This window comes from Hibiscus syriacus, unplaced genomic scaffold, assembly GCF_006381635.1.
Source record: "Hibiscus syriacus cultivar Baekdansim isolate YM2019G1 unplaced genomic scaffold, ASM638163v2 tig00000340_pilon, whole genome shotgun sequence".
Lineage (NCBI taxonomy): Eukaryota > Viridiplantae > Streptophyta > Magnoliopsida > Malvales > Malvaceae > Hibiscus > Hibiscus syriacus.
The window spans coordinates 6,158,433-6,230,521 of NW_024061783.1; the positions used below are offsets into that span (position 1 = coordinate 6,158,433).

Consider the following 72,089-nt stretch of genomic DNA (forward strand, 5'->3'; position numbering starts at 1 on the left):
TATAAGATGATGTATAATCAATTACGGCCCGACTCTCTAAAGTCCCTAGTAAAGTCGTCAAGCTCTCGGAAAGGGTCCTTAAGCTTTTTAGGGCAGGAACAAATTCAACTTAATTTTAAAAGATCGGTTTTGGAAAACAAATACATTCGGAGTCACCATCAACCTTTGGATTATGTAGGTCGAATACTTAAAAATAATATTTAAGAAAAAAATCATAGCTTGCATTCAACTAGAAACTCATTTTGAAAAGGATTTGTGAGTCAATTACGTGCGGGGAAGGATGAACACCCCCACAACGTCCAAAACTGATACGTAAGCGATTATACTCATCTAAACAATGAAATTTGCAAATTTGAATATGCATTTAAATTATGATCCTTTTTTGAAATATTTTAAAAGGATATTATTTCATACAAACAATCATTGAAAACACACTCTTTGTCAGTCAAGGCACGTTTCCATAAATTCCATATAAGAAATAATATTACCTTATTTTTAAAAATAAAATACATATATTTAATATATTCATAACTCACTCGAATACAAAAAGGATATTATTTTCTACTGAAAATCCTTGAAGACACACTCCATGTCAGTCAAGGCGCGTTTCTATAAATTCCCCACACAAAATAATATTACCTTAATTTTTAAATAAAATACATATATTTAATATATTTAGAATTCGCTTGAATATAAAAATGATGTTATTTTGTATAAACAATCATCGGAAACACACTCCTTGTCAGTTAAGGTAAGTTTCCATAAATTCATCGGATAAAGTAATATTGCTTTACATTATAAAAAATATCATTTAAATATAAAAATGATATTATTTTTATACGAACAATCTTCGAAAACACAGTTATTGTAAGTTAAGAGACGTCTCCATAAATTCCCCTTTAAAAATAATATTGCTACACTCAATATTTACAATCAAGCCCAACGAAATGTATTTAATGGCATATACATATAAACATTCTAAGCGAATATTCAAATAAAAAGCCCCAAAACATATGATTGTAATCGAAGATGTACGTACTTTGAGTATGGGTGTTAAAAAAACTTGTAAGCGTTAATCGTAATCGTTAACCAGTATAAATATTATATTTAACTTGTTAATTAGTCGAACCGTTAATGCTAAACGATTTCGATTGACCGAACCACTAAAAATGATTGTTAAGGTTATGATTACGATTACATTACGAATTTTGAGAAACGGTTAACCAACAATTAATCATTAATAAATTAAAATTTATAATTATAATCGAAGATGTACGTACTTACACCAGTGTAAATATGTGTTAAGTACTACACTTTTTGGAAGATGTACATACCTACACCAAAGTAAGTATGTGTTAAGTGCCACATTTTTTGTTGTATGAATTTTGAAACTTTACTTTTTTTAAAGAGAATTTTTGAAACTTTAAAATGTTTATGTTGTATTACTTTTGAAAAATAATTGTAATAGATTAACCTATAATCGAAACGTTAATAACGATTAACCGTTAACGATTAACCATTTCTTAAAGGTTAGGTTATGATTAGAAAAATCTCATAAAGGTTATAACGATTAACCGAATGTTTAGGCTAAACGATACAGTTAATCGTCCATGAAAAACCCTATCGAGAAGTGTTAAAAAAGTTTAATGTATAAAGTTCAATTATTAAATTGAAAATTTTTAAACTTGAGTGACCAAAATAGGAGTGAGAAGAAAGTTGACTGATGATTTACGTAGTTTACCCTTTTAAATTTTACTTCTTATCCTTAACAATTTTTTTTTCTTTTATCTCAAAATCTAAAACACTAACCATTGGTTTCTCCCTAACATCGTTATCGCTTCAGAGTCTCTTCAGTCAAAAACCACCATCAAACAAACTTTTTCTTGTAGTGTTCTACCGACTTAGATTTCTCTTAGTCCTACTCAAGTTCCATAAAAACAATTCTCAAACCCGAATCCTTTACATATTGGACCTGAATTGTCCACTGTTAGATTAACTTGAAATCGAGATATGTGATCCTATTAAAGTCCACAAAGACCTGCACCATTAAGATCTGGTAGACACCACTCCAAAAGCCGACTTTTACTCTCCACCGAAAAAAGAGATTTGTATTTTTTTCATTTTCATTTTTTCTTTGCTTTTGTTATCCCTTCTATTTTTGCTGACTTGATTTATTTGGTTTGATTTGTTGAGCTTTCTATGCTTGCTATTGTTTGGGATTTTCAGATTTAGTCTTTGATGGGTTTCAAATTTTTTTGAGATTTTGGTTTGGATGTGAATAGGTAAACGGATTAGTGATGATCTCGACTACTGGTGAGCATGTATGGTGAGTGAAGACTTGGCGGTAGGATGAAGTAAGGGAGGTCGAGGCTTGAAAATTTTAATTTCTCATATAATTTAAGTTTTTTTCTTTGTATTGATAATCTATTTTAACCCTAAAATATTATAAGTTCATATTCCTAACTGTAATACTTGATTTGCGTTCGGTCTATTTTTTTTTCCAAAGTCGAAACATTTTTATTAAAGCTGATTTTGAAGCCCAATACATCATTCAAATTACAACGAATATTTGGACAAGATCCAAACATTTTTAAGGCATTATGTCTTGTTGAAACTGAACCGTCTTTTAATTAGTTTTCCAACGCATTTTGAAACACATCAATCGAACATCGGAAACTCAAGATATGCTTATTTTAGCGAATATATCGCGTACAAAATATTGGATACGAGCCCAATATGAGATTTTAATTTTTTTACGAATTTTTAATTATTTTAGTTAATAAAATTCAGCTTTATACTTTTCATAATTTATTCAGAGTAATTTATGATCTTTTTATTATTTTATAATATCTAACATGGAAAAGATGTTAGGTCTTTTGCTTTTAGAATTTTCGGGAGCCTATAAATAAACACTCTTATTTTGTAATTAGGCAGAGAATAAAAGGAAAGGGAAAAAAAGGAAGAAAAGAATCACCTATTGTAGTTCGAAAAACAAGAGCAATAAAAGTGTATTGTTGTTTAAAGTTAATTCTAGGGATGGCAACGGGCCGGGTTCGGGCCGGGTATTGGTCCCCCCCGTCCCCGTCCCCGTTTAAAAAACCGGTACCCGTCCCCGTTTAAAAAACCGCGGGGATTTAAACGGGGATCCCCGTCGGGTAATCGGGGAAAACCGCGGGGAAACGGGTATTCCCGTTTAGCATAAACGGTTATTTAAACGGGTATTGGGCCGGGTATTGGGTCGGGTATTGGGCCGAGAATCGGGCCGGGTATATATATATTTAAATTAAATATATAAATATATATTTTTTATTTAAATTAAATTTATTAATATTATATATATATATATATATATATAAATAATTATTTTTAATATTTATCGGGTCGGGTATCGGGGCGGGTAATCGGGGCGGGTAATCGGGTAATCGGGGCGGGGATTACCAAACCCATCCCCGTCCCCGTCCCCGTTTAAAATAAATGGGTTTTTCCCGTCCCCATCCCCATCCCTGTTTATCATCCCCGAACCCGACCCGTTTAATTCGGTTTTCGGTTTTCCCCGTCGGGTTCGGGTTTTTTTGCCATCCCTAGTTAATTCCTTGTCTTTTATTTTTATTATTGTCTTTGTTGTTTCGGTCGATCTCGACCTCGTTCTCTTTCTTTTTCCCCCCCTAAAAAACTCTATCGGATGAGAAAAAACCGATGAATAAGAAAAATACTCTTGAATCGATTTTCCTAAATCTAACATTTCTTGAGGTTTCTTAGTGAAAACCAACGATTTTCTTTTTTATATTTTTTTATTACTTTTGTGTTTATTGCTTCGATCTTGATTTTGTTTGAAAATCTCATTAGATGAGAGAAAATCGATGAACAAGGAAAATGATTTTCTAATGAATCTTCACAGATTTAGTCTTCCTTGAGGTTTCTTGATGAAAACCAATGGTGGATTTTGAATCACTACTAGAAAAAAACCCTTTAATGACGCGCATTGCACGTCATCCATGGGTGCGGATGATACACAAATGCCTGTCGTTGAAGCCACCGACATGAATTTTAGATGACGCGCAATTGTGTGTCATAAATCTATGACGCTCAATTGTGTGTCATAAATTTATGACGCGCATTTATGATGCACATTTATGACGAGCATTGAGTGTCATTGAAGCCCCCGTCATAAATGAAGATGACACACATTTGTGTGTCATAAATTTATGACACGCATGTATGACTCACATTGCGTGTCATTGAAGCACACATCATTAAAAAAGATGACACACATTCGTGTGTCGTGATTGTATTTCGTAAATTTTATATATATATATTGTAGATTGACAAATAATCAAACTAAATCAAATTTAATGCCTCATAATACTTATATATATATATATATATATATATATATATATATATATATATATATATATATATATATATCATATTATATATATGCAATCCATTTGTATACAATATATTCACATTAAGTTATAAAAAATATTGTAATCATATGCACTATCTATGCTACACAAAGAAGAATTGAAACCAAAGCCTATGAATTCAACAATATAGTCCTAGTTCACATAGAGTGATTTCATTGGATGTAATCAAATAATGCACTTTGTTTTCACATACTTAGAGCTTTGAGCATCTGGATAAAAACCACAAATATGTGCAAATAGGTAGTGTTGCCAAACCTGTATTGACAAAAAAAATGTGGATGCTTAGAATATGCAAAAACAATATCAACAAAAGGTAAGCAAAATAAAACAAAGATGTCAAAATTTTGCACAGCCAGTACATAATAAGCTCCATATCGTATAAGTAATTTGCAGCCTATAGCATAAACCTTTTGGCAACTCAACAACTTAAATGCATTTAAAATTTAATTTTCATTAAAAGTATAAGAAAAATAAATTAGTGCTGTCAGAACCAGTTTCAGGGAAAGACATTAAGATATGAAAACATGAAGCAAGACAAATGGCAATAATTCAACAAATTAGGATCCTGCTTAATTAAGAAACTTCATTATGCAGAGAAGGCAACTTGGCCACTCCGCCCCCCCAAAAAAAATTGGAATAATTTATTTCCCTTGATTTCAGTTGAACTTGGTTCAACTTTTGAAATCTAGTTTTTGATTTTTCAAAGGGAAGTTTTCTTTCAGCCTGAGATGAATTATTCAGGAGAAAATATCTCCTATTTTCTTCTCCTAATCATCTAATGTTAAAAGGGAATCTATTGTTTTAAAATATGAACTGCTCTTCATAGGATGATGTCTTATCTTCTATTATACTTTGTTGGATTCAAGATAAGAAGTTTATCTTAACTAATATCAGGACAAGTTTTGCATTTTCCTCCCATTTTGTTCTAATACACTACAAGAAAATATACCTTTAATGACACACGAACGATGACACACGCTAATTTATGACTTGCAAAAAATGTGTGTCATAAAAAAATATCATATTTTTTAAAATTTGAACGATTATGACTTACAATAATGTGTCATATTTAATAGTCATAATCCAAAAATTTTACGAAAACACGAAGTACACTTTTAATTGTGTCATCTGTAAAAGTCGTCTTTTAATTTCCCCCATTATTTTTTCCTGTCCGCTTCTTCCCCCTCCAAAATTAGTTCTCGCCGCATGCTTCCCCCTTTTCCTCTTTTTATCAGTCCACCGATAAAATGTCGAGAACCACCCCGACAACAGCCCCGACGCTCGGCCAAGGTAAGCTCTCTCTCTCGTTGATCTTTACTATTTTGATTCAAAAATGATTTTATTTACTAACTTCACTCCTATCCTTTACAAAGGAAACCGAACGACGGTAAAATAGAGTTAACGAGACTCCATTAATGTGTGCACAGCCCAGGTATTCCTCTCTCGATTCCTATTTGTTTCAAAACAATGTAAACACAAACATAAGTAAAAAAAAATGGAAAGAACAACATGAAATGAGAAATAGAAAATACCCTTCAAAAGCTAAAAAAAAACGGGTGTTCTTCGGTTGCAATTGCAAATCCACTTTACAGATATTTATTGTTGAGTTTTCTAATATTCCCCCATTACAAAAAATTTCCCTTCCATATTTTCCTTGTGTTCTCCTCTTCATTTTTTTCTCTTTCTGTTTCCTTCATTCTGTTCGAATTCCCCTGTTGTTGATGAAATTTTTTTCTCTTCGAATGGTAGCCTGCTTTCAGTAGTACTCAAGCTTTCAGGTAGTTTATTTTTATTTATTTCATGGATCTTGCTGTGCTAGTAGTTGCGCCTTCATTGCTTCCTTTTATATGATCTGAACCTAGGGGTATTTTCTCTCTCATGAAGATTTGTCAATTCTTTGTTTAAAACTGTTTCAGTTCCTTTCACGTGTGAAATATGACTGTTTCTTTCTGCAAACATGTGATAGTGTAGTATGAATTTATTGTATAGAAGCATTATAAAGCAGAATATCATAATTAGGACATGGGATTACCTTCTGACTGAAGAAAACCGAACATACCATTACACACCAAACTAGAACTCATTTAGAACTTTTCGTACATGCTAGAAGCATATAATAGTACATCAATACTTGCTTTCGCATATAAATTTTTACAAGTAAAATCCTTGTCCTACACAGAGACGTCTCACCTCCATATACAATTTGTGTCGCCTTACCCTATCTTCCACGTTGGCTGTTGCATCCATTGTTTTAATGCCTAGATGGTGGCCGTTGATTTTCTAATGGGTTCGGTCCGGATGGGGATTTATGAATCTTTTTCATTTCAACCTGTTTTTCATCGCAGCGAGAATTTTTTTTTAGCTAATGGATTTAGTTATACTAGCTAGATAAATACAACAGTTTTAAGCTGAAAGAGATTACACAGTTCTTACCCAGGTAGGTAATGCATTTCTAGCACGTGGTCTCGATATTAGGCTTCGAGTTTGAACTTGAAGTGAACTGTTGGCACTATAGGAAAAAAACATTAATGCATTACAATTTAGAAGCTACAAAAGTTTGTAAATGTGCTTGATGTAGGTGTATGATATACGTTGAATGCTTTAAGCAATTGAGAATGAGAAAGAAGGTTGCCTGATTCAATGGCTTGAACATCGATTTGGGAGCCCTTGGGTTGAGAATCTATAAGCAGGAACCATGCTAGTAGAAGAATGTAAATTAGAACTTGGCCTCTCATCTTTATGTAGGCGGTGCAATATTTTTGCGTGTTTTAGTGTATTTATAGGGTGGTGTTTTGTGTATGTTAAAGGTGCATGGTGATCCTATGGAATTACGTACAAGATTGTTAAGATTTAAAAACTGTGTTTCTAGTGATTGTGGGTTGACTTCCTCTAAGCTATCATTTCTCATCTATCATTGCATCCATGATATTAGCACTTGTTGAGTGCTTTGTATCTTGCTGTCGGGACCCGCCACCGAATATTTAGCTCCTGAATTGTTTTTATTTTTTCAAAACCAAGTTACCGTGTGTTGATACTTTGCAAATTTTTACTCCCGCCATTGCACGCTGAATTTTTTTTTTGAAGACTTCGTTTAGTAGGTAAGCTAAAGCAACATTTTGTTATTTGATTCATGTCAGCAGTTCTGTAACGAGGAAATTAGGCCTGGTGAAGTCACTGTCTTCAATCGTTCTTGTATTTATTTATTTTATAAATTACAAATGTTCGTGGATTATGTTTCTACCAAAGTTGTCAGGATCACATATCGTTGTTAATAAGTTAAAAAAAAGATGATCCCTGAGTCCACTATTACATGCATGTTTCGTATCTTAATTCTCCGCTTCTAAGATTTGTGAATTAAAATTCATATTTCAGGAAGTTCAAAACTATGCTTTTTTTCTTCTTCATTAAGGCTGGTCCAATAATGGAGTCCGAAATGTAAATTGGTGTGAACAGCAACAACCAACGCAGAGGATACAAATATACCCACCCACTACCATTTGAGTTTCCCCCTTTTGGATAGGTGCTCAAATTAGATCTCTTTTACTCACAGTTATGGGCCTGCATTGAGTCGATACATGGTGCTTTAAGTTTGATCTTTTGTTTTGCAGTTAAGTATGAAAGAGATGCTAAGAAGTATTGGGATCAATTCTACAGGCGGCATCAAGATAAAGTTAGTCCTCTTGCAGTTTTGTTTAAGTTGTTTTCACCCCTTTTTTATATCTACTAAGGTCATTGTTGAGATGCTGTGTTATTACTTAAATGCACTACATCTACTCCCCAAACCTGGATTTTGGACTGGCTGTTAAATAATGTTAAATGCTATAATAGATACCTAAGGTTGAGGATCGAATGTTACTAAATTTCGGTTTAATCTTTGTACTAGCAATGGTTGTGACATACAACAAGGTTCTTTTTGGGATCACTTCGAAAAGCTGCAACTTATATAGAACCACTGCTACATAAATTTTATTATGTTCCTTGGAATAGTGATTTTGAAATTGTTTAATTCCTATCGTTTCAGTTTTTTAAAGATCGGCACTACCTGGACAAGGAATGAGACTAATACTTCTCTGTGAGTCGAAGCTAACTATTTTCTTCTCTTTGTTTTTGATATTTTAATTCTTCAAGGTTATTTGTTTCTTTTTTAACTAATTTTTTTATTAAATCAGAGAAGCGGAAGAAAAGTTATTTTGGAGGTAAATCACTTAACATTTTGAAATTGATGCACTCACAAGACCTTCAAAAGTTGGAAGGGGTTCTTTCTTAGTCTCATTTGGAGGTGGAACATATTGTTCTTTCTTCTTCTTCTTTACTTACTAATCACTTCCATTTTTTGTACTTGCCATCAGTTGTTTCTTTAATTAGGAGATGAAATTTGCTCGTTCTCTTAGGCAGAGTAAAGTTAACATCAAGATATGTCAGGTAAAATCCGTAAATTGTTTCTTTGGTAACTGTTAATAGATAATAAAAGAATATATTCATTTCCTCATTTACTGCTGAATTTTTTGTCAATCACTTCGACAATATTCCTATGATCTTCTGTTGCAATATTTGCATAAAACGCAATCCACTGCAATGCTTGGGGTCATCAATGAACACATTAACTTTCAAGGTGATGCCATTTTCATTGTTCATATTCTGCATGTTACGTATGAAAAAGAGGTGTTGTTTGACTATTGTTTTCTTTGTTTCCTTGCAGTTTCTTCTGGATGTAGATGTGACTAAGATACTTTTTGCTGTAAAAGGTCCTGTAACAATTCATTATATTCCTTCAGCTTTTGAATGAATATATTTTACTTTTGTTAGTTTTTAGATGTTCAAGTTTACTGTAGTAGGATTATGAAGTTACTGTGTGATTAATGGCTGAATCAGGTTTTTGTTCTTTAATTTGTTTTATTTGTTCCTTGTATCGACATATGATTACAATATTTTTGATAACTTAAAGTGAATATATTGTATGCAAATGGATTGCTTATATATAATATGATATATATATTTAGTATTATGAGGCATTAAATGTGATTTAGTTTGATTATTTGTCAATCTACAATATATATATATATATAATTTACGAAATACAATCACGACACACGAATGTGTGTCATATTTTTTAATGACGTGTGCTTCAATGACACGCAATGTAAGTCATACATGCGTGTCATAAATTTATGACACACAAAATGTGTGTCATCTTCATTTATGACGGGGGCTTCAATGACATGCATTACGCTTCATAAATGAGCGTCGTAAATACGTGTCATCAATGCGCGTCATAGATTTATGACACACAATTGCGCATCATCTAAGATTCATGTCGGTGGCTTCAACGACAGACATTTGTGTCTCATCTGCACCCATAGATGACGCGCAATGCGCGTCATTAAAGGGTTTTTTTTTTCTAGTAGTGATATATGTACTTTCCTCTTCTTGTAATGGTAAAACAGGCTGATGAACTTGAAAATATCCTAGCTAAAAAGTTTCTTAGGTTTTTGTCAATGAGGGCAGAAGTATTTCAAGTTTTGAGAAGAAAATCAGTACAAGTACATAATAGTCGGCTCTTGATTTGTCTTCTAAATTATGTTGCTTGGCAACTTGATGTGATTAAACAACTAACTTGCCTTGAGGAATGATTATGTGTACACCATTTTTGCAAAAGTAATCATGACAATCACTATATTTTTCCACTTGTGGGTGAAGACTTTTAATTCTTTCCTTTTAATACACACTAACCTTTTAAACCTGTTTAGCATAGGTGTCTCTTTACGTCCTAATTATTTTACTATATATCCGTTTCAGCTCTGAAATTTTACTACATATGGCTCTTAAATTTTGATTTCATTCATGAACTGAGGCTGCCTAATGTATAACTTGATTTCCCTTTTTATCTCCACCTACCAGCAAAGGAAGACATCATGATACTCATTTTATTGTTTCTAAAATTTAACATAACAAAATGGATTCTCTAAATTCACCTTACTCATTTTCTGCTAGGGTAAAAAGAACTACAACTAATATAATTAAGGTCTGAAAGTAAAATATCGTCAAAGCAAAATGGTACGCGTTCATGGAAATGCCATAATTTGGTAACATCTAAAAGTGAAAAAAGATGATAGCCCATAAAGACGATAAGATATTTCATGAAACATCAATTCAACGGGCAATCTTCATACCTGAGCTCTAGCAAAGTTAATATTGTTTCCCTTCTCCAAGAGATCATCAACCACTTGTTTTGTTTCAAAAGTAATGAACCCAAAAACCACGGGAACGATTGGTGGCATGATCCCGCATGATTTCGTGTTCTATTACTTCTCCATATTGTGTAAAGTAGTCCTTGAACTCATTTGTCAATTTGCACCAAATATATTAACATTTATGAGAAATATCTATGAGAATCAAGGCATTCCGGATAAATGGCGTGAAGCTTCAATATTATATGCATTAAAGAAAGGAAGATACTGGTATCACCTTTAGATACAATTGAAGGAATTCCACCTACAAAAATCTTCCTAGTCTTGAAATCTTTACGTCCAGAAGATTCTTTTGGTATTGTTCTCTTAATGTCTACCTAAAAGGACAAAAACCGAGCCAAAGAGCAGTAATTCAAGTCAAAAGCAAAGCAACATACACCAGACTATGGTAAGGAAACATAACAATAAACAAAACATTGAGACCAAAGCGGAGTCTTACTTGATTCCCATTAATAACATGAGTGTCCTCAATGACTTTATCAACCACAGAAGGTTCTACATAAGTCAAAAACTCGAATCCACAAGGCTGTCCTGTTTTCCGGTCCTTTATTATCACAGAGTCCGTAATTTCACCATATTTACCAAAATGTTCAAGAAATTGTATTGCAGAAGATACGTAAAATAACCAAATCGGAACAGACTACAGGGAAAGTAATTCGTGCTATAATCATATTCAAGGAGATTAATAAAAATCTCCAACAAACAAGCTAAAGAACTAACCCGAACTTGTCTCTCTCGCTAAACCTCCTACAAATATTTTGCTGAAAATTTCCAAATATTGAATATATTCACAAATCACTTCCAAAGTATTCATGATAAAAATGGCCTTTCAAAGAAACATATACCTCTAAACATATCAATATAATCCTACATAAGTCTAAAGAAAAAGAGAAAAGAAGAACCCTAATTCTTCCTCTTTCCCTTTTATTTTAAAATGATATAAATTCCAAACTTATAACAAAAAATGAAAATAAAAAAATGGGTATTACCATTTCACTTAAATTTGAGAATAATTTCAAAGTCATTAACTAAAAGGTAAAGGAAAAAGGCTCAATTTTTCTCATTACTTTTTCTATAATTCTATCAGGAAACAGAGTAAATCTAAAGGAACATATACATATGTGTATACAAATAACGATTCAATTTACGTTTTTCATGTGTAATTAAGCAATGGTAATCGATAATTTCAGGATTTTCCTCGACACCCCCAATTTTTCTCAAGAAACAAACAGAAGAAAGGGGAATATATTTACCCAGGACTGGCGCCATCGCCGGTGTGAGGAGTAGACTTGTCGTCTTCAGGATTGTTGGAGGATCTAAAATGGTTGGTTTCGGCATCGAGAAGGAGTTCACCGCCTCGAGGGTCCATCGACTTAGTGGGAAAAGAAGGAAAGAAAGCGTAACCCAAAAATCTGTTTCCAAAGTTTTTGAAAGCATTTAAAGCGGGAAAGCATGTGTACATGATGAAAATAATGGCGAAATTAAAAGACGACTTTTACAGATGACACACAATTAAAAGTGTACTTCATGTTTTTGAAATTTTTTTGATTATGACTATTAAATATGACACACATTATTGTAAGTCATAAATCGTTCAGATTTTAAGAAACATGACATTTTTTTATGACACACATTTTTTGCAAGTCATAAATTAGCGTGTGTTATCGTTCGTGTGTCATTAAAGATATATTTTCTTGTAGTGAATGGGAAAATAATTTTTATTTTTTTATGAATTAGTATTTTAAAATTTGGGTATTTGTTTTCAATTAAATAATCTAATGAGTCGATCGAAATTCCTATGGAATCTGTATGTTTTACAGGGGTAGAAATTAATTGTTTAATTTTTTTCTATTTTAAAATTTCAATTTGGTCATCCTTTTGCTAATTTTCTTTGATTCCTTTTAAATATTTCCAATTTTTGTTTAATTCATTTTGTTTTTTAAAAATATTCAAACTCTTTGTTTTAATTCTTCTTTGGTTCTTTAATCTTGTTTTAATTGATGCTGATTTTTTTCTTAGTTTTATTTTCTTAATTTGATTGTGTTTTAATTTTTTTTGTTCTTTCCTTTATTTTTTTACTTTGATTTCCTTTTTCATGTTAGATTTGTTTTTTCGGGTGGTAATTAAAATTTTATTTTATTTTAACTTTCCTTCCTTTTTAGTTTAATATTCTAAAATGTTCTTTTGTTATTAATAATTTTTTTATTTCTTTTTATATACAATTTATTTATTTATTTATTGAGTATTTTGTATTAATTCTTGTATGCCCTTTAAAATTTGTTATTAATTTATATTGACATGTGTGATTTGAATTGTTCTTTTTATTTTGGTACCCGTGACTCTTTTTCTTAGTTTTGCATATTAGACTCATTTTTTATATTCTATTTCATTTATTTTATAGTAACAAATTCTTAAATGTAAGTAATTTGGATATCTTCTTTAAATTTTGGCTTAAATTTTAATTTTCTTTATTAAGACAACTCGTAATCGTGTTGGTACCGAAAGGGCGATGTGGGGGTGATCATCCTTCCCCACGAGTAATCAACTCCCGAATACTTCCAAGTGAATCTTTGGTAAGACGTAGATCCGATAAGAGGTAAAATTTAGGTATCCGACCTTACCTAATCCAAAAAGGTTGTTGGTGACTCCAAAAAGGTTAATTATTCACTTTAAGTCGAAATGTGATCCCGAGCCACTTGAAGGACCGTTGCAACAACTTGAGACTCCACTGGGGACCCGAAGAGAGTCAAGCCATAATCAGTTATTTGGTTTCTTTTTAAGAGAAAATTGTAAGTTTGAGTCTTTATTTAATTTTTAGATCAATTTAAATTTACCTTTGAGATTATTTTTATTTTTGTAAATAGTTGCATTGACGTGTGTTTTCAATGATTTTCAATTTTTTTCTTCTAAACAGTCATTTGATATCTTAAGCTCTATACTCGAGCTCTGACACTATTTAAATGGGGGGTGAAAGTGATGCCTTTATGGAAATTTATTCTCCTTACAGACCTAGCAAGTAACCTCCGAGGTACACATGCCTTATACTCTCGTGGGAATTTATTCTCCATATGGATATAAGGAAACGCATCCTCTTGAGTTTAACTCGATCCATATGAGCCTGTGATTGGTTTAAGATCGAGGTTCTGGCAGGCCCATGGGGGACACCAGTAAGGAGAACACGAGTCCCTTTTTAGAACCAAACCGTGTTGTTACGAAAAATTAGAACCCACCCCGAAGCCACATAAAAAAACTAGGATGAATAATCTATTTTCTTGCCTTAAATTTAATGCTCAAAGCATGCGAACTAGAAATATATGTGGTTAGGATTTATTCAAATAAAAAACATGCGGGATATAAATCATGTTCGGATAGGAACAAAAACATGTGAGGTATATATCATGTGAGGTAGAAATTATTATTTCAATTTTAATTATTATTTTTTCTTACTAACTTTTTTTTCTTTTTTCTTTTATTTCTTATCATTTGCATCATTAAAAAGAGGTTTGATATGTGAAGTGTTTGTCAACTCTGAACAGTTTTCATTAATACAGAAAGAGGTTGTGATGCAAAAGATTGAAAACGCGGAGGTACGACTGTGGTCAGAGAAAACTCAGAGAGAAAAAATGGGAAAATCTATAAGACGACTACATGCCAAATTTGGATGGCTTTGCTTCAATCAACCTCAAGCAGAATGAGGTACAGGATATACGAAGCATATGGGGAAAGAAGAAACATGAGAAGAAGCAGAAGTTCTATCAGTGCTATAGCGACATCACACACATGTTCTATATCAAAGTGGATGGAGCTTTAATCCAAGCCTTGTTTCAGTTTAAGAACCTGAGATACATTTGCTTTACCTTCAATACACTATCAAGAAATATACGACTTTGTTGCACTATGAAATATTTTAGACATATCAAATTCATTTCAAACCTGAAAAAGATTGTGATAATAGATTGAGTCAAATAAAAAGATGACGAGATTAAAGAGGTCCCCCCGAAAACACAATGAACAAGAAAGCATTGAATGTGAAACCTTTAGAACATCGTGAAAATATACAAGAGAAAGGTAAGAAATCTCCAGATAGTCCCTACGATGGAGGACACCAATGGCGTTTCCGATGGGAACAAGCTCAACAGAAAGTGAAGACGAGAGATGCAATCATCTATGAGTTTCTAAAGCAAGTACAGAAGATGACCCATCGCTTGTATGGTTTGGAAAGAGAAGATGAGGTAGTCAAACATGGTATTTAGTTGGTAACCTACAAAGCAAGAAGACTTGTCAAACTATTGGAAGCTGTCCAGCTGATAACCTCGTAAAAATGTTACATTGTGTTTTTTTACTTAGGTTATTGGTTTCTTAAAAGCCCATTTAACTACATATAGTTGCATTGGGTGGTTTAATTTTGTTGCAACATTTTATTGTTGAAACTGGGGCCATGTAAGGGGAAATGTCATGTTTTGTTGATGATGTGCATGTAATTGATGATAGAGGAGAAGAAGTAAATAAGGTTGACGATACCCACACGTGAAACATCCTCTGCCCACAGCCCAACCCAAGAATATGAAGAGAATATTCTTTAGGTTACAAAATGAATTAAAACCCCATATTTAAGGGTGGGATTGAAGAGTCTTTTGGGAGTTAGATATTTTTATTGGGAATTGAAGAGTCTCTTGGGAGTTAAAATGTTTTATTGTAAATTTAAGATTTCTTGAAAGTTTGTGAGTTTTTTGTTTTTAAGTATAAATAAGATAAAAGAGGAAGAGAAAGAGGGTGGTAACAAGAGGCAAAACAAAGAGCTCCATTATTTTCTTTCCTTTATTTTCTTCCTCATTTCGTGGTGTTCTCAATAGCCAAGCTCCAATGGGATAGCAAGCTAGGCCTTTGAGATAAGTGTAACCCCCTAGACCCAGTCTATGCGTTTCGACTAAGTCTAGTGAATCACATTCATGATTCTTAAAGATATTGTTCCGAAACCATTATTCAATCATGGTAAAATCACATTATAAATGACATTTATTAAATTATAATAATTTATACTATAAAAATACATCTCATAAATATAATGAAGAAAAAAAAATTAATTTAAACATGTCTTAAAAATCCAAATTTACGATAACCCAAATATAAATAGCAAAGGAGAAATCATTATAAAATCCAATACTTTAAAATAAGGCCTGTGTTACCAAAATAGTGTCAACTTAAAAGATAAAACATTACAATACGATATACTTCAAGAGATATGTTGATCCTCCAAGTGCTCAATCAGGTGAATCTAACCAACATTATCTGAAAGGGTAAAACATTTTCGAAAAGTGAGCTAGGCTCAGTGTGTCCCAACATTACTATAAAATTATGATAGGTACACTAAACAAATCATAGTCCAGTAAATCTCATAAAATTATACTGCAGTAAATCCCATAAAAGAGTTATCCTAAGGGAACATCTTAGGGCCTGAGAGCCTACCCAAGATAGATTTCGGGGCCATGGAGCCTACCTAAGAACACATCTTAGGGCTGCAGGGCCTACCCGAGAATGATCTCAGGGCCGCAGAGCCTACCTAAGAGTCACATTAGGTCCGTAAATTTTTCCAGCTTGATCAGAGCTGTATTTTATAAATTCGTATTCCAAAAATTCAATTGCACCGTGACAAAAATTCCATAAATCCAAACATGGTATCATACCATTTCAAACAAAATCATATAGCAGTCATAATCCATAAACCATCACATTAAATCGGTGCATCAATAAAACAGTAACCAAAGAATTCAGTGTACCACATATTAAAACCAATAAAACAATTCAATAATAAATAGGGAACACACCTCGATAATAGGTTCAAATAGTAGATCTACTGATTGCTAGTCTCACTATGCTCTGCTACAGTTTTTGAACCTAATTTATAATAACACTATATTACTAATGGGTAACATAATTAATCTCTAAAATCATAAAATTTACGGGTCTTACGGGTGAATACTGGCACACGTGGTTTAACTGATCTAGAAGAGCTGGGTCGAGCTGTCGAACGATCTGGAGAGTCTCTTGTGCCTTCAAACAATAATAATTTATCAACTCCAAGTCTTACTTAATTGATCAAAGCTAAAATTCTTAAGTATATAAGCATTTTTCGGGTTTGACTATCAATTTGGAGGATTTCAAGTCTGAATTTGACCAAACGGATTGCGGAATCAAAATCAGGACGTCGAAAAACATAAAGTATGACTTTTCGAAAATTCAAATTCTTGGTCAAAATCAAAGTCAATGGGTTTGACTGATGATTTGGAGGCCTTCGGGTTCGAATTTGGCAAAACGGACTTCAGAAACGGATTCGACACGTCAAAAATGTCAAAATAGGTATACTCGAACAAAATCAAAGGTCGTTTAATGGCCGTTTAAAGCCGAACAAAGTTATGGTCAAAGGGGTTCAATAGTCCACATTCAAAAATTCCCAGAATGTCACCTTTTTAAAAATAATTCCCAGAATATCATTTTTTTTAAAAAATTCCCATAATTTCACTTTTTTCAAAATAATTCCTAGAATATCACCATTTTCAAAATAATTCCTAAAATGTCACCGAGTCGGGTCAATGGGTCGGGTTAGACCGGTTCGGATCGGTTCAGGCCGGTTTGGACCTGTCAAGCCGGTCAACATGAAATTAACCCGTTCGTAGCTCCCCCACGCGCAGGGGCGGCGCGTGAGGCGTCGTCCGGTCTCCATTAATTCATAAAAAAATTATAAAAATTCTTTTAAGCGATTTTGAGTCACTTACCAACCTCGGTTCAAATTTTTGAACGTTGGAGAGCTCGATTTCAACTCGGTCGAATCTTTGACTGCTCCACCTCCCACACGCGTTGCCGCCTACAGAGACAAGGAGGACACCGTCGGACTCGGAACGACACCAAGAACACGATTGTGCGGGAGGTGTCGAAAACCGATCAACGATCGGAGATGAATTTAAGATTTTCTCGGCGGTGGTGCTAAAAAAAACGTAGAGATTTTGACTCAAAATTCACGTCGTTTGGTAGCGTTTCGCTATAATTGGTTTACTGGGTTTTGATCACAGGTCGAAGATGAACACGACGGTGGTTTCAATTTGACTATCGGATGTCGAACGGCGTCGGGATCGAACTTGCAAGAAGGGTGCGGGAGGAGGAATTTTGTTTACAAAAGTTTCTGATTTTAAAATCAGAAACGCAGTGCATATATAAAACCACATAACGTGCCGACACTTTTTGACTAAATTTAGGGATTGGTCCCTGAATTTCTTTTACTTCTAAAATTGCGTACAAGTTTTGAAAACTTTTTATTTAGTCACCAAAATTTTACCAAATTACACTGAATTAAATTTTTTTTCTTCGGGTTGTTACAATTCTCCCCCTCTACAAGAACTTTCGTCCTCGAAATTTACCTTATGAGGATAGTTGAGGAAACTGAGCCTCCATTGACTCCAATCTCTCCTAAGTAGCTTCAGAAGGGCCTTGATTACTCCATTGAACTTTTACCATCGGGATACGTCTATTCCGAAGAACTCGCTCATCACTTTCCAAGATTTGAATGAGCTCCTCCTCATATGACAAATCAGGTCTCAACTCTACCTCTTCAACCTGAATGATGTGACCTGGATCTGGACGATATCGCCTCAACATTGATACATGAAAGACATCATGAATACGATTGAGCTGGGGAGGCAACTCAAGCTGATATGCGATATGTCCTATCCTCTTCAATATACGAAAAGGTCCAAGAAATCTTGGACTTAATTTACCCTTACGCCCAAATCTCAATACTTTCTTCCAGGGTGATACTTTTAAAAATACATGTTCTCCAACTTCAAACTAAATATCTTTCCTCCTTTGATCTGCATAAGACTTCTGTCTATCAAATGCCTCTTTCATACGGTCACGAATCAATTTGATTGTGTCCTTCGTCTCGCGTACTAACTCAGGTCCCAACGTCTTCCGGTCACGCAACTCAGTCCAACATATCGTAGTGTGACATTTACGCCCATAGAGTGTTTCGTAGGGTGCCATACGAATGCTGGTCTAATAACTGTTATTGTAAGCAAATTCAGCCAATGGCAAAAAGTTCTCCCAGCTACCACGAAAATCAATTACGCAACATCGTAACATATCCTCCAGAATCTGAATCACTCTCTCAGATTGACCATCAGTTTGGGGGTGAAAGGATATACTATAATCCAATCTTGTTCCCAAAGCCATATGTAGTGCCTTCCAAAATCTTGAAGTAAATCTCGAATCTCGATCATAAATAATAGACAATGGAACACCATGCAATCTGACAATCTCTGAAATATACAATCTCGCCAGCTTGTCCAAAGTATAATTTACCCGCACAGGAATAAAGTGAGCTGACTTTGTATGTCTGTCAACAATCACCCAAATTGAATCCTTTTTCAAAGGAGTCATAGGTAAGCCAGTAACAAAATCCATAGTAATACGCTCCCATTTCCATTCAAGAATCTTGATAGGCTGTAACAAACCTGATGGATGTTGATGCTCTTCTTTAACTTGTTGACAAGTCAAACACCTAGCCACAAAATCTGAGATATCTTTCTTCATGCCAACCCAATGATATCTCTTTTTCAAATTCCGGTACATCTTATCTCCACTGGGGTGCATAGCATATGGACTACTATGAGCCTCATTAAGAATAATATGCCTCAACTCAGAATCATCAGGCACACAATATCGACCCTTAAAGCATAAAACTTCATCCTGATCAAGGGCGTAATCTGAGCTTGTCCCCTGCTCTATTTGCTCAAAGATGGATAGCAAGGAGCTATCAAGAGATTGTTTAGCCTTAATCTCATCAACCAAAGTCAGTTTAACTTGCAATTCTGCTAACAGAGTGCCATCGTCAATATAAATTCATCTTGGCCATTAAAGACCTTAACTCCGATACCTCCTTTCGACTCAAAGCATCCGCCACAATGTTAGCTTTACCAGGGTGATAATCAATCACGCAATCATAATCCTTTAGAAGCTCTAGTCAGCGTCGTTGTCTCAAATTAAGCTCCTTCTGGGTCAGAAGATACTTTAAGCTCTTATGATCAGTGAAAATGTAACACTTTTCTCCATAAAGATAGTGTATCCATATCTTCAAGGCAAAAATCACTGCTGCTAACTCCAAATCATGAGTAGGATAATTACACTCATGCGATCGTAGTTGACGTGACGCATAAGCCACTATCTTAGCCTCCTGCATTAGAACACAACCAAGTCCTGAATGTGAAGCATCACTATATACTGTAAAATCTTTCCCGGACTCTGGTTGAATCAACACTGGTTCTTGAGTTAAAACCACCTTGAATTTCTCAAAGCTCTCCTATTGTGCCTCTCCCAGTCAAACATCACGTTCTTCCTTAACAGCTTTGTCAAAGGAGCAGCAATGATCGAGAAACCCTCAACAAAACTTCAATAATATCCAGCCAAGCCCAAGAAACTACGGATATCAGAGACGTTCTTGGGTCGTTTCCAGTTCACAATAGCCTCGATCTTGCTTGGATCGACCTGAATACCTCGAGCAGAAATAATGTGCCCCAAAAATGACACTTTTTGGAGCCAAAACTCACACTTGCTTAATTTGGCATATAGATAATGCTCTCTCAAGGTTTGCAGAATGATGTTCAAATACTCGTCATGCTCTGATTCTGTCAGAGAATATACCAGAATATCATCAACAAAGACAACCATAAATTGATCCAAATATGGCCGAAACACCCGATTCATCAAATCCATAAAAGATGCGGGAGCGTTTGTCAAACTAAAAGGCATTACTAAGAATTCATAATGACCATATCTAGTGCGAATGGCTATTTTTGCAACATCAGGCCCCTTAACTTTCAATTGGTAATACCCCAAACGAAGATCAATCTTAGAGAATACAATAGCTCATTGCAACTGATCAAATAAGTCGTCAATCCTAGGTAATGGGTACTTATTCTTTAATGTCATCTTGTTCAACTTCCGATAGTCAATATATAGCCTTAGCGACCCATCCTTTTTTTTCACAAACAAAACTGGAGCTCCCCAGGGTGAGGTACTATGCCGAATAAATCCTCGATCAAATAATTCTTGCAATTGGACCTTTAACTCCTTAACTTCCTTTGGAGCCATGCGATATGGTGCCATAGAAATAGGTGAAGATCCCGGATAAGTCTCAATCTTGAACTCTACCTCTCTATCAGGAGGTAACCCAGGCAACTCCTCCGGAAAAACATCAGGAAACTCGTTAACTGTACGAATTTCCTCGATCGTGGACAAGGAACCTTTATTGTTCAAAATATAGGCAATGAAAGTCTCATACCCCTTCCTGATCATACGATCAATTTCCATAGCTGAAACAATATTGGAGAGATAACCACGCCGTTCACCTATTAACACAACAGTCTGACCATCTGAAGTCTTCAGAGTAGCTCGCTTGTATTTGCAATCCAGATTTACCTTGTGTTTATTCAACGAATCCATCCCAAGAATTAGATCGAACTCCTCTAAAGGAAGCTCCATAAGATCAGCGAGAAAAATTTCTCCCTGAACCTCAAGAGGACAACGCCGAAATACCTTATTCACTAATACTGCCTATCCTACTGGACTCGTAACCGTAACAGTATTATCAGTGTTCTCGATCAGAATCTGAAGGTTTCGAGATACTGAGCTTGATACATAAGAGTGGGTGGAGCCATTGTCCAGTAATGGAAAGTATGGAATAAAATAAATAGTAAATGTACCTGTAATAACCTCAGGCTCATCTCTGTTATCCCGACGTCTAGTGGCGTAAACCAAAGCTGGCTGTCTAGCCTCAGAAACTGTTAGCCCTCTATTATGCTGAGGTCGAGCTCTACTATCTGTCCTGGACGCTGAACCACGAGTCTTTACTTGGCTACGATCTCTAATTGGAGTCTGTACTATAGTATAGTCTATGAACGCACAAGAGTCTGGGTAGCGGTCCGCTCAGACGTAGCTAGTTGAGGACACTCCCTCCGAAAATGACCACTAGATCCACAATGAAAACATGCTCCGGTCTTCCTATAACACTCTCCCGTGTGCCATTTACCACAAAAGTCACAATGAGGCACTTAAGACGGAACCGAAGAACCACCTCTACTAACAGGTGAAGGTGATGATGCTGCAGGCCTGAAGTGTGTATTGCTCCTCTGAGGGGCTGAAGTACGAGTCCTCTTACCGGACTGTGCGGATGATTTAGTAGGGCCAAAAGATTTCCTACATCGCTCCTGATCAACACGCTTTCTAACAAAAGCTAAAGCCTCCATCTCCTCAGCATCCTTGGCTCTACTCACCAGTACATCAAAAATGTCATCTTGAAGGGCTACCACCTGCCTACGTAGCTCGTATCTGAGTCCGAGGGCAAATTTACGGCATCGATCTCTCTCGGTAGGCACCAGACTGATTCCATACTTTAACAATTTTAAGAACTCTATCTCATACTCTGAAACAGTCATACCACCCTGAACAAAGTCCTAAAACTACTGTCGTCTCTGGACTAAGTAACGCTCACCCAAGAATCGGCTCCGAAAACGCTCCTTAAAGAAATCCCTTGTCAAATGATCGATAGGAACACTACTGGTCACTGACTCCCACCAGATGTGGGCATTGCCATCTAACATTGCTACTTCCCCTAAATATCTCTTAGTTGGGTCCAAACCCTACTGATCCATGCGTCTTTCTGTATCTTGAAGCCAATCTTCTGCTTCAGTAGGAATTCCTCCAAGCTGTCCTCCAAAAGTCTTGACCCCATTGGCGATCAGAGTTTGAGAAATAGGCACCTCGGATCCAGCATCAGCAGCTCTGACCGCTCCTTGAATTAACTGTAAAAATTTTCTACTAAAATTCTCATCAAATGCAACTCTGGTAGCATCAGGCTCACTATCGGTTGCTCCTCTGATCGGTGTAGTCATGCCAATCCCAACAGCAGGAGGTAAATTTGTCGGGGTCGCAGGAGTAGGATCACCTGTCGGAGGTGGGGGATCTACTCGAATCTTGTCGATCGGGTCTGCAAATCTAGTAACTCGACCTTGCCTTCGACTAGTTCGACGTCCACGTCTAGCACTCATTTTGGTAGATCTCTAGTTTACTATAGAAGATAAAATTTAGGGTTAGATAAACACTTGGAGTCTCGAACACAATTAAAATCATAAAAACTTTGAGACATGGCCTTAGCAACAGGTTTTGTAAAATATTTCAAAACTGTATTTTCAATTTGGACTCATACACAGTCCGAGGTTTAAAAACCAAAAGCTCTGATACCAATTAAATGTAACCCCCTAGACCCGGTCTATACGTTTCGACTAAGTCTAGTGAATCACATTCATGATTCTTAAAGATATTGTTCCGAAACCATTATTCAATAATGGTAAAATCACATTATAAATGACGTTTATGAAATTATAATAATTTATACTATAAAAATACATCTCATAAATATAATGAAGAAAAAAATAAATTAATTTAAACATGTCTTAAAAATTCAAATTTACGATAACCCAAATATAAATACCAAAGGAGAAATCATTATAAAATCCAATACTTTAAAATAAGGCATATGTTACCAAAATAGTGTCAACTTAAAAGATAAAACATTATAATACGATATACTTCAAGAGATATGTTGATCCTCCAAGTGCTCAATCAGGTGAATCTAACCAACAATATCTGAAAGGGGAAAACATTTTTGAAAAGTGAGCTAGGCTCAGTGTGTCCCAACATTACTATAAAATCATGATAGGTACACTAAACAAATCATAGTCCAGTAAATCTCATAAAATTATACTGCAGTAAATCCCATAAAAGAGTTACCCTAAGGGAACATCTTAGGGCGTGAGAGCCTACCCAAGATAGATTTTGGGGCCGTGGAGCCTACCTAAGAACACATCTTAGAGTTGTAGGGCCTACACGAGAATGATCTCAGGGCCGCAGAGCCTACCTAAGAATCACATTAGGTCTGTAAAATTTTCCAGCTTGATCAGAGCTGTACTTTATAAATTCGTATTTCAAAAATTCAATTGCACCGTGACAAAAATTCCATAAATCCATAAACATGGTAATCATATACCATTTCAAAACAAAATCAGATAGCAGTCATAATCCATAAACCATCACATTAAATCGGTGTATCAATAAAACAGTAACCAAAGAATTCAGTGTACCACATATTAAAACAAATAAAATAGTTCAGTAATAAATAGGGAACACACCTCGATAATAGGTTCAAATAGTAGATCTACTGATTGTTAGTCTCACCACGCTCTGCTACAGTTTTCGAACCTAATTTATAATAACACTATATTACTAATGGGTAACATAATTAATCTCTAAAATCATAAAATTTACGGGTCTTACGGGTGAATACTGGCACACGTGGTTTAACTGATCTAGAAGAGCTGGGTCGAGCTGGGTCGAGCTGTCGAACGATCCGGAGAGTCTCTTGTACCTTCAAACAATAATAATTTATCAACTCCAAGTCTTACTTAATTGATTAAAGCTAAAATTCTTAAGTATATAAGCATTTTTCGGGTTTGAATATCAATTTGGAGGATTTGAGTCTGAATTTGAGCAAAGAGATTGCGGAATCAGGACGTCGAAAAACATAAAGTATGACTTTTCGAAAATTCAAATTTTTGGTCAAAATCAAAGTCAACGGGTTTGACTGATGATTTGGAGTCCTTCGGGTTCGAATTTGGCGAAACAGACTTCGGAAACGAATTTGGCACTTTGAAAAATGTCAGAATAGGTATACTCGAACTAAATCAAAGGTCGTTTAATGGCCGTTTAAATCCGGTCAAAGTTATGGTCAAAGGGGTTCAATAGTCCACATTCAAAAATTCCCAGAATGTTACCTTTTTCAAAATAATTCCCAGAATGTCACTTTTTTCAAAAAAATTCCCAAAATGTCACCGGGTCGGGTCAGACCGGTTTGGACCGGTCAAACCGGTTCAGATCGGTTTGGACCGGTCAAGCCGGTCAACATGAAATCAACCAGTTCGTAGCTCCTCCACGCGCAGGGGTGGCGCGTGAGGCGTCGTCCGGTCTCCATTAATTCATAAAAAAAATTCTAAAAATTCTTTTAGGCGATTTTGAGTCACTTACCAACCTCGGTTCAAATTTTTGAACGGTGGAGAGCTCGATTTCAACTCGACCGAATCTTTGACCGCTCCACCTCCTACACGCGCCGCCGCCTACGGAGACAAGGAGGACACCGTCGGACTCGGAACGACACCAGGAACACGATGGTGCGAGAGGTGTCGAAAACCGATCAACGATCGGAGATGAATTTAAGATTTTCTCGGCGGTGGTGCTAAAAAACGTCGAGATTTTGACTCTAAATTCACGTCATTTGGCAGCGTTTCGCTATAATTGGTTTACTGGGTTTTGATCACAAGTCGAAGATGAACACGACGGTGGTTTCAATTTGACGATCGAATGTCGAATGGTGTCGGGATCAGACTTGCAAGAAGGGTGCGGGAGGAGGAATTTTGTTTACAAAATTTTCTGATTTTAAAATCAGAAACGCAGTGCATATATAAAACCACATAACCTGCCGATACTCTTTGGCTAAATTTAGGGATTGGTCCCTAAATTTCTTTTACTTCTAAAATAGCGTACAAGTTTTGAAAACTTTTTATTTAGTCACCAAAATTTTACCAAATTACACTGAATTAAATTTTTTTTCCGGGTTGTTACAATAAGTTAGCTTGCTAAGGTGGTTCACGGTGGTTCAAGAAAGCTCACTACATCACTTGGGAGTTCTCTTCTCCTTCATTGTTTTTTCACTTATTTTTATTTGTGGCTTTTGTAATGGAACAAATGATTATTCTTGTGGATGATTTGTACCCCACCATGAAATAACCTTATTTGGTGTGGGTTTGCTTTGGATAATTATATTTTGTCATTAATGAATGGTTTATTCTTCCATGTTTAAATGTTGCTTTATTAATTGTTTAAATGTTAATAGCTTAGACTTGTAAGAGCTTTTGAGAGTTAGCCATTTTCTAAGTTTTGATGCCTAATATCGAGACAGTTAGTTTAGATCGACGTGAAAAATGGAGCTAAGTTGGGATGACAAATCTTTAACTGGCCTTAGAGATAAAGAAAGCGTTTGAAAGACTAAAAGGGGTAGAACTTAACCGACATGATTGTGTTACAGTTTACGCTGAGAGGTATTGCCGTAGCATTTTCTCTGTTAGGTTCCTTACAAGATATAGCATAGAAACTCTTTAGTAAATCCTATCGAGCAGCATACTCATGGAAAATGTGAACCATTCTAGAGACAATGCATAGGATTCCTTAGTAAACCCAGTCATTTATCCCTATTGTAGTTTGTTTGTGATAGGTTGTCAAGTTATCTTATTTCATACTCCAGTGCTAAACTTTATTTTGTCATAGAAATTCTTTGACTTTACTATTTTTCATAGTTTTTCACAATCAACACTTCAATACTTTGCCACAACATTCTTACTCACTTGTTTATATCGCCATATAGACTATATTTAAGTCATATATTTTTGGTGCATTAATTTAACTTGGAAATCCTTTCAATCCTTGTGAAGATGATATTCACTCACTACTATATTACTTGTTTGATTGTGTATACTTGCACAAATTTGTGTTTAATTTATAGAACTCATATACACAACACCAGGGTTTAGAATATCTAACTCAAGTGTACCTCTAAATTGTTTTTGGGCTCATTGTAATAACATTTTTGTCCCAGTGAAGGCTATTTATTATGATAGACAATTTCGGGATCAACACCTCGATTTTGCTTCTTGTATTTTAATGTTTGAATCACATTGATCATTTTACATACGTCTATCATGAAAACATGGTGAATGACTTAAAAAATTTATACAGAAATCAAACCCCAATGAAGATGGATCCCATGAACGAGATAACATTGCAAATCAATAAAATAGAGAGGCTTCAAGAGTATCAGGCCAGTATCCACCACAGAAAATGTCTTAAACAAATGGGACCCTCAAGATGTTTAAGTACCTAATTCATAATTTTTGATCCAAGCTCAATATCTCGCTTCTAAACCTTCGAGAGTAATGACTAGAACGTCTTCCTATGGCTATGATCCAAATAGCATATGTGACTTTCACATGGGGTCATCTGGTCACCCTACTAGAAAATGTATATTACTCATGGAGGAAATAGAGAAGCTCATTACTAACGGATTGATAACTTAGGAATTAATCGAGAAATAGGGTGCAAATTGATTGGGGCATCATAGGATGAGACAAGAAAAGATCATCACCAACTTACCATGGAGTTATGCTACAAAATGAATGATGTATTGTTTAAATTTGTTTCATACATGCTTGAACTTTTTTGGATGTTTTCAATAATTAAATAAATGTCATTCATTTAAACTATGAAAAATGAATCGTTTTTTTAGAATTCAGTGAATAGCAAATATAATTAAATACATATATTGAGAATCGATGTTATAGTCTTCTGACATATAGGGAGATCAAATTCCCTAAAAAATAAGATCCATTTACCAGTGACTTGTCATCATAAGCTAAAATAGAAATCACACCTCTTTACCCAAAGAATAGAAGGTATACGTAACATTCTCCTCACATGATGAAGACATAAAATGCTCAGGTAAGTATGGTAGCGGACAAGATGTGGCTTCTTTGATACATGACATTGCAAGACCGATTAGTTTGCATATATGTTGAGGGTGTTCGGTGACGATCCATAATTTTCACAAAGGTAATGGTGGACTAGATGAATTTAACTTAGGTCAATTGCTTGGAAATTGAACTTTAAAGATGAAATTTCATGACTTTCTTCGATACTCAAGCTATAATAGGTTCTTCTTGACGAGCTTAAGAAATCTTTAAATTAGATACTCAAGGAAGTTAATTAGATATCAATGCAAGGTAATTGTAATATTGATGGAGGAACTTCGCTAAAAATAATGAGCTGATAATCTTCAGATGTACGTCTAAAGAAGCTATGGAGGTAAGTCTTAGCTTTATGAAGTGAGTTCCATTCAAGTTCTCAAGTCGAAAACTTTCTGACACTTGAATACTCTAATTAGAGGTATTATGCTAAAGTAATGGGACAATGAGGTAATGAAGAAAGCCCTAAATTTATGAGTAATATTAAATTCAGTTTATGAGACTAATAGGTCACTCGACAACCATTGGGATAAAGGCCTTATGTCGAGATGAATTTCCTAGAAAAATCAAAAAAAATAAGAGAACAGTGAAGTTAATGAAATAATGGGGTATGTCCTAAAGTTTTAATTGAGAATAATTTTCAATGGAATATTGATTGAGGGAGTGAAAGAGCATCTGTTATAGTTAACTATACAAAAACATCCATTAATTTTGTTTTTAGATCAATATTTATGCATTGTCTCTGCTAAAGGAGTCTATAAAACTTGAATAAATGGAAGATTTCTGAGAACCAAAATAGAAATGCTTTCTAAGAAGTCTAGCAATGGAGTGTACTAGTTACGCTATTATGTTTGCATCTTATTTGAAGGTCAAGCTCGAATAATTGAGCATTTTATAAAAAAGTTCACAAGGACCAGGAGTTAATGAAAATCTCGATGAGACAAATCCTAACCAAATTACACTGCCTTCCGAAATCAACCTATCAATGTTTACACTCATCAAAGGACTATAATTTTGAAAAATAAAAATGTGTGTTTTATTTTTTTTGATATTAACTAAATTGATATTTTACTTCAATTGTGAGGCCAAATGGGCATGATTTTGCATTGTAAATCTTTATATCAAGAAAAGGCATTTTAAAACAAGACGGATTTTCTCGAAGATTGACTTAAGAATTTGAAATATAAGTGGGGCAGCTCTGAAATCTCTTAATCTTCCATCAATCTGTCTCCCAATGTGGTTTACTCAGAATTTGACATAACAAAGAATAAAATTGCATAACCTCCATGAGGAAAAGCAAGCTTTACGACATCAAATCAATTAAAGAGCTTTGTGCCATTAATGAAACCATGGTTGAATACGTGTTTCAGGATATGAAGATTTCTGGATTGGGTGCAATGATCAGATATTTTCTAGGAAGCAATGACATGACAACTGTGTTAGCACTGGGGAAAGATCAGCTCCAAGAAATATGATCGATGGAAGAAGACTAAAGATTTTAATTTCATAACTTAGCTCAACTTGCAACAAAGAGCTAATTTTCCTTGTTGTGTTTCTACCGACTTAGATTTCTCCGAGTCCTACTCAAGTTCCACAAAAACAATCCTTGAACTCAAATCTTTTCCATATCAGACATGCATCATCCACCATTATATCAACTTGAAATTGGGATATGTGATCCTATTCAAGTTAACAAAGACCTCCACCATTAAGATCTAGTAGGCATCACTCCAAATGTCGATTTTTAGTCTTAACTAAAAAAGAGATTTTGTATATTTTTCCTTTTTCATTTTTTTCTTTGCTTTTGCTCTATCCTTTCTGTTTTTGCTGACTTGTTTTATTTGGTTTGATTTGTTAAGCTTTCTATGTTTGCTATTGTTTGGGATTTTCGAATTTGGTCTTTGATGGGTTTTGAGTTTGTTTTTTGATATTTTTGTTTAGATGAGAATGGGTGAATGGATTATTGATGATCTCGACTAATGGTGAGCATGTATGGTGAGTGAAGACTTGGTAGTAGGGATGGAAATTTGTCTTTACTTGATTATCTGTTTAGGTAGTTACTGTAGGAGTGAGTAATGGTGGTCGATAGAAGGGTTTAAAAATGGACTTCGTTGTTCGCTCATATATATTTGTGAGTGGTTTTAGCTAAGTAAATGCAGCGAGGAATGGTTCACTAGAGTAGACACTTGCTTCCGTCTGAGGATTTTTCTTTTCTTTGTTTTATTTTCGTTATAGTTTTGTTTATGTTGGTTTATATTTGTTTTATGGTATTTTTACCCTATATATTATTATTATTATATATATATAATATAGTTTAGAAATATGTACGTAGTATATATAATGTATAAAATATAGTTTTTTAATACATACACACACACACAAATATTGATGTTTGGGTGTTGTACCCTTTTTGATTATGGATCAAGGAAGGAAGCAAAACAACCTGCAAATGTAAGTGAATGACTAAAAATGAGAATGGCTGGGTAGTTGATGTAGGTAAAGAACGGTGGGCTATTTTGTTTGAATGGAAATGAAATTTGATTAAGTGATAGGAAGGTGATGGCTTATTAAAGAAAATGTTTAAGGTGATAGTATCTTATAAGACTAAAAATTAATCAATGCTAAGATGTGAAAAGGCCCGATTCTTATAAGTCTTTATAAGGGATGGTAGAAAGGACTTGGACCCACTAGATAGCAATCTAGGAACCGTAAGTATCAAATGAAAGAAAGGGTTGACGCCAAAAGTATGAATTACTTGATAAGTTGATAAAAGTCACAAGGACTTGAGAAAGGAGAGTAAACTCACTTAAATTAACAATCAAAAGTTGTGTCTTACAATGGAATAAGCCTAACCTATTTATATGAAATGAAAAGAAATATTTCCAAAGAATAAGTGGCTATTCAGCTTGGTACATTACTTTTAATCAAAAGTCATAATTTTATTAAATTAATGTATGTGAATGAAATTAATTATTCAGCCAAAATGAAAAAGTATGCCCCTTGGCCGAATGGCCTTCATGATGGATCATCTTGGCGCCATTTGAAGGAGTTGGGCTGGTTTGGCTAAATAGTTATGTAACCATTCAGATTGGTGCCTAATTGATCAACACGCATGTCCCATGGGTGGGCTGTTCATGAGACGCTCACATGGGGTCATAAGAGGCTTGTGGTGTGGTCTCATCCATGGAATGAAGGTAGGCAACAACTATGCGTAACTTAGCTCCATTCAAGCTTGTAGTGAGCTAGCTAGGCAATAAGGGTTGGTGTATTGCAAGCTTACTATCCATGACTTCTTAAGCTCCCTAGTATTTCATTTAGCTACTTTCAACTGCACTTGACATCACTTTTAGTAACTTGGCTTCAAATGGTTCATCTAGCTAGGTTCAGCTACGTGCTAGCTCCTCCAGCTGAGTTGAGCTTTCCGTAAGTCTCCATGAGCTGATTGAATCTTTTTGAGCTAATTATGAGCTGTATATTGAGACCAAATAGTCTAACAAGCTACCATAATGTGTACCACCCACTGATGTATCTACATGAATAAAGAAACTAAGGTAAATCAAAGGAAATGAGCTGGAATGAATGCAAATGTTTGCCGTTGTGTCTGCATATGTACTTGTGAGCTAAGAATGCATGTCTTGAGCTAAGGATGAGATGATATTCTATTAGTGAGCTATTATCTGTGACTTGTGAGCTGAATTAAATTGTAATGAGCTAGGAAATGAAGGATTAACATGCTTCCAACTTTTGAAAGAAATGAAATCAATCTAAATGAATGCAAAATTAATATAATTCAATAATAACTAAGTAAATATGTGAAGTAACATCATGCAATAAGTAATATAAATATGTGATCATTTGAAGTTAGTTTTAAGCTAGCAAAACATTATATAACTTATCATTAAGTAATGGTAACTTGTCAAACGAATCAAAAACATCAAGAGAGTTGAGTAAGAGTACTTCCCTGAATTGTTTGGCTCTGTATCGAGTAATGGGACCTTGTGACATTAGTTCTAGGTCTAGCATAGGTGTAACCACATCATCCCCTTCTTTTATATGATTTGTTCCCAAATCATTTCCATCCTCAAAGGGTGACAAACCAGAGACATTGAATGAAGCACTTACACTACCAAACTCACCAGGTAAGTCTATCTTGTGTGGATTGTCGTTTATCTTCTCCATAATCTGGAATGGTCTGTCTCCTTGCGATAGAAGTTTGGACTTCCTTTGGTTTGGAAACTGTTCCTTCCTAAAATGCACCCATACTCAATCACCAATTTCAAAGGTTACCTTTCTCCTTCCTTTGTTGGCCTGTTGTTCATACTGTCGAGTTATTTTCTCAATGTTTTCCTTGACTTGTTGATGAAGTTTCTTCACAAATTATGCCTTTTCCTTTCCATCTTTGTTCACTAATTGATCACAAGGAAAATAAGTAAGTCTAAAAGAGTTAAAGGATTAAAGCCATACACTACCTCAAATGTAGAATACTTTGTGGCTGAATGGATAATGTGATTGTATGCAAATTCCACATGTGGTAGACATTATTCCCAAGTATTAATGTTTTTCTTGATGATTGATCTGACTAGTGTTGACAAAACTTGATTTACTACTTTAGTTTGACCATATGTTTGCGGATGGCATGTTATAGAGAAAAGTAGTTTTGTGCTAATTTTGCTCCATAGAGTTCTCCAGAAGTGACTTAAGAACTTAACATCTCTATCAGATACAATGGTTCGAGGAAGACCATGTAATCTTACCACTTCCTTGAAGAACATATTTGTAACGTGAGTGTCACCATCAATCTTGTGGCACGATATGAAGTGAGCCATCTCTGAGAATCTATCGACAACCACAAAGATTGAATCTTTTCTATTCTTGATTCTTGGTAGTTCCAAAACAAAATCTATGGAGATGTCAATCCATGACACAGTTGGAATGGGAAGAGGCATGTATAATCCATGGGGAATGACTCTTGATTTTGCTCTTTTACACACTAGGCACCTCTCTCACACCCTCTCAACACCCTTTTTTATTTTTGGCTAAAAAAGATGTTATTTCAACTTGTTAAGTGTCTTTTCAACCTTAAAGTGTCCCATGAGTCCACTTTCATGTTCTTCTTTGGTAAGTGCCTCTCGTATGGACCCTTGTGGAATGCAAAGTCTTCCATCTTTGAAAATATATCTTTCATGTTGATAATATTTGTCATGAGCACGCGTTTCACATAAATGATACTTTTCTCCAAGTCCAAGTCAGTATCATATTGTTCCTTTATGAATGCAAAATCAAGGAGTTTAGAATCCAAGGTATTAAGTAGAACATACCTTCTTGAAAAGGCATCAACAACAATGTTATCCTTACCCTTTTTATAATGTATAATGTTGGAAAATGATTCAAGAAATTCAAACCATTTGGCGTGCCTCTTGTTAATCTTGTGTTGTCTTTTTTTGTGATTCAACGCCTCATGGTCAGTATGTATGACAAATTCCCTTGGTAATAAATAGTGCTGCCACATCTCCAAGGCTTGAATGAGTGCATATATTTCCTTATCATATGTAAGATAGTTCAGATTTGCACCATTCAATTTCTCACTGAAATAAGCAATGGGTTTTCCTCATTGAGTCGAAACAAAATCTATCCCAATTCTGGAGGCATCATATTCGACTTCAAAAGTTTTGTCAAAGTTTGGCAAGGCTAGTAATGGTGCCTTGGTTAGGTAAACCTTGAGTTCATTGAATGTCATCTCTTGTTCTTTCCCCCAAGAAAAAATTGAATTCTTCTTAATAATCCTGTTAACAGAACGACAATAGAACTAAAATTTGGCATAAACACATGGTATAAATTAGCCAAACCATGGAAACTCCTAACTTGATTGATATTAGTAGGTCTTGGCCATTCCTGAATTACTTTGATCTTTTATGGATCAACCTCCAAGCCCTGTGAACTAAAAATGAAGCCTAATAAAGTAACTTTGTTAGTACATAATGCGCACTTCTTATGGTTAGCATATAATTGCTCATTCCTCAAAGTGCCAAGAGTAGATCTTAAATGATCCTTATGATCTTTTAGAGACTTATTGTAAACCAATATGTCATCAAAATAAACAACAAAAAACTTACCGATGTAAGGATGAAGGACATGATTCATCAAACGCATACAAGTACTTGGTGCGCTGGTTAGGCCAAAAGGCATGACCAACCATTCATACAAACCTTGTTTAGTTTTGAAAGCAATTTTCCACTCGTCACCTTCCTTCATTCAAATATGATGGTAGCTGCTTTTTAAGTCAATCTTGGAGAAGATGTTGGCACCACTGAGTTCATCAAGCATATCATCCAATCGAGGTATATGATATCTATATTTAATGGTGATTTGATTTACGACCCTGCAATCTACACACATTCTTCAAGTCCCATATTTATTTGGCACCAACAAGAACAATACATCAGAATGACTCAGACTTTCCTGAATGTATCATTTGTTTAATAGCTCTTTAACTTGCATTTGTAATTCTTTGGTTTTTTCTGGATTCTGTAGGCTAGTCTATTGGGAATAGTAACACTAGGAATGAAATCAAATTGGTGTTTAATTCCCCGAATTAGTGGTAGACCATCTGAAATTTCTTTTGGAAAGATATCTTCAAACTCCTGCAAAGGAGTGGAAATGGAAGTAGGCAAGCCTTCAAGAGGGATAATAAATAGAAAACTTTCCTTGTACATAAGTACAAGTATGTCATTCTTTGTGGACAAATGCTTCTGAATATCTCCCATGTTGGCATAAATGTTCAACTTTTAAGTGTTGTTTTTCTCTTCCACCTTATTTGTTTTCTTTCATTATTCTATACATGATTTTAGGGTCACTTGGAACTAATGGACATGATTTGGGCGCATTGGTGCCAACGTGATCTTTTTCCCTTGGTATTGGAATGAGTACTCGTTGGAGAATCCATCATGGATAACTTTCTTATTGAATTTCCAAGGACGCCCAAGTATAATGTGGCTAACACTCATTGGCACCATATCACAAAGGACATCATCTTTATACCTACCAATGGAGAAAGGAACGAGAACTTGTTTGGTGACCTTGGCTTCCCCCACATCATTTAACTATTGTAATTTGTATGGATGAGGATGTTTGGAAGTATTGAAGCCTAATTTTTCTACCATGTGAGTGCTTGCTACATTGGTGCAATTTCCTCCATCAATGATCACTATGCAGACTTTGTCTCCCACAAGACATTTGGTATGGAAGATATTCTCTCTTTGTTAATCTTCTTGACTTTGAACGATTAATGTTCTTTTGACAACAAGGGTGCTAGACGAAGAAAACATGTTAGTGATAATAATAGAAAGAAATATGTTAAATAACCTTACTAGAAATGTTCTCACAAAGCCTCATGATTCACTCCAAAGAAACTTGAATGACACTCAATCCACTCGTGTTTGCACTCTAGGACTTTATGGCTTTTCTTTTCCTCTTCTAATCTCCCACACTCAAGCCTTTTTCCTCTCAGTTTTTTTGTCTCAAGTTCTAAGTAAACTTTACTCAAACTTATCTCAAGTAACCTTACTTGTTGTGTGTCGATTGCAAATGGTTAGTAGGTAGGGAAAACAAAATATAATGAAATAAGGTGGCTTAGAAATAAGAGAGAAAAGAAGAAAGGGTTACTTATAACACAAGTCACTTTGCAATCTTTCTATCACCATAATCAATTTTCAGAATTACTTACTTGACTTGCTTGGTGATTTAAATTGTTGTTTGTGCTTTCAAACTTCTTCTTTTTGCAATCTCTTTTCTTTTCTTTTGATTTGTTTTCTTCCTTTAATTCTTGCACCTTTTGTTTGTTACTTTTGAAATTTCTTTACTTGCACTTCAACTTTCTTTTATATTTTTCTTTGATGTGTTGTTGTTGCACTTTGTTTCTTCCACCAAAGCTCTAAATACCACTTGATGTATGGGTATTGTACCCTTTTTATTATAGATCTACGAAGGAAGCTAAACAACCTAAAAATATAAGTGAATGGCTTAAAAGAGAATGGCTTGGTAGTTGATGTAGGTGAAGAATAGTGGACTGTTTTGTTTGAATGGAAATGAAATTTGATTAAGTGATGGGAAGATGATGGATTATGAAAGAAAATGGTTAAGGTGATAGTATCTAATAAGACTAAGAATGAACCAATGCTATAGATGAGAAAAGACCCGATTCTTATAAGTATTTATAAGGGATGGTAGAAAGGACTTGGACCTACTAGATAGGAATCTACGAACCACAAGTATATAATGAAAGAAAAGGTTGACACCACAAGTATGAAATACTTGATAAGTTGATAAAAGTCATAAAGACATGAGAAAGGAGAGTGATCTCACTTTAATTAATAATAAAAAGTTTTTCCTTACAATGGAATAAACCTAGCCTATTTATAGGAAATGAAAAGAAAGATAACCAAAGAATAAGTGGCTATTCGGCTAGGTATATTACTTTTAATCAAAAGTCACAATTTAATTAAATTAATGTATGTGAATGGACTTAATTATTTGGCCAAAATGAAGAAGTATGCCCCTTGGCTGAATGGTCTTAATGATGGTTCATCTTGGTGCCATTTTGAGGAGGTAGGTTGGTTTGGCCGAATGGTTATGTAACCCTTCACATTGGTTCCTAATTGATCCATACGCATGGCACATGGGTGTGTTGGTCCTGAGGTGCTCACATGGGGTCATAGGAGGCTTGGGTGTGGTCTCGTCCGTGGAATGAAGGTAGGCATCAACTATGCGTGACTTAGCTCCATTCAAGCTTGTAGTAAGCTAGTTAGGCAAGTAAGGGCTAGTGTGTTGCAAGCTTACTAGCCATGACTTCTTAAATTCCCTGGTATTTCCTTTAGATACTTTCAGCTGCACTTGACATCACTTTTAGGAACTTGGCTTCAAATGGTTCATCCAACTAGGTTCATCTACGTGCTAGCTCCTCCAGCTGAGTTGAGCTTTCCATAAGTCTCCATGAGCTGCTTGAATCCTTCTAAGCTAATTGTGAGTTGCATATTGAGGCCAAATAGTTCACCAAATGAGTTGAAATGAATGCAAATGCTTGTTGTCGTGTATGTATATGTACTTGTGAGCTAATAATGCATGACATGAGCTAAGGATGAGATGGTATTGTATTAGTGAGCTAATATATATGACTTGTGAGTTGAATTAAATTGTAATGTGCTAGGAAATGAAGGATTAACATGCTCACAACATTTGAATGAAATGAAATCAATCTAAATGAATGCAAAATTAATATAATTTAATAATAACTAAGTAAATATGTGAAGTAACATCATGCAATAAGTAATATAAAGATGTGAGAATTTGAAGTTTGTTTTAAGTTAGCAAAACATTATATAACTTATTATTAAGTAATGGTAACATTTGAAAAAAATCAAAAGCATCAAGACACTTGAGTAAGAGTACTTCCCTGAATTGTTTGACTCTGGATCGAGTAATGAGACCTTGTGGTATTACTTCTGGGTCTAGCGTAGGTGTAACCACATCATATATAGTTTGAAAAATTATAATATATAGTATAGTAATATATGTAGTTTTGGAAACTTATATAAATGTATTATAGTATGGTATAGGTTTATATATATATATATATGTATATATATAGTTTTTAAGAAATTATATATAACATTTAGTATATAAAATAGACATGTATACATGCTTTTCATATTTATAATTTATTATTATTTTTTATTAATATTATGTTTTTAATTGTAAGTTCAAGTCCAAAGATTCAATTGGTCCTAGTCCAAGGCCGAATGAAACGACCCAAATAGCAGCCAAGGCCCGGGTTGAAGCAAGCCCAATTGGTTTATAGGCCTAAGGAGTAACCCATGTGTCAGCTAGGGTTTGGAGCAGAGACCCCGCTGTCCAATACTGCCAAAAGCCTGGAACCATTAGATCTGTTAACCAATCTGATTGACCAGATCAAGTCTAAAACACTGTTTTTATAGCACTAAAAAGGGAGATTCATTCGTAGCCAACTCCCAACTATTGGTTCTGATCTTAGATCAATAATCCATATGTTAAAATATTAGGGTTTTACCCTAAGATATCTAATAACTTTTACCACTGTCGAAGCCCAACCAACGATATGTCCACGTCTGAGGTGCACGTTCGACTCGATGCACGTGCATGTCCTATAGCTCCCACACGTGTGATGCTTAAACAGACCCTCACACTAACAACACATACCGATGGTCCCCACAAGGCATCAGTCATCCTTGGCGCGCCATGTATGATATACCTGAAACCACCAGAGGTTCAGGTGAGTCGTACAATTGTCCCCTCTGCCACTGTATGGCAGAGGGCAAAACCTCTTTCGCACTGCAACAAAAGGACGAGGGCCTCTCTTATGCCCTTCGATCATCCACCTTAGTGGTAGAGCCTCCCCCGGTGCATGCAAAACAAAACGCAACGAAAAGGTCAGAAATAGAGCAGAAAATATCAGTCAAAATTGGGGGAGATGGGATAAAATATATAGCAACAAAAAACCAACGAGGAACAAGGGCACGGGAAGAGCAAACCAAGGGAAAAGGATTATTTGTGGATGAGTGAAAAACCTAGCACCGAACAAAAAAGAAAAAAACAACTCTAAAAGGCAAAAATCTCACATTTCCCGTCGGAAGAGGACCGTCGTTGCTTGAAACCAAGTCTCCTTTGAGTCGTCGGAGGTAACTAATTTTGGTATGTTTGGGTTATGGGTTTAGTTTTTCTTCTCTCTTTAGGTTTTAGGAGTCAATTGAGAGTGGTTTTTAAAGGGGAACGTTTTGGTTTTCCATCGAAGCCCTCTAGGCGGCAACAATGGTGGCTATTTGGTTTCAAAAAAGAAAGAGGTGGGGAGGAGAGAGTAGAGAGAACGACGTTACAGGGGATGAGTTTGGTTATTCAAATGACATTAGGATTAGTTTTGTGTGTTCTTAGGTTAAATTTAGGGTGTTAACTAAACCTCCAAAAATGGTGTCATTTGGGAGGTCTAGAGTCACCCGTCCGTGCTTGGTTTATTAGTGGTAGGGGCCGCTATTATTTGAACTCTAGTTTATTTTGGTCCCCGAATCAAAGCATTTCGAAGTTATAATTTTATCTTTATATTTCACGTGCCTCTCTTTTCCCTCCAATACTGAGTTATTGTTAAGTTCATATTGTTTTTACATTTGGAATGTAAGTTGCCCTATTTTCATTTTGGTCCATGATATGTATTTATTTTTATTTTATACTGATTATGCTTATGGCCTACCATTTTAGAAAATTTTGTTTTAGTCCCCATTCAAATGCCACTTTATTTTCCTGATGCTTTTCATATCAGATACTTAAGTTATGATGAGTTAGCTTTATTCATGTTCGTTAAGTCATATTATATATTATTTTGATGAATGTTTGTCTTATATATGTGTTTGCTTCCTCATCCTAGGTATACGTGATGTAAAGTGCATATGTATATACATGTATTAGCAGGTAAACATGTCTTTCATATCTTGTGAATAAATTTATAATGTGAAATTACATGTACGTATGCGCTATATACGCATTTTTATATTATGTAATTGTTGTTCATATATAACGTGTTTTTGTCTAAATCATATTTACTAATTTAATGTATAAAATCACGTGCATTTATTTGATTATTAACATGTAGATTTAATTGCATGTATCTTTAATTTATAAAATATATGTATATTTAATTTGTAAAATATGATAAATTATTTGACGACATCAAATAATTGGATTAAGGGTAATACCCTTTCATTTTAAAGTCGTCATGGGGTGGTTGTCTTAAAGTATGAGAAAGCTACTTCCGTCGATTTTAAAATGAAAATATATCATGTTAAGTGAAACCTTAAAATTTGACTACACCTAAAATTTAGGGACGAGAGAAAAAGAAATGTCCGACTTTTTAAATTCTTCGAGAAAATATCGTTAGAACTTATAAAAGGTCTGATCTCGATGTCTTTAAATAATCGAATATCCTTCTTCTTTCTAAAAGGATTGGTAATTTTTTTAATTTAATTTGTTTTATTTTATTTCATGCATTTGAACACTATGATGGAACCACAATATTTCTTTATTTTGATTGGATGTAGGAATTGACTGCCTCAAGGTATGAGAGGTCGATTCTTCTCGATAGGAAATAATCAAATATTGTTATGTTTCATTTTAAAATTCAAAGAATATTATTGGAAGGGATCTTAAATTAAATTAAATTCGAACTCGTGAATTTTATTGCAAAGAAAATTAATTAATCGACTAGGTATCGATTTAGGACGCTGTGGGGGTGCTAATCCTTCTTCACATGTAATCTACTCTCGAACTCAATCCTTTGGAATGTAGACCTCAAATGTTGTTTTAATAAAATTACATTTTGAAATTTTATTAAAATAGCAATCGTTTTGGGTTCCCTATCACACCCTAATCAAGGATTGGTGGCGACTCCTCGAACCATTTTTATTTTACTTAAAAGGAAACACTAAATTAATCGAGAAGAGATTATTTTTAATCACTTAATAGTAATTAAATAAAAATGAATTTTGTTTTTAAGAAATCGTTTCAACAGCTTGACGACTCTGCTGGTACCTTTTTTAGAGAGTCAAACCATTAGTCAATTAATTAATTGTATTTTCAATAAAAATTACAAGTTCGTGATAATTTAGTTTTTATCCCTTAATTGGTTTAAAAAATTTATTGCAATTTGATTAACCACTAAATAGTTTTACTGATTTATTTATTAATGTTTTCAAATTAATTGTTAGTTTTTTTTGGAATTGGGGAATGAGTATTGTGTTGTGTGATTGTGTGTTTTCGCTTTTCCTCACAAACCGTGCACTTTATTGTCATAACATGAGCTAAAACATCACTCTGTCTGATTTATGTAGGAGTGAGAAACTACTTCCTCGTGTGGTTTTCACCTCCGTATGGGATAGTGGATCACTCCTAGAGCTCACGCCTTACGGTCCTCGTGATGGTTTTCACCTCCGTATAGACATAAGGAAGTGTGTTCCCTCGAATTGAACTCGATCTGAAAGCCTGTAATGGGCTAGGATTGAAGGTCAGCAGCCCAAGGGGGTTTCAACAAGGACAATTCGAGAACCTTTTGCTTTAGAGCCGAACCAAGCATATAGTGAACTTAGGATCCAAACCTAGGTAGAGCTTAACCCAAGTCTTTAAAATCCCGTGAGGAGAGTACACAAGGAAAAACTTTTTTCTTTCTAAATAAATGTATGAGAACTAGAGATCATGTGGTTAGGTTTATCTTTTCTCGGATAAGTATGCGAACTAGATGACATGAGGTTAGGTTTCTATGTTTAAACAAAGCATGAGGGTAGAAATCATGTTTGGGTAAGGTCTGCTAAAGCATGATTGTGTAGCCCGCATGTGACAGTAGGTTTTATTTACAAATTATATTATTCTTGATTGATTTCTTCATGGATATTGACTGATTTTCTATTGCCTTTTTTTTTTGCATTACACTATTCATTCCATGGTGTTGATCCGTAATCTATGTCCATATAGAAGGCTAGTAATGTGGAACGAATGGTTCAAAAAGAGGTAGAAGACAATGCAAATGTTTTGAGAGGGTTCGAACAGTCCCAGCTAACCAATGAAGAAAGCTTGCAGTCTGGATACATGTCAGATTTGGTTGGTTACACCCATATCAATGTACATCAAAATGATCTGAGCGAGCTAAAAGAGATCTGGGGAAAAGGAGATGCAGTTGATAAGCAACTGTTCTATAAGTTATATGGTGACATTTTCTATCTCCTAGACGTCCAAATTGACCGAAATCTATTTAGAGCTCTTGCACAATTCTGGAACCCCGCCTATAGCTGCTTTACTTTTGTGAGACTGGATATGACACCTACCATTGTAACAACCCAAATATCAGGATAGTGACTAAAGTGTAAGATTTTAAAACTTTGTGATTAATTTTGATAAGTTGAAAAGTTTAAGGACTAATTTTGGAAATTATGTATAGGACTTATTAGTAAAGATGGAAGAATAGAAGGGCAAAGTGGTCTTTTAGTAGGAAAATGAATTTAAAATTCATTTTAAAAGATATTTTAAGCTTAAGAGGATAAGAAATAGAAAGAAAGTCTAGAATTCTCTATTTATCTTTTCTTCCTCCTTTCCACCACGAGCTTCTTGGCTAAGGTAAGGAATCTTTAAGTCAGTTATTTCTTGTAATTTTTGATTGGTTTTGATTCTTGGTGTATTATGGAAGCTTGAGAAAGTTTAAACAGAAATATAAATTAAAAGATTGATAAGTTATTGGTGATTGAATAATGAAGGTTTTTGATAGAATTGATGAGAAATGATTAGTAAATAGATTTTGAAACTATATTTGACTTGTCATAAGTTATAATAAGAAGTTTAAGCTGTTGGAAAAGAATTTGGGATATGTTGAAATAATTGGTATGATTTTTATGTTTCAAGTGTTCTAGTGGAATTTTGGATATTTAAAAATGTTAAATTGATATAAGTTGGTTTTGATAAGTGTAGTTGAGTTTAAAGGCATGAAAGGAGATAAAAGTGGGTGCTTTAGGTGAATTTGGGTAAAAATTTGAAGTGAATTAAATGAAATATGGGAAAGGGTATCAGTATTGGAAGAACAGTACCGATACTATAGTATTAAATCGAAGGAAATATGATGAATTTGATAAACAATATCAGTACTAATTGAATTAGTATCGATATTGAAGTGGGGTATCGATACCAAGAGTAAGGTATCGATACTATTATTAAGTATGAAATTCTAGAATGCCAAAATGATATTGATACTGAAAGGGGTATCGGTACCATAGAAGAGAAGTATCGGTACTGTAAGAGGGGTACTGATACTAATGCGTTTGAAATTTAAAGTAAGAGTTTTAGTTTTGTTTTTTTAAATGCTAATTGGTTATTATACGTTAATGTAAAGTGGTATTGATATTGGATATATCTACCTGTAGATTTGGATCAGAAGCATATCGAGCAAAGTGATATACCAAAGAGATTTAGCGTAAGATAAAAAGATTTATTTAGAACTGACGTGAGGCAAATGTGAGTGCAACTCATTTATTTTATACTAGACATGAGGACAACTTGTGATAAGTTAACCTCGAAGTTTTCTATCGAAAAATGTTTTATTTCTTTTATGCATTATTTTATAAGGTTTTATTCAAGTTAAATATCTAAAGCTATGTTTTTATTGATATATGCATTTGAATGTGAACATGTGATATATGAATATGATTTATATGAAAATGTCCTATGTGAAAATAATCTACGAGAATGTACTCTATGTGAATAAGACACACTTTAAATAGTGAAACAAAAAAAAATTATAAAGTTAAATCCCAAGGTATATGTATGAGAATTAGAGGTATAGTTAGCATGCCAAGAGTCGAGGGTTCTACGTGGTCCTTTGGGACAAATTCTATGTGGCAGTTCGATGCAATTTATATGAGCAGTGGTGACTTCCTTAGTGGACAACCTCAATGTAATCAAATACCTTGAGTTCTCAGTATTATGCATTGGGCTAAAATAATAAAATGATACAAATTGAACAATGAGTAACATTTTATGTTTTATCATAAAATATATCCTAATTTCAGTATGAAATGTTTTATATGGATTGAATGAGAAATGTTTTTAAAATTTTTTCTTTTATATTCATTATTGTCTCACTAAGTCAACAACTTAGTGTGTGAATGTTTCACACGTAGTTTCACAGAGATTGGAAGAGTGACTTAGAGGAAAGGAAAACATACACGGGGAAGATTAGATCAGAAACATTTGCAATATTAGGTTTCTTGTCATTATGTAAATATTGTTGGTATGTATCACCAAGTTTTAAATGGAAATTCTCTGATAAGTTTTTGTAAGCATGCTTTATTGTATTTATGTAAATTATTAAGTATTTATTTCTAGTGTGATTTTGAAATTTCCATATTTATTTTTTATTTAAGGGTTCCACCATTTAATTACAAATAAAAGTTTACATTTTCAACTACTTTTTAAAAAGTAAATAATTTAAAAAGTCAACGTGACACCTCAGATTCGTATCTGGGTTAGATACACTTTGGGGGTGGTACAACAATAGAGTAGTATCATGCTTTGATCTATTGTCCGAGATTCCAAGTAGATAGGGTGTACACCAAGCCACCAAACACTTCTTTCAAAAAAAAGTTATTTTTGATGACTCAAATGAGTAAGGAATTGGTCGTTAAGAGCATCAAGAAGAAAGGAGATAGTGAGTGCATCACCTGGACTGCTCTGAGAGAAGTAATCGATCGTCGTCCTGATAAGAGGAAGAAGATTAACCTATTTTCTCTAGGCATTTATGGGCTAGTCATATTCCTGAAGGTCTTGGGGCATGCGGATGTGTGATTTGTTTGAGATATTAGATAGCCATATAAATCACGTTCCAATTATTTTATCCGAGACTTTCTGTTCTTTAAACTCTTGTAGACGAGAGGGGGAAGGACGCTACATAGGATGCACACCACTATTGCTAGTGTGGATCTTCAATCACTTCAAACACATCAAAAAAGCACCCGGAAAAGTGTTTCTAGAATGGTGTTCTCCTTTGAAAGACTTTCTTTCCTGAGAATGACCTAGGGGTTTCACTTAAGAGAAATAGACGGTCATCTAAAAGGATATCCGAGATGGTGATATATTATGGTGAACTTCATGGAATGTCTCTTCAAACATACCCTACAGGTGTGGAGAGCAAGACTGGGTTTCTTTGCCAGGCATATGGGGTTCTGTAAGATATGGGCCTTTGTTAGGTTTTAGGCAGTATAGATTAAGGTAGTTTATTCCTGCAACTTGGGATTTATCTGGGTCAGAGTTTGTATTCAAGGGAGAAGAGTACAAGAATAAAGTCAAATGGTTACCGATGCATGAAAGCATACTCATCGTGTAAATATCTTCACTTTTGATCTGAAGTTGTCCCAGGAATACGAGTAATGGAGAAGTAATCAAGTTAATGATAAAATCCCAATGATTAATCCTAAAAATATTCAGCCTATGGAAGAACATATGAGAGTTGTACCATCCCCGCTAGAGCTAGCTAAGTGTGACTTCATGGTTGAAATAAAGTAATGGAGAGAAACTCTGCAAAGGTTGGAGGATGAAGTATACCAAAAAGGAGTGGAAATTTATATCCAAAAAGATCGAGTTAATCAAATTGAAAAGGTAGAAAAGCAACTTAGATTGGACTTTGATGATCTCCAACTTTCATATCAGCGGATGGTAAATGCTCAAATGGTTGCTAGCTCGATTAAATCACCTGCTAAGTGGAAGAAATAAGTGGAAAGTCTGAAGAGAGAAGCTAGATAGAGTAAAAAAGAACTAAAGCAAAGTAGACATCAAGTCAAGATTCTATAGAAGGAAAATAGTGCTTTAGAGCAACAGTTGCAAGAGTGTCGAACCCAAAATGAGAAACTAAAGAGCAAGATTTTGAGTTTAGAGGTATCTTTACAAGGATATCGAATCTAAGAAGGTAGTTCAAGTCATGGGGAGGTTGTAAGCCTGAGAACTCTGTGAAGGAACTTAAGGCTATGGTTCAATACTTTCAGAGAAGGGTAAGTGAACTTTCGATAGTCCTTTATAAAGGAGCTATGCAATGGAGATATCATTGGGAACAAGCTCAGTGGAGAGTTAAGCAAAGGGATGACCTTATTGCTAGTTACCTGAAACATGCTCAAGGAATAGCTCAGTATTTGGTTGACTTATCTTATGAAGCTACTGCTGTAAATGAGGGATTGGGGCTCAAAACTGAAAAAGTTTAGAGGATTCTAGAGTTATTTGGACATATACAACAATTAGGAGAAGTAATACAGATTTATCTATGATATGTTTAAGCCTTGTAATCGAACCTCGTTTCTAATATAAAAAAGTTGCTCTAAGGAATCATTACAGAATCAACACCTTGCATTTTGCATACGCATTTTATTTTTTTTTCACCTTGCATTTTATTCTTCATGATCATTTTTTTCATATTCATTAATAAAATATCAACCTTAATAAAGAATATTTTATTGCAGAATACTGGGAACTTCCAAGCATATGTACAACACCAAGAAAAAGGAAATGGATGACAATATTGCCCAGATTGAGAAAACTCAGTAGGAAATACAAGAGAATATGAGAAAGATACAAGAAGATATGATGAAGGCGCAAAGAGAAATGTTTGCCAAGTTTGCTAAGTTTGCTAGTCTGCTTGAAGGGAGAAATCCTGAACATGGAAAAGGCCTGATGCCTGAGACTGTGACTGAAGAACCCATGTACCCACCTTGATTTACCCTAGTTCAATCCTAGACACTCCAAGAAACACATGTTCTTATAGGGAAAGTGCATATTAATCTAGTTGGTTTCTCTATGAACTTATACCCTGGAGCTAGTTCAGAACACGAAGAACATCAACACCACCAAATCTCAAATTTTAATGAAGAAGTAAGGATGGATCAAAACAAGTAGTTAGAGGAGAAGTGGAGACAACTAGAGGAATAGATCAGGGCTATTAAGAAAGATACTAGTGTGTATGAGATATATGCCAAGAAGTTAAGTTTGGTTCCTGACTTAGTGCTGCCTCTAAAATTCAAGGTCTCTGACTTTGAGAAGTTTGATGGAACAAGATGTCTCTCTGCATTGGATACATAGGGGGTGATTAACTGTTGATACATTGCTTCCAGGAGAGTTTGACAGGTTCAACTATTTGATGGTATAATCAGCTGAGTATGGTAGATATCAAGTCATGGAAGGATTTGGCCAAAGCTTTCCTTGAATAGTATAAGCATGTGAAAGATGTGAGACCCATCGAATTGTGTTGCAGAGCATGAAAAAGAGATCTAACGATAGCTTCAGAAAATATGCCTAGAGATGAAGAGACGTGGTTGTACAAGTCCACCTGCCACTTGAAGAGGAAGAAATAAACATGCTCTTTATCAACACATTGAGAGTTGTTTTCATTAGTCATCTCATAGGGAATTCATCTAAGAGTTTTCCTAACCTAATTATAACTGAGGAAATGATTGAGATGACGATCAAGAATGGGAGACTCAACGAAGATAAGTCTAACAAAAAACTACTGATAAGAAAGAAGGATAATGAGGTCAACAATGTGAGAAAATATGACTCCAACAACATCACTGTATCTCAATCTTAAGCCACAAGTTCATCTACATAAAATTTTTCTAGATAGGGGGTAAGAGAGAGATAAGCTTCAGTTCGATCCAATCCCTATGTTCTATAAGGAGTTATTCTATATACTATATGACAGACATGTGGTGTCGCCTGGCTATGTATCACCTCTGCAACCACCCTACCCCAAGTGTTATGATGCGACCATTCAATGTTAGTATCACGCATGGTTCCTGCACAATCGATTGAGAATTGTACTACCTTTAAGAAAATCATCCAGAGGTTGAGAACAAAGAATGCCATCAACTTTGGTGACAATGAGTAGCCAAATGTAGCTCAACATCCACTGCCAAACCACGTATGTACATAAATCAATGTTTTTATTGAGGAGAGAGGAAAGAGGATCATAAAACATGTGAGTAAGGTGAAATCGCCAATGTATTGGGTATGGGGTCAAATGATCAAGGTAGGCCTATTGGTTCCTAGTCTGGCAGCTGAACAAGTCAAGAATGAGAATATGTGTCATTATCACAATTGCGAAGGAAACAACAAACAACATTGTTTTCAGTTCCGAGCTCTAGTACAAAAAATTATGGATGATAGAGAAAAGAAGTTTTATAAAGAAGTCACTGAAGAAGAAAAAGTGGAGATTTGTGCATCTGAGGGTTCGTCTAGAAAAGTTTACAATGATAATTGTCCTCTAATCATCATACTATGGCAGATAAAATAACTCTAAAGGTGGTCATCGCACCCCCATCTCTGTTCCCTTACAAGGACAATAAACAAGTCCCGTAGAAATATGATTGAAAAATGGAAGACGTGGAGAAAGATAATGAAGAAGTAGATGAAGTAGATCTTTTGACCAGGAGTGAGAGGTGCTACTCTCCCAACTAGCCTAACGAACGAGCTAGTGACTAAGAGTGAGGCTGTGGAATTTTTGAAAATTTTAAAACACAATGAATATAACATTGTTGAACAGTTGCACAAGTTGCTTTCTTGTATCTCGATCCTGGCACTTTTAATGAGCTTTGAGGAACATCGAGACGCCATGCTGAAAGTTTTGAACTAGACTTTTTTACCGAAGAATTTACCTGTGGACAAGCTAGATAAGTTGGTTACAAATATCCAAGTTGACAAATTGATTTCTTTTTCTAACGATGAGATCCCGACTAGGATGATTGGCAGCTACAAAGCCCTACATATCACTGTTAGGTGAAAAAGACATGTTCTGTCTCGAGTGTTAGTTAACAATGGCTCTACTCTGAACATAATGCCCTTAGTAACCTTAAAGAAGTTGCCTATCAACAATACACACATGAGGAATTACCAGAGCATTATTTGAGCATTCGATGGAACTAAGAGAGAAGTTATTGGGATGATTGACGTCCCTCTAACTATTTGCCCAACTACTTATGAAGTTGAGTTTCTTGTGATGGATATCATACTTACTCACAATTGTTTGATGAGATGACCTTGGATTCACCAGGAAGGTGTAGTTCCTTCTACTTTACACCAAAAGATGAAGTTCATAATAGAGGGGAGGTTTATATGTATTAATGATAAAGAAGACATCATCGCTACTATCTCTACCATTGCCCCATATGTTGAAATATATGAAACGGTTGTTGAATGCTCCTTCAGATCCTTGGAGTTTGTTAACGCCATATACGTGGCTGAGGGAAAGAAAATATCCAAGCTCATATTGCCCAATTGCATCCAAATGGAACTCAAGTTGACTCTGGGAAGGGGAACAAAGGCTGGAAAAGGACTAGGGAGCCGCATGTAGGGACTTGTTAATACCATTTTTCCAGTCACCTAAAGAGATCGCTTCAGCTTTGGATATCAGTTGACTCTAAGAGAGAAACTAAAGTGCATCAAGAAGAGCCAAGAGAGGATAAAAGTAAGGTTAGCTGGAGAGGACCTTAGTTGGGAGCCGATGACATTCTCGCCACTGCATGACACCTTTATGTCTGGAGGACATATGTTTCAAGAGAGTCGACGAGGCAAGGAGCTGGTTGTTGAGAATGCCTTGGGAAATCTAGACATTAGTGTCATACTGAGCGATGAATCTGTAGAAAGAAGCTCTGTAGGCATCTATCTCGTACCGCCAGGCTTTATGCTGAACAATTGGACTGCAGAGCAGTTACTTGTAGTTAACAAAACTGTTTCAGAGTAATACATGAAAAATTTCCCTGTTGTCTAAACCTGAGGCAATGGGTGATTTTATGTAAATGATTAATCTATCTATTTTTAATTTTTAATAAAAGATACATTCCTATTAATTCACAAAGTGACAACACTTTGTGTAGGAAGAAAAAGGTTCTTGAGGAGCCTTTTGAGGACTTTATCAAGTCGAAGGAAGGCATCACCAAAAAGAAGATGCCCGAGCTTATGAGTTTTTATGATAACGCTCTACACGAGGGCTTGGAGCGAGGAGCAAAATCAATTACTGCGGCAAGAATGGCAGTCGTGGTCACATCCACTCGAGAGACAAGGGAATGACTGGAACATTTTAAGGGTTACATGGAGACCTTCTTCAAGTATGTCAAGGCGTGAGATGCTCAGATGAATGCTTTCTTCAAGGAACTGCTTCCAGTTACCAAGGAAGACTTGGCACCTTTTCCAGATGAAATCTTGCGCTAATCTACCCTACAAGAAACAATACATTTTTTACCGCTGCACAAAATGTTCCACCCAAGTCACCAGTGGATGTCACTCCTCTTGCACGCATGTCTCCCCTATACACGAAGAAGGCCATGACGAAACAGATGAATATCTTAGCTCCTCCTCATATTCTTCTAAGCAAACTAGAGAAATCCCACCAGAATTCTTTGATGATGATGATTTGGTCCCGACCACAGATTTTGCTATCCCAGACTGTGACTAGCCTACTCCTAAAGAAACATCTTAACAACAAGCGGATTTGAATATTGAACCCGCTATTGATCCTGAAGCAAGCCAACCACACGACGTCTCTGCTAAACCATTGCACACTAAGGAGATGTCATCACCAGCAAGCACCGTAAAGATGAGGTGTCGCCTCAAGCGCACATCTGAACGTATCACTATGCCATCTTTAATCGAGATTCCTTCTGAATACACTGGATTCAAAATCCCCTTCTCTTAAACGACATAGAACATGCATGTCCAACCCATTCTCTCCACCACAATAAGGTATAATTCTTGCATTTGCATTTGCGTCCGCATGTTTGAGACATTTTCCTTACATTCATATTCATGCATTGAGAATAATGCATCACTCAAGTTTGGGGGAGGTGTTGTACTCCATACTTGGGTTAATTGTATTTGATAATAGTTGGTTGAAATATTTTTTTTCATGGCATGAGTTTCATTAGGATAGTTGTTGGAATAAGTTGAGGATGCCTGATGTCGAAAGCAATTTTTATTGCCTAGGCCAGAATTATTTCACATGACTATTGAAGGATAGAGTCTACCCTATGACTTGATGAATTGTGATCTTGTAACATGATTGTATGTTTTCTCTGTTTAAGGTGCTTAGAAATTTTTTACGAAAAAACATTTTGCGCGTCGTGGCATTAACAGATTGAAAATATTGTGTTGAACTCCTTAATGTTTTGAATTGTGTTGAATTGAAAATAAATCCCTTGGCATAACTATAGAGGGACACTCCTCTATGTGTTGCCATAACCTAGAAAACTTCTTAAATAAATGGTTACCTTAGCATATGAGTGGATTAAAGTAGTCATAGGATGACTCTAGTTGACTAGCTTAGGGGTAGAAGGTATGCTCCCTTTCACCTAGAGTGTGGGATGGTATGTGTGATATGCTGACTCCCCTTGGGCAGTATGCAATAAAAAAAGAAAAAGAAAGAAATGACAACACAAAGTATTAATAAATAGGAGTGAAATTGTTCTTAGTGAATTTTTTGATACCTTGGCAAAATAGAAGAACTTACTTAGGAGTTTTTTTTAAATATTTTAAGGCATAGAATATATATAATCTTGCACACACATTGACAAAGAGTCTTGACCTATGGAAAGGTGCTCAACTTCTCGTATAGTCTAGAATGTTGAAGCTAAACTTTTTGCTGAGGGCTGAAATTTTAAAACCACATGATTGTCCTAATTTTTACTTTGTTGTGACACTTAATGTTTTTACCGCTTGTTATCCATTGCTTGATGACAATAAATAACTTAAGCTTGGGGTTGTGATAAGTCCATAAAAGATCGTGTTTTGGGTCTTTTTACTTAGGTTATTGTTTGCCTAAAAGCCATTGGTCATAGCATTTTAGTTGTATATAGTTGCATGTAGTATACATTTGCATGTGGTGGATAAGTTTTGTTGAGGCAAACTCTATTTGGTTCAACTGATACTGATTTTGAGGAAGGTTGTTAGTCGGTTGTGTTGATACATGAAATGACGAAGGAGAAATTTATTTGCCGAGATAGGGCAATTCTCCAGGGCTAGAGGAACACAAGAAAATGACAATGAGGAACAAAATTTCTTGCCAAGGCAAGATTTATCTTCCAAGTCTGACGTGGCTTAACAGAACTGCTGACGTCACTTGCCCAACTTTATCCTCACGTGCAATCATGCCCTCATCAAGGAAATTGACCACTACCAGCTGCTATGTCATTTATAAAACGAGTATGTCTATGAGGGTGTAGGGAATTTCCAAGGGAACACAACCTAGAAATTCCCATTATAAATACCCCATCATATTTTTTAAAAGGCGGCGAAATAAAGGAGAAAATATACCCTAGGCTTGGAGAAAGTGGCTACAACACCCTACTTTCCATCGTTCCCACTTGACCGTCCTTGGTGCCCTCTATAGTCGGGCTTCATCAGAGTAGCGATAGGCCCTCGAGAGAGGCCGACCGCTGGAATAGGCGTGTTGGTGGTTGGAATGTCATGACAGAGCTCTTATTTTGGGAATGTTTTTTCCTTTGTTCTTCATCTTCATATCTTGTTAAGGGTTGTACTTAAAATATTAACTTATAGATGATATTCACCGCACTATGAACTGTTTTACTTGGTGTTGGTTATTGTTTTGTTGAACGTTATTTGCTTGTTAACGATGATGCAATTTGTTCATGCTAAATGTTGTTTTGTTCATTGTTTAAATAATTTTCCTTGACATTGTAAGAGCTTTTGAGAGATTCCTGGTGCCTTGGAAAAATATTCCTAGACTTTATAAGAGCTTTCGAGAGATTGCCATTTTTCTAGGAATAAATGCCTAATATCAAGAGAGTTAGGGTAGATCTACATGAACAATGAAACTAATTCGGGATGGTGAGGTTCTAATATGCCTTAGAGATAAGGAAAGGGTTTTATTCGACTAAAAGGGGTAAATACTTGAGTAAGATAGGTAAAGACTATAGTTTACGCTGAGGAGTATTACCACAACAACAGTTTGACAAACCAAGGGTTATAGCTCATGCCAAGTAGTATTGTCTTATCAACCATCCTAGAATACTCTAGTAATCCTGTCGGGTAGCCTAAGCATATCTCACTATGTCATTCTTAGCGTGAAATAACTTATAGCCATAGTAAAACCAACCTAAGTGCTCCGTAAGAAGTCTGATTGTGTGAAGTTTTTCTGAATATATTGAACTCAACATTTTTATTTGCTTCAAAAACTTTTATTTATTTATTTTTGCATAATTTTCTTGTCTCGACCAAACTTTTCTGCACACTATACTTTACAATATTAATTGCCTCGGCAATACTTTTCCATCTATTTATACCATTTGTTCCCGTTTGCTTTCCTATTTGACAAGAACTGTAGGACTAGCTTGTGACACCTAGTTCTAGATGTAGCAAAAAATCAAACATTCCCACCAATCCATGTGGAGACGATACTCAACTTACTACTATATTACTTGCATTGATTGTGTACATTTGTATAAATTTGCTTGCCTTAGAATATACATTTACAAGTGATAAGCTGCATATGCATCAAATGTCAGGTATCCAGATAGTCCCACGTCGCTAAGGTCGTCTGGTCATATTATCGGGTGTCCGTATTATTTTCCCAATCGTCACTAAGGGTGTTCAATATAATAGTACCCATAAAGACGAGTATAATAATATTTACTATTATAATCACATAAAAAGTGTTAAAAAAGGGCATGCAATTAATATTTATTTTTTCAACCACTTGAGTAAATTATAAAATTTAGAAGCAAACAAATGATAACTTAGGCCTAACAAAGTATTTGAGGACTCAAATGACTAATATCTCACCACCTTCCACATAATGAATAATCTATCACTGCCTAGCCACATAACGAATGATTGTTCCCAAGGTCAACCATAGAGACCCAAACTATTTACCCTTTCTTGTAATTCGTACTCCATTTTCATTTTATTTATTTAATCATATAAGAGTATTTTGGTAATTTTCCCAACTCGGGGTATTGTATCCATTTTAATTACTAGGAACATTTTAACCAATTTTCTATACAATAGAACTCATTTTTTTCATTCTTCAAGATTTATCAAACCTATAACCCATAAGGGTATTTTAGTTAATTTACTTACTCTAGGGTATTCTGGGCTTTTGCTAAAGTTTAGTAGGCAATCACTAATTTTTCACAAAATTTCTTAGAGTATTATGATTTTAGAGGTATTTTCGGATCATTATAAGGCACTATTTACAACTAGGATTAATTTGGTAATTTTACTCATTCTCTACTCGAATAACACATCATGCATACATACCAAACATACAAGGCATCACATTTATGAAAATATGAAACATTGCAGAGTTCGATGGTACTCACCTTAATTTCCTGAATTCATGCTTACTGAATTTAATTGCAAGCTGTTAACATTTTCTCAAGAACACAGGCGCTTCACAACACGAACACGACTCCCAAATAATTTCCCTCATCATAAAATAATATATCACTAATATCTATTCAATAGATGAGAGATCTAATTGTCGAGATCAGAAACTTACAAGGCCAATTCAATACATAATTACTAAAATTAGGGATTAAATTGAAATAATCCAAACTGTTGTGCCATAATTGAAACCATATTAAAAATGGAACACAAGTTCAAAGCCTTACCAATCATAGAGGACCATAACTATAATTTGCTACATTTTCCTTAACTCATTTACGCTCAAGAAAATATATATATAACAAAATTGAAGCCATTATAACATATATTTCTCATTTCTTCATTTCCCATACATCACTATTGCCAGATGTAACAACTCACCAGTGACTTATTTGCCACCACTGGTCGTCACGTTAGTCTTCGTCTTCTGTTACCATCCAAAAAAAGTTCCAAGGATGGACCTTTTTGGTCCACTGAGCACGATTCTAAAGTCCATTTTACTAAAATTATCATTGATTTTTGTAGATATACAAAAGAATATTCAACCACCGTGAAACTAAAGAGTGTCTAACATTTCCATCTATCGTTCGATGGAGCTTCCTTTAAAGAATGACGTTGCCACCATCGAAAGGTTGAAATCATCGTTGGAATTTAAAATTATCAATAGAATCACGTAAATTAAAGATTTTTCTTCACCAGCCATTTTCTTCTTACGTCGTTTGATTTTTTTCGTTGCTCCTGAGTTGTTTTGGTTTCTTATTTAGTTGTTTACTTGTAGGTTATGGTTGTCGATTGTCGAGGGTATTTTCGAAGAGAAATGTTATATGAACCACACATCAAAGGAAGATAGACTAACTCTTCCAGTTGGTTGAATCACACGTGCCAAGTTCTGGCTTTTGAAAGATAAACTTCAAGGGAGAATTGTAATACCCCAAATAGTAGGTCAGTGACTAATTTGAAAGGAATTAAAAATTTAGAGGACTAAATTGAATAAAAGGTAAAATATAAGAAATGACTTAAGCAAGACCAATGTGTAAGAGATAAAATAATGAAAAGGCATTTTGGTCCTTTTAAGTTAAATAGATTTAAAACCCATTTAAATTATAGGGATTTAAATAAAAAGGGAAAAGTAAGTCAAATAAGCTATTTTCTTCTTCTTCCTCATTTCTCGTGGATTTTGCTTTCCTCCATAGCTCCAAAGGTAAACTTTAATTATTTGATTTTTTCCTTTCGATTATGGGTAGTTCTTGTAACTTTAAGTGATATGAAAGCTTAAGAAAGGAGTAATTGAGATTGAAACCATGAAATGGAGAAAATATTAGAGATTCTAGAAAATGGGGTTTGAAATGATATGTTAGTATATTGGCGTTTATTGAGGTTTTTTGGTAGAATTGACTTGCAAAAGTGGTAAATGAGAGATTAGAAGTATTAGATGGGATTAAGAACATATTAGAAAAAAATAGTTTGATTCTAGAATTTAATGTTCTTGAAAGATTTTAGATTTTTCTAAGAGGCTAAATGAAGGAATATTATTATTGATAGTTAGGGAAGAGTTTAATAGTGTCGTATGGGGTAAATATAACGAGAATTGACCACATTTGGATGAAAATCAGGTTAAAAACTAGAAATTCTGGGTAAGGGTATCGGTACTAATAAGAACAATATCGTTACTATAGGCTAAAATGAGATAAATTAGATTAGTAGTATCGATACTGATTGAATCAGTATCGATACCAAGCAACATGAAATCTAATTTTTGTATTGATACCGGAAGGGGGTATCGGTACCATAGTATAGTTGTATCGATACCATGGTAAGAGTATCGATACTAGGCAATATAGATCCTAAAATCAATATCGATACCAGAAGGGGTATCGATACCATAGTATATAAGTATCAGTACTAGGGTAGTAGTATCGATACTACAGAGCCAAATATGTTAAAAATAGGTTGGTATTGTTATAGAAAGTTAATGATATGTCCTTTTGATTATTATTTAAGTATAATGGTTAGGAAATATTCTAACATTGGGTATGGCATATGTTTTTATGGATGCTTGAGTTGATCAGATCCAAGCTCCCGAAACAAGCAAAACTAAGGGAAAAGGCAAAGTACCAGAGTAATCCGCCTTATGTTTTGGATACTTAGAGAGGACAGTCAGGTGAGTACATTTAATTATATACGTATATGTTAAGGTAGGCATAGTTGTATGATCTATTAATGTAAGTATGGTGATTACCAAATGACACTAGGTGTGCAAAAATTGTAAGATATTTATACTAAGTGTATGAATTTCTGTATGGGCATTTGGTGTACAAAAATAAGGAAATTCATACAAAGTGTATGAATTTTCGTATGGGCACTATGTTTGCAAAATAAGAAATTCATTCCAAGGTATGAATGTTCGTATGGGAAAATATATGTGAAATTGTCAGAAGTTCATAATAGGAAGGAGAATTGTCCTAATTGTAGTGAATGAATAATCCATGTAAATTATAGTAAAATTATGGTATTATTGCATTGGCATTATGGTTATTAATCATACAATGTATAATGATTGAAAAGGGTTAATTGATATTATGAATGATTATTATAGTAGAGACTGCTAAAAAATAAAAGATTAATAGGCCTAACTATGCATTTGACATAAATGTGTTATTTATGCCAGTTAGATGAAAGGCTAAGTGTCTTTGAGGCCTAACTGTGCTCATGACACAAAGGTGTCATTTATACCAGTTAGATTAAAGACTAAGTGCCTTTAAGGCCTAACTGTGCTTCTGACAAAAAGGTATCATTTAAGCTAGTTATATGGAAGGCTAAGTGCCTTTTAGGCCTAACTATGTAATTGGTAGAAAGGTGACAATTATGCCAATTAGATGAACGGTTAAATATCGTTGAGTAAATGAATAATGGCCTAACTGTGCAATTGGTAGAAATGTGCCAATTATGCCAGTTAGATGAATGGTTAAATATCGTTGAGTAAAAGAATAATGACCAAATTGTGTAATTGGTAGAAAGGTGCCAATTATGCTAGTTAAATGAACGGTTAAATACCTTTGAGTAAAAGAATAATGGCCTAATTGTGCAATTGGTAGAAATATGCCAATTATGCCAGTTAGATGAACGGTTAAATACCGTTGAGTAATAGAATAATGGCCTAACTGTGCAATTGGTAGAAAGGTGCCAATTATACCAGTTAGATGAATGGTTAAATACTGTTGAGTAAAATAATAATGGCCTAACTCTGCAATTGGTAGAAAGGTGCTAATTATGCCCGTCAGATGAACGATTAAACACCGTTAAGTAAAATGAAAAGTTAAACATTGTTGAAAAAAAGAATGATGGATTAGGTGTGTATTTGACAGAAAAGTGTCAAATATGCAAGTTAAATGAAAAGCTAAATACTTTGGGGTAGAAGAATAAAGAAAGTGAAATGTGATATGAATGTCATATAAGTGATTTGAAGGGATGGTATATATATATATAAGGTACAATAATGCATAAGTAGTATGAAGGGATGTTATAAAGGAAAGCATAAACAGATCATAATGGGCATGAAAGAATACCCAAATGAAAATATAAAATGGTGTATTAATAGTATTTAAGGTGTTGCCTTAATGATTATAAAAGATACATGATCAATTAGCACCTCGGTGCAATATATGTGTAGTACTTTCACATTTAAAATATACAGGGCAAATAAAAATAAAGTTGAGAATATACAAAAGGATAAGTAAGATAGGTATAATATGAGTAATTTCCATGATGGTATAAAAGAATTGTGATTGAACTGAGAATGGCTTAACTGGTCATTATAAATGACAAAATTAATTTTTTTCCAGTATTCATAAGATATTGATGTATAATTGTAATATCCTTGCAATATTATGTCTCACTAAGTAATTACTTAATGCTTGTTTATTTCAAGCGTAGGTAAAGGCAAAGGTTAGTTGCTTAAGGAGTGTAGCTGTTCCAGGAGCTTTCATCAATTAAAGGTTGACTCACCAGTAACATTATGACAATCTTATTCATTTTGAGAAATTAGTTGGCATGTAATTTAAACTATACTAAATATTTTGTAATGTACTAAAGTGATAGTTTTAATATGTTCCCTTTATAAACAACATATTTTGTAGTGAATCAAAATGAAACAAATTTTTACGGTTTTTCAAATGAAAAAAAAAGTTTTATAACGTGATGTGACCTCTATATTTCATGTATGGAAAGGTATAAGGGATATGTTTGTTACATTTATTGGTATCAGAGCTACAGGTTTAGCCGATTCTCGACCAAAACTGAGTTCAATTGAAATGAGAAAAAGAGGATTACATGTCATTAAGATTGCCAAGGTTACTGATATGGTGTCATTAAAATGTAATTGATGACACTCCTTACAAACTGAAATGTTATTACTATGTATGTTCTAATAGATGTCAGAATCCTCTAACTCGCGTAGAGCGGGGGAACAAGAGATGGGAGAAGAGACTGATAATGAAAGTTACGAAGATATTAGTGAGCAACCGGTTCCATTTGAAAATACTAGTGTGCTTGCACATCAAGGGATGCTGGTACCAGAGTATGGAGCTTTTATGCAAGTTCTCAATGCTATGTTGACTCGTTTTCAACCCCCCTGCTCCTCCAGTACCTAGAATGTTGATACCAAAGGAGTTGAGGAGTTTGGGAGCTCCAGAGTTTCGAGGAGATTAAGGTGAGGGTCCTATGGAGGCCAATATGTAGTTAAATGATGTGATGTTAATGCTTGAAAGCCCGCAATGCTCAGATCAGAAAAAGTTGGGAGGAGTTGTATCTTTACTTAGAGGATCATCTCTAGTATGGTGGTCCAACAGTACGATGTATGCACCACCGGAGCAAGTCACTTGACAATTCTTCCTGGAATAATTTAAGAACAAGTATGTGGGTGAACAATTCAAACGGGCAATGCTATTAAAGTTCCTAAATTTGAAACAAGGTGATCGAGTAGTACACAAGTATGAGGCTGAGTATAATAAGTTGAGCCATTTTGCTACGAAGGTAGTTCCAAATGATAAGGCCCTACACAATTGGTTTAATGAGGTGTTGAGAAAAAATTAAAAGAAATGATGTTGGCTTTGAGTTTGCCTAACTTGCAAGAAGTTATTAACCGAGCTAAATGTATCGAGAGAGCACAAGAGGAGAACATAGTTTACAGATGGGGAAAAGGGTTGAAACGCCTTCAACTCCCCATTATGTTAAGAGAGGCAAGGGCTCAAGTTTGAGAGATTCGGACAAAGAGGGATATGTAGTAATTTAACAAAAAACAAAACAGTCTCAGTCAGTTGCTACTAGCTCAAGTAGAGAAGTTGGAGAACGAATAATATGTCAGACATGTGGAAGAGCGCACCGGGGAGTATGCATACTTCTTAGTGGAGCTTTCTTCCAATGTGGTGAGACCGATCATTTTTCCCGAAATTATCCCAAGAAATCTGGGGACATTTAATACAATCCGAAACAGAGGAATTGGAAGATCAAGGGGATGATATGAATCATTGCAGTGACAAGATACTCGGGAGTCGCCAAAATCTATAATATTACGACCATTGAGGATTGGGATGATCCGAAAATTGTAATAGGTACTTTTCATCTTTTGATAAACCTGTATTGGTCTTAGTTGACCCTTAGTCTATGCACTCATACATTAGTACAAGGTTGGCTAGAGCTAGATGAATTCATGTAGAACCAATCTTGATTAAAAGGATAGCCATAAACCTTAATGGGCCATGGTAAAAGTGTGAGTAGAAAGGTAGTAGACAATTAATAAAGATTCCAGGGACTATGTTCTGGGTGAATATGGAATTGTAAATTAATGAGTTAAGATTATTTCTTAAAGTGATATTGATAATGATTGTGAAGAGAATGATGTTTGGGTAATGTAATAGATACTCAAATAAGAAAAGTAGGATTGTCTGATAATTTCATTAAATTGGGAAATTAGAGATGTCTTTTTATATCAATATTGTAACCCTGTCAGACCGATACGGGTAACCCGATTCGATCTGGAGTATCACATTAGGGCCACCAGAGCGACCCACTATAAAATCTCAGAAAATTTAAAACTTTTTATCATAACATGTAAAGTCATAAAATCATTTATCAGTATTCAGAAATAAAATAGATTTTCATAATCTCATTTAAAATAAAATACAATTACATGCCTCTTAATCACATGTACCATACTATGTAAATAATACCGGAAGAACTCCCTTACTGAAGTTGAAGCTGCACTGGTACAATTCTTTTAACCTGTAATGATGAGTAATAAAGTGAGCTTTGGAAAGCTTAATAATACATAACTACCAGATGATGCTGAAGAATGTGCAGATATAGATAAACATATATTTCCTTATTGGTTCAGACGTCTACAAATTTTTATGTTGAATGGAAATCCTACTGATATTTCAGGTAGTAACAGACAATGAGCTTTCAGTTCAAAGAAATATTTTGGATGACTGAGTTCAGGAGATCAGAAGTTCAGGAGATCAGAACAGGTTATCTAATGTGTTTCCACAAAACCATGTAACTTTTCAAATCATTGTAAAACATTTTTTTAAATATGAACACTACCCCATCTGTCACGAACAAAATATGTAGGTTCCCCAGAACCATACAACCCCGTCACGACCAGTAAGACCCTAAGCACAAAGCCGAGGAACCTACAAGTATTCTTCCTACAACAATACCCCCAATAAAACATGTTTTGTCCGTAAACGGATCTATCAAAAATCAAAACATAATTCTGGTCATGTATCAGATCAGAATCCATGTTAGTATCAGATTAGAATCCATATCTGTATCAGATCAGAATCCAGGTCAGGTATCATAACAGAATTCAAATCAGAAATTAGTTAAAATATTCATGTGATTAGGGAACATACCAGAGTTTACAGATGTTATTCAGAGGTACTGAATAATCTTAACATGCAGAGAAACACGTATCTTCAATATACCGATAGAATGTCAAAATTTAGAATCACTATAGGAAGAGTTCAATAACTGATGGAATCATCAGTTATTCAGAATATAACTTGAGCTGATAAGGAAGAGATGAAGGTTCATGACATTTACAGTCTATGTCGATTGATTTCATTATCAAATAACTCCAGATGAATATCTCCTAGAATTAATGCTTTTCGATTACTAAATTCATTGTCCTTCCAGAGTATTTACTTTTTAATACCAATAATTCTTATCCATAGATCATCTTCAGAATCATCGCTGAATAGATCTTAAAGAAACTAACAGATATTCCAATGCTCTTAATTTCATTTCTACGCTTCCATGATATCATGAAATGTTGACGTGCTTGATTTGTAGTTCATGACCCATAAGAACATTACATCATGTATGTTCATTAACGTTTCCAGACTCATGCAAATCACTTATTTAATCCTTAGTCATTAAGGTTACTTATTTCACTTAGTAGTCAAGTCTATTCCGGTTACTTCAGAGTTTTCCAAAGTAATTCAGACATTTCTAAATTTCGGATATGTATTGTACTTTCGTTCAGTTTAGTTCGATCTTCGTGGTTGATTTGTCGAACAAATACCCAATTCTTAATACCGAATGCGATCTAGAGTTGAGCTGAGCTGAGTACTTCCAGAATTAGCATCGATCCAAACTTGAGGAGATGAACAAGGATTCGAGTGGTATCTATGCTATTCAGGTACTAACATAGTATTAGCGTTGGTCAACTCACTTAAGTTGAGTTTCATAACTTTTAAGGGTAGTACAACACCCATGTTTGTTTGGATTCCTTAATTAATCCAAGACATTTACTTAGTATAGGCCATAAGGGCATTTTGGTTATTTTGGTGCTCAATGTTTTTCCATTCATTTCAGAGCTCGAGGATATTCAATCATTCCTGAGCTTGGTGATATTCATAGGTCATTTCCATTCTAGGGGTATTCTGGTCATTTTATAGATCCGGTGTATTACAATCATTTTCTTCCGTCCGATCTTATTATCGAATTTAAACTTATCATTTCTTTCAGTCATTTCGAACAATTCTATCAAAAGAGCACCATCGATAAATTATTCTTCATGTATTTACTCATAACTCAGAGATTTACAAATTATCAGGAATTTTATGTATAAATGCATAACTTAACGATGAAACTAGTAATTCATCGATTTAGGCAAGACTTCTTGAGTACTTTTCTATTCAGGGTTAATTCGGGCTACTTTTCCCTCTCAAGGGTAATTTCATAATTTCTTAACCATATAATTTCAGTATTAAATCTCTTAACAAAGATAATTATAATTCAGAGATTCTAGGGTTTACCTCTTTTCCGGATAATCTTTAAACTTTAAAATATTCCTTATCAAACTTCTCGTATCTTGTACAAGCCATCTTGCATTTAGAAATTAGTTATCCAGATTTTCTAACCAAAAATAGCATTTTCTATACACATCTGTAGTTTCATCAGATCAATATGTCTTTACAAAGTTCCTTTCCAACTTCCAGGGTTAATTCTTGTCTTTTTACAACGTAAGGGAGATTTCGGAATTTTACCTAATCGAAGTATTCTCATAATTTATCATCCAAGTACCTTTAATGAGATAAATTATAATTTACATATTCAGGACTGATTCCTTTATCACTTAATCACATGACTTGTAATTCCATAGAATCTTAACTAATTTATCACTTAAACTGTATTCGGTTCGAATCCATCTATAATCAAATAGTCATAATAGACCAATCATATACATTCATGAATTTATCTATTATCAACATGTTCCATAAAGCATAAAGAGTTAGTAATGTATTACCTCGATTTTTATTCCATACTGATTGACCATTTAAATTCCATTCGAACGCCCTTGATCTTGAAATCATCTTCCAATAATTCCTCAAATACATAACAATACAAATTTCATCAAAAACAGAGCTTAATTGTGAAAAACATATCAAATCGAGTGATTAATCAGTCAAAAACAACTTACCGGTTTTGAATTTGATGAAAAGGACTTCGGATTTGGACTCAGATTCAGAACGTCGAAAAACATAAAATATGATTTTTCAAAAATTGACTTTTCAGTTAAACTCAAAGTCAACGGGTTTGACTGACAATTTCGAGGCTTTCGGGTCCAAATTTGGCAAAATGGACTGCGAAATCGAACACAGGACGTCAAAAAACATAAAATATGACTTTTTGAAATTTTTGACTTTTTGGTCAAAGTTTACGGTCAACGGATTGACTCGGTCAAAGTTAACGAGTTGACCCAGTGAGTTGACTCAACCGAGTTAACTCAACGCAGGTTGACTCAGTCGGCTTGGCTTTGCTCGGCTCAACTGTTCACCAAGCTGCCATACAAAACCCACTCTCATGGGATGTCGCGTGGGGTGCGTGAACAGTGTTACAGTGTCCGAAAAATTCCCGAAAATTTTCTAAAAATTATTTTAAGGCATTTTAAGACGCTTACCAAGCTCGGTTCACTTTTTTGAATGGTGGAGAGCTCGATTCTAAAATGTTGGAAACTTTGACTTTCTCACCCCTACACGTGCCAGCAACGATGGAAACACGGAGGACATCGGTGGGCTCGGAACGATGCAAGGAACACGATGGTGTGGGAGGTGTCGAAAATGGATGGTCAGATTGACGTGAATCGACAAAAAACCAACAGAAATTGAGTTAAAACCGATGATACTTCCGATTGAAATTAACGACGAACGACGCCGATTCACGACGAGAGGTTTGAGGGATTTCGTTCATCGGTTGATAATGAGTACGATGGTGATTTCGGTTTGTCGAACAGAGGCCGGACAATGAGTAGATCGGAGCTCAAAGGAGGGGTCAAAGGGGAGGGCAAATGGGGAAAATCTATAGAAAACACACGGAGGGAGGGGTTATAATTCATCCCATAAAAAATGGGTAAACCATGAGTTTAGTCATTGAACTTCCTGTACTTCTTAAAATGATCTAACAACTTCCAAAATACCAATTAAATCCAATACTTTATAATTTCTAAAATTTAGCCCCTAAATTGGGGTGTTACAAATATCTTGGGTTACCTCTTGATCGAGAGATGTAATTCAAGGTAGTTGGTTATTAGAGTATTGAACATGTTTCTATGATTTAGTATTTCAAGAATCAAGAGGAATTATTTACGTGTGATTTAGAGTCGGCAGTAGTCGAGTTGCCTTAAAAGATTTGACGTCATTATCGGTATATTGAGTGGTACTATAGTGGTGCTAATCACGCGAGCCTTAATTACTTGTAGAATTGAAGATGTTCAGAACCTCTAAAGGTGTATGAGGTGATCATTGATTACATTACAAAAGAAAGACAAAAAGTTTTTGGATAAGAATGTTAGAAGTAGAAAGTGAAGAAATTAAGGACTTTTGGGAGGTTAGGTTCGACAGATATTTGTAGTATTGTGGTAAACACATAAAGTTTTTAAAATTCAAGGATGAATTTTCTTAAGAGGGAGAATTGTAATACCCCAAATAATAGGTCAGTGACTAATTTGAAAGGAATTGAAAATTTGGAGGACTAAATTGAATAAAAGGTAAAGTATAAGAAATGACTTAAGCAAGACCAATGTGTAAGAGATAGAATAATGAAAGGGCATTTTGGTCTTTTTAAGTGAAATGAATTTAAAAGCCATTTAAATTATAGGGATTTAAATAAAAAGGGGAAAGTAAGTTAAAAAAGCTATTTTCTTCATCTTCATTTCCCATGTGTTTTGTTATCCTCCATAGCTCCAAAGGTAAACTTTAATTATTTGATTTTTTTCCTTTCGATTATGGGTAGTTCTTGTAACCTTAAGTGATATAAAAGCTTAAGAAATGATTAATTGAGATTGAAACCATGAAATGGAGAAAATATTAGAGATTCTAGAAAATGGGTTTTGAAATGATATGTTATTATATTGGTGTTTATTGAGGTTTTTTGGTAGAATTGACTTGCCAAAGAGGTAAATGAGATATTATAAGTGTTAGATGGGATTAAGATCATATTAAAAAAAATTGTTCGATTCTTAGAATTTAATGTTCTAAAAAGATTTTAGATATTTCTAAGAGGTTAAATGAAAGAATATTAGTATGGACAGTTAAGGAAGAGTTTAATAGTATTGTATGGGGTAAATATAAAGAGAATTGACCACATTTGGATGAAAATCTAGTTGAAAACTGGAAATTCAGGGTAAGGGTATCGGTACTGCTAAGAACAGTGCCGATACTATAGGCTAAAATGAGATAAATTAGATGAGTAGTATCAATACCATGATAAGGGGTATCGATACCAAGCAACATCGAATTTAATTTTTATATCGATACCAAGCAACATCGAATCTAATTTTTATATCGATACCGAAAGGGGGTATCGATACCATAGTATGGTAGTATCGATACCATGGTAAGAGTATCAATAGTAGGCAACATCGAACCTAAAATTAGTATTGATACCAGAAAGGGTATCAATACCATAGTATAAAAGTATCGGTACTGGGTAGTAGTATCGATACTATAGAGCCATAAATGTTAAAAATAGATTGATATTGTTATAGAAAGTTAATGATATTTTCTTTTGAGTATTATTTAAGTATAATGGTTAGGAAATATTCTAACATTGGGTATGATATATGTTTTTATGGATGCTTGAGTAGATCGAAACCAAGCTCCCGAAACAAGCAAAACTAAGGGCAAAGGCAAAGTACCGGAGTAATCAACCTTACATTTTGGATACTTAGAGAGGAAAGTCAGGTGAGTACATTTAATTATGTACATATATGTTACGGTAGGCATAGTTGTATGATCTATTAATGTAAGTATGTTGATTACCAAATGACACTAAGTGTGCAAAAATTGTAAGATATTCATACTAAGTGTATGAATTTCTGTATGGGCACTTGGTGTGCAAAAATAAGGAAATTCATGCTAAGTGTATGAATTTCCGTATGGCATTATGTTTGCGAACTAAGAAATTCATACCAAGTGTATGAATGTTCGTATGGGAAAATATATGTGAAATTGTCAGAAGTTCATAATAGGAAGGTGAATTGTCCTAATTGTAGTGAATGAATAATCCATGTAAATTATAGTAAAATTGTGGTATTATTGCATTGGCATTATGGTTATAAATCATAGAATGTATAATGATCGAAAGAGATTAATTGATATTATGAATGATTTTTACAGTAGAGACTGTTCTAAAATAAAATATTAATAGTCATAATTGTGCATTTCACATAAATGTATCATTTAGGCCATATAGATGAAAGGCTAAGTGCCTTTGAGGATTAACTCTGCTTATGACATAAAGGTGTCATTTAAGCGAGTTAGATGAAAGGCTAAGTGCCTTTGAGGCCTAACTATGCAATTGGTAGAAAAGTGCCAATTATGCCATTTAGATGAATGGTTAAATACCGTTGAGTAAAAAAATAGTGGCCTAACTGTGTAATTTGTTGAAAGGTGCCAATTATGCTAGTTAGATGGACGGTTAAATACCGTTGAGTAAATGAATAATGGCCTAACTATGCAATTGGTAGAAATGTGTCAATTATGCCAGTTAGATGAACGGTTAAATACCGTTACATAATGGCCTAACTGTGCAATTGGTATAAAGGTGCCAATTATGTTAGTTATATGAACGAGTTAACATTGTTGAATAAAAGAATGATGGATTAGTTGTACATTTGACAGAAAAGTGTCAAATATGCAAGTTAAATGAAAAGCTAAATACTTTGGGGTAGAAGAATAAAGAAATTGAAATGTGATATGAATGGCATATAAGTGATTTGAAGGGATGATATATATATATAAGGTAGAACAATGCATAACTAGTATTAAGGGATGTTATAAAGGAAAGCATAAACATAACATAATGGGCATGAAAGAATACCCAAATGAAAATATAAAATAGTGTATTAATAGTATTTAAGGTGTCGCCTTAATGATTATAAAAGATACATGATCAATTAGCACCTCAGTGCAATACATGGCAAATAAAGAATAAAGGGGGAAAATATAAAAAAGGATAAGTAAGATAGGTATAATATGAATAATTTCCATGATAGTATGAAAGAATTATGATTGAACTGAGAATGGCTTAATTGATCCTTATAAATGACGAAATTAAATTCTTTATTCAGTATTCATAAGATATTGTTGTATAATTGTAATATCCTTGCAGTATTATGTCTCACTTAGTAATTACTTAACGTGTGTTTATTTCACGCGTAGGTAAAGGCAATGATTAGTTGCTTAAGGAGTGTACCTAATGCAATAACTTTTATCAATTAAAGGTTGACTTACCAGTAACATTATGACAATCTTATTCATTTTGAGAACTTAGTTGGCATGCAATTTAAACTATAGTAAATATTTTGTAATGTACTAAAGTGATAGTTTTAGTATGTTGCCTTTATAAACAACATATTTTGTAGTTGATCAAAATGAAACAAATTTTTACCGGTTTTCAAATGACAAAATTTTTTATAAATTGATGTGACCTCTGTATTTCGTGTACGGAAAGGTATATGGGATATGGTTGTTACATACAGTTCAAGCAAGGGAATTCATGTCCACATAGAGTTTGAAGAATGCAAGGAAGAAAATCCATTACTCCTTCCTCCCACATCTACTTTGATCACCATAACTCATGTTAAACAGCTTCAAGAACAAATAATGACACAACCAGAGATAGTCGTGAAAAATATCTTTAAAATCCTTTTTAGGGATCTCTTTGTAAAGTTAATCCATTACTGCTACTATAAAGTATGGGATACTCATTCCTTTTCTATTTAGGATTTAATTTCTGTAAACCCAATTCTATAAGGGTTAGTTCTTCCTTTTATTGGTTTAGTTAGGATAAGGTTAGAAAGCTAACTTACTTGTACTTTAAACCCTAGGCGCCACCTCCTTTAATATCTCCATGTCTCCACCTTCTAGAAGTTCAATCTGAGCCATCTATTTTGATCCAAAGGCTAAAAACCAAGTCTTGCATCCAAGCTCCTTGTTTTCATCTCAATCATCGAATTAGATACTCCATCACGCTCACATCACTTGCCACCCATCTCCATCTGCTACAAGCTGATTACTTTTTAATTTTATTATTCTTTATTCATTAGTTACTTAGAATCATGGAATGCCTCACTCTATATAAAGGAGGCTCCATTCACCATTTTTAATCACTTATTTCTTGAATAATAATACAACGTGAGTACATTTTTGTAAGTATTGATAGCCTTGTGCTTTCGTAGCATTCTTCATCATAAAATTCTTCAAGTTCTTCGTAAGGGAAATCTTCACACTCCGGTTAGCCTTTCCTTTGTGGTTAGGAGGGTCGGTTAGAGACGATTATAGTGTTTGCCTAGTAATTGTTACTATGAGGGTGCTTAGGATATTTATCTATCATTCACCATCATCATCTTCATCATTCAACCACATTCACACCAAGAACACCACCAGAGCTTCCATTCACGCCAAGTCCAACATGCCAGGGGAAATTTCAATTTAATTTCTTTCATATCTTTCTTTTATTCTTTTTGTATATCAATCATATATTAATTATTATCTTTCAATTGAATTTAATCTTGTATAATTTTGTGTCAGGAATATTTTCGGACATATCTTCAATTTTGGCTAAGTTATCAAATCTTCATTCTTTGTTTTCTTTATTCATTTTTATTAATTCTTTTCCATCTTTCATCTATCATATTCATAAACCTATATTATTTTTAAAATTTCAAGAAACTTCAGTCAAGAATCCTAATTTGGATTAAACCTCTCATTTGAGCCACCCAACTCTCAGGGAGTTTTTGATCTCGTTTCTTCATCATCTTCAATTAATATATTGTCTATTTTTTCATTCAGTTGTTGTTCATTTTTCATCACCAATATAATCAATATCCTTTTGTTTGATTCATAACAAACAAGACTCATCAGAAACCCCAAGGTTTGCGTTAACTTCTCTCTTATACCAGCCTCTTTCTTCATCGAATATAGAACCCTAGGCTTGATTTCCTTCAACTACGAGCAACTTTCAATAATCCGATGCCAATACCTATCAAGAGGATATCTTGTTGAGATACAAAATCATGGCTGCTCCTTAGGGAACCAGGTTTTGGAAATCCACGCGGTAGCTAGGGCGTGGCAGGGTGATGGCCATTGCTGCCACTACTCGAGGCCATGGGGCTGCTGATGCTGTTGAATGGGGTGGTCGATGGTTGCATGGTTGCGGTTGTAAAGAGGGTTTTAGGGGAGCTTCTAGTTGGCTGGGTTTGGGGTTCTAAACCCTAACCACAAAATAACCCTAAAAGTTTAGGGTCTCCAACTTTCAACCTAATAGGATACTCATCACAAAAGCATAGGGATAAAGACACACATATAATAATATTTTATTATTTTTGAAAGTAACCAATCAAAATCTCTTATTTTACAAATCGAGCATACCCATACATATGTTCATACATAAAATACTTTAAACTCATAAAATCAATTACACTTGTATGCACATATAAAACCATCGTGATTCTGTAGTATGATATTTTCAAAATAAATACTAGACACTTATTCTGTATACCTCACTTTGCAAAGACGTATATATAAATATATCGATAAATTCACTTTAATATAAAATCGAGTAATTATGAAAATAAGCCGACTTAAAGATCAACTCAAAATTCAAAATCATTTTTGAATAATCGTTCGGTATTTGGACATCATTATAGTATTCTTAATACAATATAGTTCGTAGAATTATTCAACATCCAACTCGAAGAGTCGAGTTCCATAAAAACCTGACAAATAGTTTTGAATTTCCAAAAATCATGTAATATCAACTAAAATAGTAGTTAATCGAGAGAAAACACATTTAATTGGTTAGATTCGAATTTTAAAATCCAATATGCTAAATTGTTTACAATCGAAAATATTATCCCATACCTTCTTAGTGCGTGGAAAACCAAGGATGAATTCCATGGATAAGTCAATCCAACACAAAGAAGGAATGTGAAGGGGAGTACATAAACCGTGAAGTATTGCCTTAGACATGGCTTGTTTGCATGCAAGAGAATATGCACATATCTTTTCAATGGGTTTTCTCACATGTGGCCAAAAACTCCTCCATAACAATATCTGAGCTCTTGGTAACGCCAAAGTGTCCCATCAATCATCCACAATGTGCTCCATGCACAAGAAACTAATGCAAGGAACCTTGTGGAATACATAACCCATTCAAACGAAATAAATATCCATATACAAGATAAAACTTGTTAGAAGAACCTAATACAAGTGCCTAATACGTTCAAATCCTAAAACCTTAGGATGCATATTGGTAATTAATGAATAATGATGGGATAAAGCATCATCTGCTATGTTATCCCTAGCTTTCTTGTATTTTATTACGTAGGAAAATTTCTTAATGAACTCAACACATCAAGCATGGCATTTGCTTATTTAGCCACTTAAGTGACTCGTGATCTACGTGAATGAAAAACTCATTGGGTAGCAAGTAGTGTTCCAAATTTCAAGGGAACAAACTAAAGTTAGAATTTCTTTATCATAGGTCAAGTAATTTAATTGATCTCCTTTAAGTTTTTTACTAAAATAATAAAATAAGTCTATTTTCTTACAAAAGTACCTCACTTGCGTCTATTCCTGAAGCAGTACATTTTAGTTCAAATGTGTTAGTAAAATCTGGTAAGCGTAAAATATGAGTTGAACATAACTTATCTTTTAAGGCTAATAAAACCTTATTTTACACCACATCCCATGTAATAATGCAATAATATTTGAAAAAATAGACTATAGAAGCTTGCAAGACCATCAAACGATCTTATCTAATAAACGGAAATGCGTGTAGGCCACTCATGAATAGCCTTAACCTTCTTGTCATCAACATGGATACCATGTGCACTAATTACAAAACCTAGAAAGATAAGTTGATCACGATAGAAAACACACTTTTTAGCATTAGCATATAACCATTAACAACAAAGAACATCAAAAATTGATTAACATGCAAAATATGAAGTTAAATAGAAGCAGAATAAACCAAAATGTCGTCAAAACAAATGACAAAAAATTTAACTAAAAATCCCTTAAGATATGGATTTGAACAAAGTGAGGATATTAATCCAATTCCATATGCGATGAATGAGTCATGTATTGGTACTGTTCCAACTCATTATATGATGGAATCGAGATAAGATCGAACAAGTTCTTTTCATTATGAGCTTCTTCTCCCTCATTGGACGAATTCTTCTCATTATGAACCCTTCTATTGGAAATGGTGACTGGTTTATCCTCCTTTGAAAAGTTTTAAACCTGCAAAAGATTATCATTTATCAGTAGTTGGTAATGACCTGATGGTCCTCAATTTTGCTGAGATCCATTTCTTCCAAGGGTGAAAATATTAACTGATTCTTTGCTAAAATCATCTTCTTCCTTATGAAGTCTCAGTTGACTCTTTGAATTTCCGTCAGATATTCAAAACTTGATGAAAAGTGAATGTGTATGCTCCTACTACTTTTGCAAATGACTAAATATGCATGCATGATGTGATTTTCATGTTTCGAGATCTATGGCCTTATAAATCTTTGTTTTCTATCTTTATTGAAAAATCTTCTTTTCTGGGTCCTTTTCTAGTCTATGATCCTGGCTTTCTCCCTAAAATTAAGATTGATTTCTTAATATCTTATGTGTGTTTCTGCCCAAAACCAGACAGAGGTATGCTTTGGAACGAACTGTGTTGTTGTCATTTCATTTTGTTATTCGGGTTATTAACAACTTTTGTATATCGATTTCTTCGATTAGTGTGAATGGTGGTCTGTCTTGGATTCTCTGCACTTTATAGGTTAATTCAAAGTAATACCAAGAAATTACTTGTTTGAGACCGGGTTATGTTAGTCTATTTGTGACATGAAGAAATGAATAATCTGAAGCTTGAAGTGATAGTCATAAAATTTATTGATAAAATATAGGTTTTTACACTAAGTCATGGCAATCAAAAGAATTAAGTAGAGATTCTGGAAACAAAGGCGTATGTCCAAATGAATTCTAGCACAAGTGTTCTTGAATCAGTTAATTTGACACATCGAGGTGATCCTCTGACTGGGAAATTTCAATGTTGTGATATTGTCTATAAATGTGAAGTATCTCACGAACTACCAAATTTTTGAGAGAGTTTACTTGCCATATGCCCCAATATCATAATGCATTTGAGCATCCTTTTTAGGTTTTCAACTCAAATCTTTCCTTTGGTTTTAAGACGTCCTTTATAAATTTTCATCGTGAACCCCCTTTTCATTTCATCATTTTTCATTTTTATTCCTTTTTCTTCTTTATTATTATTTTTTTTACTTCTTTTTTAATTAAGCGTAATATGTCTTGACAGAGTCTGAATTTATTGGGTTCATCTGCACTTTTCCGTCCATCTTTGCCAAAACCAACTCTCCTCTAGAAGAGGCCTTTTTGATAACGTATGGCCCTTCCCATTTGGGCATCAATTTCCCACGGAAATCTTTTTGGATTGGCAAGGTCTTTTTAAGCACTAGATCACCCTATCGAAACTTTCTTGATCGAACTTACTTATCATGGGCTCTCATCATCCTTTTTTGGTACATCTATCCATGACATATAGCTTTTAGTATCTTTTATTCGATGAGATTCAATTGATCAATGCGAGGTTGAACCTATTCTACTTCATCTAACTATACTACTTTCAATACTCGATGTGATGGAATTTCAACCTCAATGGGTACTACAACA

General features: G+C 34.6%; 1 long non-coding RNA gene and 1 pseudogene across 1 annotated transcript; one reads left to right on the top strand and one right to left on the bottom strand.

Annotated features, from left to right (window-relative positions):
• The first annotated feature begins 7,895 nt into the window (after nucleotides 1-7,895).
• Nucleotides 7,896-8,498, top strand: LOC120198487. Its single transcript, XR_005523374.1, has 3 exons — nucleotides 7,896-7,950; nucleotides 8,039-8,100; nucleotides 8,452-8,498. It is a non-coding gene; the product is annotated as an uncharacterized LOC120198487 (long non-coding RNA).
• A 1,754-nt stretch (nucleotides 8,499-10,252) lies between these two features.
• LOC120199442 lies at nucleotides 10,253-12,047 on the bottom strand (annotated as a pseudogene).
• Nucleotides 12,048-72,089: the final 60,042 nt, after the last annotated feature.